A 70,992-nucleotide genomic window follows, 5' to 3' on the forward strand; every position below is an offset into this window, starting at 1 on the left:
CTGATAGTGGCTTGGTGAATTTTGATCTTTTGAAGGGAGCACTCACAAGACTTGCTGAGGGATTGGAGACGGCATTTGAGAGTAAAAGAGGCACATCAAGGACCCCTTTTAGGTTTGGGGGAACTCGATGAACAATGGTACCATGCCCTGAAGGAGGTAATTTTGGGAGTGGAGTGTAAGGCATAGGTTTTTGGGAGCAGGATGTGCTGATTTTTAAATTTATTTTTTTAAGATAAGAGTCTCACTCTGTCACTGGGTAGTCTACCTGCTATCCTGGGTAGAGGGCTGTGGCATCACAGCTCACAGCAACCTCAAACACCTGGGCTCCAGTGATCCTCTTGCCTCAGCCTCCCAAGTAGTTGGAACTGCAGGTGCCCACCACAAGGCCCAGCTGGTAGGATGTGCTGACTTTAAGATCCCAGTAAAATAGGCAGTCAAGTAAGAGTTTGGAGGTTAGGGAAGAGATTCGGGCTGAAGACAGAAATTCTGGAGTTACCATGATACCTGGGGCCTTCAGCAACTGGGGAAGAGAAGCCCAAAAAGGAGACAAAGAAATGCCAGTGAAGTGGGGAAGATCAGGAAAGTAGATTTTGTATGATCATAACCAAGTGTCTACTCTTGAGCTTTAATTTTCTCACCTGTGAAATGGAGGCTGTAAGATGCCTACACTTCATGGCATATAGTAAACTCTCAAAATATGGTAGCTATTTTTGGCTACTGTTGTCATTCCCCACATCAGAGTTGGCTGCCATCCCTCAGCTGCCCTGTCCACATAAGTGACAGCACCTCCGTGAGTCTTTCTCTGAGGTAGGACTCTGCTCACTGGAGCACTCACTCAGGCGGGTCTGAGGCCCCTGGATCACATTTAGGACAAGTGGCTTCAGAGCCTAAGTCTCTCACCCACATAATCTTCTGCCCTTACTTGCAAATCAACTGGGTTAAGTGTGTGGAAAATAAGAACTTCGGAGCCAGAATTCTGCCTCTCACTTACTGTGGGATTTTAGGCAAGTTTCTTAACCACTGCCGGACTCCCATTCTATTTATCTCCATCTATAAAATGGGGCAATTCCTACTTTACGGGATTGTGTCTAGCCCAACGCAGATTGTAAAACCCGCTGTTCTTTCTGCGCGCTGCTGTGGGAGTTGCTGAGGCTTTTTGCCGCCCTCTCCCCACAAAGCATCTACCTTCATCGGGTGGGCTGCACCAGAAGAGGCACCTCCCCCATGCCCAGAACCAAGCTGGCTGGCCTCTGAGATCCCCCTAGCCCAGGCTACACGACGGTGAGGTGAGAAAGAGGCTACCTGTCCACTTTGCCGCAGGGTGCCCATGAGCAGAGACTTCTTGAGGGTCCCCACACTGGCAGCCGGGCCCAGCTGGGCTAAAGGAGGGGGGTTTCGAATGCCCCAGAGAATTCCTCCGCCACCGTCCCACCCCTCGCCAGGCGTGGAAGCCGGTTTCCTGGCAACCTTTTTCTGCTCCCCTTTCTCACCCCTAGGGCTACCGATGCCCACCGGCTAGGACGCCGTCGCGCCTCCCAACCCGTCAGACAACCACTCGATTGCTCTCCGCCCTCTTTGCTGCCGCGCTGCAGGCCCAGGCCCGGCTTCCCAGTCCCTGTGCGCCCTGGCAAGTGGCGCGGCCGCTGGACGGCAGCGTGGAGGAGGAGGAGGAGCGGCTCGCCCGCGATCCGAGCTTCGCTGCGAAGGCTAGAGAGGAAGAGGGCGGTGCACAGCAGGGCGCCGGAGCCGGAGTCAGACCCCGCGACTGCACTGCGGGCCTGCCGGGAGCTCCGGGCCGCGCCCCCTGGAAGCGGCTCCGCCCCGGAGCCCACCCTCCCGGCGCCCCGCCTCTCGCGCAGAGCTGTCCCGCCACGGACAGACCCGCCCCTCGGCCCCGCGCCCCAGCGGTCCCGCCCTTCTCCTCTTGTCCAGAAAACCCTGCTCGCGGCCCCGCCCTCGCCCCGCCGGCCGCCCCGCCCCGCCCCGCCCCCGCCCGCGCCTCGGGCGCCCTTCTGGACGCGCCCGGGTCCGGCTGGCCGGAGTCTCCGCGCTCTGCCCTTCGCCCGCCGGCGCCGCGCTCCCTTGCCTCCCCCCGGCCCCGCGCCCTGCCCCCATCGCCGTGGTTTGGCAGTGCCTGGAAGGCGGCCCGCGGGCGGGTCGCCCTCCCCTCCTGCAGCCCACACCCCTCTTAAAGCGGCGGCGGGAAGATGAGGTTCCGGGAGCCGCTCCTAAGCGGCAGCGCCGCGATGCCGGGCGCGTCCCTGCAGCGGGCCTGCCGCCTGCTCGTGGCCGTCTGCGCTCTGCACCTGGGCGTCACTCTGGTCTATTACCTGGCCGGCCGCGACCTGAGCCGCCTGCCTCAGCTGGTCGGAGTCTCTACATCGCTGCAGAGCGGCTCGCACGGCGCCGCCGCCATCGGGCAGCCCTCCGGGGACATTCGATCCAGAGGGGTCCGGCCGCCGCCTCCTTTAGGCGCCTCCCCGGAGCCGCGCCCGGGTGGTGACTCCAGCCCTCATGCGGATTCTGGCCGTGGCCGCGCGAGCAACTTGACTTCGGTTCCAGCGTCCCGAACCACAAAGCTGCCTCTGCCCGCTTGCCCCGAGGAGTCCCCGCTGCTCGGTAAGGACTCGAGTCAGCACCAGTCCAGTCCGAGGATTGGGACTCCCCGGATTTCCCCTAAAGGGTCTCCGGGACATACCCTGATGTCCTCTTTCACGACAGTCATCCTCTTTTTTCCGGGTTAGAGTCTTTTTTTGAGACAGTCTCACTTTGTCGCCCTTGGTGGAGTGCCGGGGCGTCACAGCTCACAGCAACATCTAACTCTTGGGCTCAAGCGATTCTCTTGCCTCATCCTCTTGAGTAGCTGGGACTACAGGAGCCCACAACACCTGGCTACTTTTAGAGACGGGGTCTCCAGTCTGTGAGCTCAGGCAGTCCACCCGCCTCGGCCTCCCAAGTGCTGGAATTACAGGCATGAGCCACCGCACCCGGTCAAAGGGTCAGAGTCTTTAATACCAGACAGGCTTTGGGCTGAATGGGAGAGAGGGTTTGGGAGGTGGGACCCCCTGGACCCAAATAAGAGAAGACCTCGGAAACTTCCCTACTCTAGCTGAGGCTCAGGAAGTTGTGGAGTTTTGGTCTGCTTTGGGGCTTGGAGAATCTTCTCCTGCTAACTCTGGTAGGGACCTCAAGTAAACCCACTCCTATTTTGGGGACTGACAGTGAGGCTGTCTGTGGGGAAGGAGGTTGACTTCGGGTCACATGCCTTACCCATAGAGCCTCTCTCCTGAGAGTGGATTAACTCTTCTCCTGAGCCTTTGGGAAAGTGATTTTTCTCTAAATCTGGGGTTTCTCTTATGGTAATTGGGGATAATAAATGGTACCTGTTTGGGAAGATTAAATGAAGCAGTGTAAATAGGATTAATTAATGAGGGTAAGCCCTCAGTAAATTGTCACTATTGTTTTCATTTCCTGTTCTTAGTGGATCCCTGGCTTGGGGCCCATATCCCCAGCCTCCTACACCAGCCTCTTTCCCTGTAGATTCCCCCAACCTAGGTAAGAAGGGCCCTCCCAGGGGCAGAGGGCAAATGTACCCTGGGGACTGGAGGGCTAAAATGTAACCAGTCAACACGGGGTTGTCTGCTTCTGGTACTTCTGGTGGCAGCCTAAGTCTCAGTTACCTTGTCCAGATGATCTAAACCCTGGCCTTTACCCAGGGTTTAGTGCTAGGCTGCTTCAGTGTAAGCTGGGAGCTTGGGTAGGTGGGTTTTTCATTCTTTACTGTAGGAGGCTGAGCCTAACCTAGATCACTCCATGATCTATAACCCACAGGCCCAAGGCAGCCACAGGTTGCTTCCAGGATTACCAGACAGGAGGCTGTTCATTTCTAATGCTAGATTTTAGACAATTGTTCTGAGTAAGGGGCCCTGGTAGACTGGCAGGCATCCTGCCAATAGGAATTCTGTCACTTTCCTGCAGAGCCCTGGTGGAGCAGACCTTGCTCAGTTTCTGCAATAATTGGTTCAATATTTTTACATCAAGTCTGAGAGGGACATCTTGGAATTGGTCAGACATAAATTGTGGTAACAAGGGGGACTTTTTTTTTAAAGCAGAAAATTGAATTCCTTTGTATTTATTTGATGGTGAGGCTGGGAAGCAGACTAGTCCTAGATAATGAAGTCCCTGCTGCTAAATGTCTTGACTTAAGGTGGGTTATAGAGTTTCTTAGAGTCTCACGTGTAAAATAAGGGTTGTTGATGTTTCCCTTATAGGTTATTTTTAGCACTAAATCAGATTGTGTACATTAAGTGTTTGGTACATAGTAGGTACTTAGTACATGATAGCTAATTATAATATAGTAATATATTTGCTTAGGACCTTGGAGTTCCATTTTCTCAGACTCTCATGGAGCTGGCTCTAAACAGCAGAGGGAAGGTGGGAAGAGAGAGCATGAGTCCCCAGGCCACGGAGAGGCCAGGTTTTTTGCTTTTGTCTTTGTTGCCTGGACATTGTACAGAAAGCAATACAAATTAATTAGCGAGTTAAAGAAAAGTACCCCAAAGTTTATTAGATTGGTATTTGAGTCATAGGGTCTTGCTAAAGCATCAGAGTCATGGTGGTGACCATAGCTCTGCTTTGTTTTGAAATGGTGTTGCTAGTATCAGCTTGTTACCAGTTACTGGTGTTTCTAAATGGATTCTGAATTAGCTGCTTGAAAGGGCTTCCTGAGATAAGGTTTTAGAGGGCTTTCTGTAGCCAGACTTCACATGACACATTTGAGACCATGACATTTAGGCTGCTGCTGAGACAATCCCAGAAATGAGGGTGGAGGTCTTTTCTTCCTTTTAGTTGATCCCTTAGTTTGAATGATTGGGTGTAGCTCTCCAAGTGGAGGTTCCTGCCTTGAGAAAGCTGAAAGTCTCCCTGTGGGGGTGTGTGGGGGTGAGCCCATCTGTTTACAGGCAGGTGTCACCTAAAGCCTTTGTGGGGTGGTTTTGAGGTTGGTGGGAGAAGGCGTCTGTGAGTTTAGAGTTGTGGCCTTTTCACTACTTGCAGTTTCCTTCCTTGACTTGGCTCTACTTTCTGATGTCCAGGGGTCTGGGCCAGATGCTGTGATCCCTTTCACCTGACAGGTGGTGGGTTATGGGCAAGCCTTTCCCTGGAGGAGGTAAAGCACCAGACTGGACTACTGATGGACCACTATTTGATCTGTCAGAGGCTCGGAATAGACTTCAAATAGACTTGGGTTAGAGTCCTACCTCTGTCTATGCTATTTGTGTGATCTGGAGCAGACTGTAGTATTTGGAGCCACAGTAGGCCCTGTTCAGCACTCCTCGCTCTGCCATGGGCTAGTTCAAGGTCTCTAGGATTGAGTACTGTGGGGAGGAGGTAGGCCTTTCCTGAAGGTTCCTACAACCTTCCCCATGGAGTTCTCTCATGTAGTTTAGGCTTATAGGTACTATCCTCTTTCCCTAACTTTGTCTCAGGTCCTCAGGGGAGATAGGAGGAACAGTGGCCTTACATTTCTTTTCCTAGAATGTTTATCTCTGCTTAAACTTGGTGGCAGCTCAAGGGGATGTGACCAGCTGTGGCACTGCCAGTCAGGAGATGGGAGAGGTGGGGAGGTGGGCAGTACATCAGGCTGAACTAGTTAGGGGAGGCAGGACTGGCTGGCCTGGGGACAGAGAAGTGAGTACTGGATTGCTTAAGCCTTAGAGGCCCCTCTTGCCCAGCAATGTTTTGAGGAGAACCTCCTTATTTTTTCAAAGGGAAGACTCTGATCTATAAATTGGGCACCTGGGCCAGCAAACAGTGGCTACAAGTAGCCAGGGCCCCTGGGGAACACTTGTCCCTGAGCCAATTTCCTTGGTTTTTATGGGGGCTGTCAGCAGAGCCTTGGCCAGGGTTTATACCAGAACACGTGTTGACTCTGCTGGGTTTCTCCACCAGCATGTTGCCCCCTCCCCCATATGCATGTGGACAACAGTAGGCTGCCCTGGACCGAGTGTACAGAGAGGCCTGGGAAAGGGCGCTCTCTCACCTCTTTGGAGATGAGTCTTGGAGCCTCATCACCTTCTGGCTTGGGGTGGAACTTCCTGGGGGTTCGGGGAGGCACGGGCAGCCTCATCTGGGTCCAGATCTTGAAACTTTAGAGTTAAGTAACTAGTTTTATAATTTTAATTTTTTTTTTTTTGAGGCAGAGTTCCACTTTGTTGCCCTCGGTAGAGTGCTGTGGCGTCATAGCTCCTAGCAACCTCAAACTCTTGAGCTCAAGTGATCCTCTTGCCTCAGCCTCCCAAGTAGCTGGTGCTACAGGTGCCCACAACAACACCCAGTTATTTTTTCTTGTTTTTAGAGATGGGGTCTCGCTCTTGATCAGGCCGATCTCGAACTTAGGAGCTCAAGTAATCCACCTGCCTCCGCCTCCCAGAGTGCTAGGTTTACAGGTGTGAGCCACCGCACCTGGCTGGTAACTAGTTTTTTAAACCAGTTTTGTCCTGTTTTTTTTTTTTTTTTCCTGGGGATAATAATTTATTTAAGGACTTTTCCTTTTCTAACAATCTGATATTGAGAAATATCTTCCCTGACTATGGGACTCACTCTTTTCCACACAGCCTGATGACAGTAGAAGTGATCTCTGCCTTTATAGTTCATCCCAGACTTTGAGCAAGTGTAGAATCTACTTCCTCCTGCAGTGGGGCCTCTGATGAACCTGGTGAAGGCTCCCTGGAACATGAGGAGCAAAAGCCAAATGTAGGATTGGACTGAAAACTGTGGCTTTTGCCTGGGCATGGTGGCTCACAACCATAATCCTAGCTGAGGAGGGTGGATTGTTTGAGCTCAGGAGTTTGGGGCCAGCCTGAGCAAGAGCAAGACCCCATCTCTACTAAAAATAGAAAAAAAATTAGCTGCACATTGTGGCAGGCACCTATAGTTCCAACTGCTCAGGGTTTGAAGCAGGAGAATCACTTGAGCCCAGGAATTTAGGGTTGCTGTGAGCTAGGTTGACACTACTGCACTCTAACCTGGACAACTGAGTGAGACTCCATCTCAAAAACAAACAAACCTGCAGCTTCTTAGAACCATAGCATCACAGGACAGGACCATCCTATGCTTTTCCCTGAGGTTATTACCCAGTACAGGGGTGCTTCAGGGGTGATCTGATATGGCCTAGAGTTTTAGAAGATTCCTGCAAGGTACATTTGTGCGTCTATCTGCAAAGTCTTGTATGGTTGTCTTGTATGGATGTCCTTGATGGCCAAGGCATCTGGTAACTTCATTCATTTACTTCCAGCAGTGTATCTGTACTCTGCTGGGTACCAGAGCTACAAAGAAGACAAAATTCCTCCCCTTTAGGAACTCACAATTTAGGTAGGGGAGGCATAACTAAATAATGCTGATGTCAACTAAGGAAACCAAAGTGTGTGTGTATGTGTATGTGCAGTGTGTGTTTTCCTTTCCCTCTCCCTCCCTTTCTTTCTTTCTTTCTTCTTTTAGAAACCCAGAGTTGATATTCAAGTTCTCTGGTCCTGGGCGGCACCTGTGGCTCAGTGGGTAGGGCGCTGGCCCCATATACCCCAAGGGTGGCGGGTTTGAACCCGGCCCCAGCCAAACTGCAACAAAAAAATAGCCAGGCGTTGTGGCGGTTGCCTTAGTCCCACCTACTCGGGAGGCTGAGGCAAGAGAATCGCCTAAGCCCAAGAGCTGGAGGTTGCTGTGAGCTGTGACGCTATGGTACTCTACTGAGGGCGACAAAGTGAGACTCTGTCTCTAAAAAAAATAAATGAAAAATAAAGTTCTTCAGTCCTGGTTTTATCTGTGTGAAAGTTTTCCTATAATTTCTGAAGCTACATATTAGCTATACTGGGTAATCTTTAACTTGCTGCTTTATAATGATTTTAATGAGACATCAGCAGCGGTATGCCTGGGCATTATGGTCTTTGGGTAGCAGCAGGGTAGGGATTTCCAGTCTGGGACTAGGCTAATTTATGGTTTGGGAATGATGGGGCAGTTAATGCCAAGGCAATCTGGGCCCTTCCACAGATTCCACCCTGGGGACCTTCCAGATTTGGGAACAGGGCCAGCAGGGTCATCCCCTTTGGACCCAGCCGAACTATGGGTGTGTGTGAAAGGGCCTAGTTCTACTGTAGTCAGACCTGCTGATTTCTCCTACTGTACCTTGTTCCCCGCTCTCTGTTCCCTGCTTCTTCCCTGCCAAGAAACAGAGATTGGAATTCTGCTTGAATCCACATCCGCTTGGAAATTCCAGTTGTTCTTATCCAGTGGAGTGAGAGTCCATTTGTTTTAGGATAAATGTTCTGCCCTTGCAGCTTAAGTCCTTTGAGGGCCTGGCACTGTGACCATTTTACATTTGACTTTGGCACAGCCTGGTGTGGCCTCTGGGCAGTGAGGTCACTGTGAAGGCCAGATAGCCAGATCCTTACTCCTAGGGGTTAACAAGGCATGGGATTGGACTCCGTGATCTCCATGTCCCTCCAGTCCCTGAATGTGGTGAGCGCTCCTGGGCTGTGATTGTAAAGACATTACTTGTGGAGGTGTCTGTGATTCTCTGGGCCTAAGCAGAGTGAGGTGAGAAGAGGCAGTCCCTAGCTTGAGGCAGGATCTCCGGATCTTGTTCTAAAAGTCAGAGACCTCCATGTTGAGTGGGGGACTTGCGGGTGGGGGGCAGGGTTTTGCTGGGAGCTGGTTTGGGTGAACGTGGCCTAAAGGGATTCATGCTTAGAAGACAGAAGAGTGAGTCACATACTCAGCGTTTCAGGTTCCACTTTCCAGCTTGTTCTCAGCCCGCCCCTCCCCTACCCAAACGAAGGCCAGGGGCTATATAATTGGCTGTTGCTGAATTCTTTGGCAGTGATTTTAATGTCTGATTTGGGTGTGTTATATAGCTGCTCCTCTATCCCCCCTGCTGCCTCTCCAAAGCCTCTCACAAAGCCCAGATGGAAGGAGAATGGTTTACCTCAGGGATGCTGGGCTAGGACTGTGGATAATCTCTTCCTCCTTTTTATCAAAAGTAATGCAGGCTCATTGAAAACAATTTGAAAAGTTGAAAGCAATAGAAAAGCACACCCATATTCCTACCATCTAAAAGAAACATGTTGGCATATTTCCTATTAGTCTTTTTGTTGTATATGTTTAGGTATATAACTGGTATCTTTATAGACAGATGGAAAGATTGATATATATTCTTATAGATAGCCAGGTGTTCAGCATTTTTCACGAGATTCTGTCACACACTTGGTCCTATACCTTTAAAAATCACAAAGACAGTATCGTATCCTGTCAGCTGAATATGACGTAACTTTCTTTATCACTCAACTATTGTTGAACATACAAGTGTAATTTTCATTTTTTCTTAGTGGTATGAAGGTCAAGCTTGTGCATATGGGGAGAGGCTTTTTGTAATTTTCAGATGGTTTCTTAGGAGAACTTTCTAAAAAGGAAAGAAAAGGGGTGAATGCTTTTTGAGAAGGGCTAGGTTTTTAAACCGGTCTTAAAAAGGAGTAGATCCACTGGAAATTACAGATTTGTTTAGTGCTGGCCGATGAATATTGCTTATTGCTGAATGGTATGTCTAGGATTCTGATTAAAAAGGAAACTAGGTTCAGGAAGTGCCTGGGGCCAGGGGCAGAGGGGGCCAGGCTGCAGGACAGGGTCTAAGGATCTGGCTGAGCAGAAACCTGTTATGAACAGAGTCAGTGGGGTGATGCTTTCTTAGTGACTTTTCCACTTGTTTCCTTAGCAGCCAAGTCTTTAGGCTGGGCTCATGTGAACTGCTGTGGCTCTGGGCTGTGGTGCTGGGTGAATACTAGCTAGCTAACTGGTGCTGGTGACATCACTGAGATGTGACACATGGGAAGGGTGGAAACAAGCTAGGAAATCAGATTCTAAAACATATGAGCACAGCTCCCCCACATCCAGGTGGTCCTGAGATTTGGGCAGGGGCCATGGAATGGGCATCTTTAGGTTTGCAGGAATTCTCTTAGGGAGAAGCCTCAGATACCACCAAGCCTGGGTCTCAGTCAGGGCTTGTTCAGGTTGCTTGGTTAGTTTAAAAAACCCTCAGATCGCCTGTAGTCCCAGCTGCTCGGGAGGCTGAGGCAAGAGAATCGCGTAAGCCCAAGAGTTAGAGGTTGCTGTGAGCCGTGTGACGCCACGGCACTCTACCCGAGGGCGGTACAGTGAGACTCTGTCTCTACAAAAAAAAATAAAAATAAAAAACCCTCAGATCAGTGTACCAGGCTACCCAAGGAGCATATTTTGAAGTTACACTCTTCTGAATGTTCTCAGTGGAGCTAAATTCTCTTCTGAAGGGCAGTTTGGTCTTCCGGGGGTCATTTGGCACAGAGCCTGGGGAACTAGGGTGAGGCACTGAGGGAAGGAGCAGGATTATGTCAGCAGTGTGAAAATACGATATGAAGTCAGGGTCCTTCCTGCCCCACCACATGGACCTAAAGGTCATAGGGAGAGGCCTTGGCAAGGGGTTCTAATAATGGCCTGGCCCCAGGACAGGGTGCATTCTAAAAGTGCCTTTAAATTTTTCTTTCAAAGTTTCTTCCTGTTTTGCATAATGTGCTTTTGCCTTTGACATTCTGAAACCACAGAGCTGTTATTGGTGTTACAGGACACCACCGGTTTAAAAAAACAAAACAAAACAGGAAAGGACTCTTAAGTTAGGGGGGATATTCACAAGCCCCTATTGGTGTTATAGGAACGTGGAGACGTGGCATTGAGGTGTCAGGTGGCTCTTGGCCTTCAGAGGAGCACTTCAGGCATCCTGGGCAGAGTCTGAGCCAGGCCAAGAATGGGTAGAATGGAGTCTTCACACTCAAGTCAGGAAAGGCCCCATGGAAGAGAATGAACCGGGATTCATTTGCTCATTCAGTAAATGTTAATTGGTAATTACACTATGTGAAGTGCTGGAATTAGACATGAGCAAGGGCTGACCCCCTGCTCTCAGGGAACTCCAGAGCAGTGGACAGACTCTGGCAATATGGTATGATCCGAGAGAGGTGATTATAGCATGTTTGAATAGGCTTCCTTATTGGGAAGGGCAGGGGTCCACTGCTGAAAGTAACCTATGTGTTCCTTTAGCTGCTGTCACAGAGGGAGAACACTGTAATTGAAGTTGCAGCTGCTGCATAGCGTTACCAGCAGGGCAGGAGAGGAAGAAAATGGAGACAGAGTGAGCAGGAGATGATCAAACAGAGGGAAGGTGGTGCAGTTGGGACTGTTGTGGCCACCGGGAGACTGTGGATGGCTGGACTGAGGGACCACAAGGAGGCAGGGGAAGGGGAAGAGAGCTACAGAGAGGGATTGGATGGTTTGCAGAGAGTCTGTGGAGTAAGCCTTGGAAACAAAGGCCATTAGAGTTCTGAGTATTCTGAGTTCTGATCTTTATTCTTTTCCTAATTCATTATATCATTTTAGGCAAATCCTGCCTCTTTTGGGCCATGTTATCTTTCTGAAAATGTGAGTGGGCTTAGCCTGTTGTTCTTTAGCCCTCTTCCTTCTCTGCATTCTAGGTTCTAGTTTGGTGGATGAGGGAGATCCTGGTTATATCTTTTACACAAAAGGCCTCTGAAACTCCTTTTGAAGCTCGCTTTTGCGGAGCATTTTGCCATGTCTGTCTAGGCATAAGGATTTAAGCAGGTGTATATTCCTTAGAATTGGCACAAGGAAGTTTCTTTCTGTCACACAGCTAGGTGTTTTGTTTGAAGAGTTGTTTTTTTTTTTTTTTGTAGAGACAGAGTCTCACTTTATGGCCCTCGGTAGAGTGCCGTGGCCTCACACACCTCACAGCAATCTCCAACTCCTGGGCTTAAGCGATTCTCTTGCCTCAGCCTCCCAAGTAGCTGGGACTACAGGCGCCCGCCACAACGCCCGGCTGTTTTTTGGTTGCAGTTTGGCTGGGGCCAGGTTTGAACCCGCCACCCTCGGTATATGGGGCCGGCGCCTTACCAACTGAGCCACAGGCGCTGCCCAGCTGTTTGGTTTAAGAATGTTACCCTCTCTGTGCCTCAGTGTTCTCACCTGTAAAATGGGAATAATACTAGTGTCTACCTGTAGATGTTGTGAAGTTTAGGTAGTAGCCACGAAAGGGCTGAAAATGGTGCCTACCTCAGAATAAACTCTAAATATATGTTACTTATTATTATTGGTAGTAGTAATAGCTCTTATTTGCGAAGATTTTGGCTTTTGCACTGTATTACAGCATTTCTTATTTTTTCTAGTTGAAAATACAGAATCGACACACTAAATGTTAAAAAAAAATTCTACCTACTATTGTAACAGACTTGGTATTACTGTCCAAATGTATACATATTTTACTCTGTTTCAATCATCGAGTGGAACCGTTTGCATCCGGCTACTACTTTTGTCCAGGGTTATAAACTGTTACGTTGTTTATAATTATCCTAATTGTCTTTTGTTGCAGCTCTTTAGTATTCTTATGAATAATCCCTTATACCATTCCAGGTTCCACAGTCATAGGTAATCTACAGATGAACATTTTTGTAGTGTGTAGCTCTTTGCTTCTGTTGAATTATTTCCTTGGGATGTATTCCTAGAGAGGAATTTCTAGGCCAGAGGATATGATCATATTAACAACACTGGTTCACATTGCCGCATTGCTTTCTAAGAAGTTTGGAGTCATTCACAGGCCCTAGATGGGAAATTCCTGGCATTTTTTTTTTTTTTTTTTGAGACAGAGTCTCACTCAGTTGCCCTGGGGTTGAGTGCTGTGGTGTCATAGCTCACAGCAACCTCAAACTCTTGGGCTCAAGCAATTCTCTTGCCTCAGCCTTTGGAGTAGCTGGGACTACAAAAGCTCCACAGTAGCTACCCCACCACAATGCCTGGCTATTCCCCCCACGCCCCCAGACAAGGTCTTGCTCTAGCGCAATTCACTTGCCTCGGCCTCCCAGAATGCTGGGATTACAGGCATGAGCCCCACTGGCAATTCTGGCTTTTAAAGAATGTGGATTCTGGGCTCGGCACCTGTGGCTCAAGCAGCTAAGGCGCCAGCCACATATACGTGAGTTGGCGGGTTCGAATCCAGCCTGGGCCTGCCAAACAACAACAGCTGCAACTGAAAAAAAAAAAAATAGCCAGGCATTGTGGCGGGTGCCTGTAGTCCCAGCTACTTGGGAGGCAGGGGGAGGAGAATCACTTGAGCCCAGGAGTTGGAGGTTGCTGTGAGCTGTGATGTACTCTACCCTACCCAGGGCATAAGCTTGAGGCTCTATCTCAAAAAACAAACAAAGAAAAAGAATGTGATTCTAAGGGCCAGTCAAACCTATCTGGAACCTCACATTTATACTCCCAGCCCATGGCGTGTGTGTGTGTGTGTGTGTGTGTGTGTGTGTGTGTGTGTGTGTGTGTGTGTGTGTGTGTGTGTGAAAGAGAGAGAGAGAGAGAGGAGTTCCCTATGCCAGAGGCTGCGTGGCCTCTCTGGGTATAAGACTTCCTGTAAATGATTGCCTCAGGCCAGTTCCTGCTGAAGTCACTCAGTGTCCAGGAAAAGTGCTTTACTGGGGTTCTTTCAACACCCCACCTACTTTTCCAGAGTTGGTTTGCACAAAGTAAGAACTTTCTGTTCCTGCTTCCTTTGTATGTGAAGCCAAACCTATAGAATGGCAAAAATCCTAGTTTTAAAATCCTGAGTTAAAAATTGTGTTAATCTAAAACTGTGGATCAGTTGATGCAAACACTGCATGTAGCCATCATAGAAACCTTCTCCTACTCCTTGTGTGACAAATCTCTACCTATGCTGTGAGCCTCTCATGAACTTCCTTCCCACCCTTAAATCACCCTTTCACTGTCTCTGTAATGCCTCTTTCTGTAGACTTAGAGATTCAGAAGTCTGCTGAATTGCATAAATGATAAGATGACTTTAGAGGCAGTGATTACAGTGACAAAAACAGTACGGATCCAGCAGATGAGGTGCATTCAAATTGTGACCCCACTCCTTTCATCTTATTCCACTTCGTGTGCCCTCTCTCTCACTGCATTCCACAGCAGTCAGGGTAACCTACCAGGGCCTTCTGGGCACAGGGAATCACATTGGAGCTACTGTTGAGCACATTGCTCCTGAGGACCCACAGCAAGATTTTCTTACTGTGTAAAATGAGAAGTTAATTTCTTACCTCAAGGGGTTAATAAGAGGATGGCGTGAGGTAAGGTCAGTACTTTGCACGTCTTTTGATCAAGGCCTAACTCTTCATCCCCTTGGGCATAGAAGGCACTTAATCAGTGCCTGTAGGCTACATGGTAAATTTCTTCCAAATGGAGTTTTTTTTTTTAATCTGTCTTGGGGCAGAAGCAGGAGAAGGAAAAGAGAAAGGTGTGAAGCTGTGACCACAGTTTAGGGACAGACGGGGTCTAGTAGAAATTATGATCTGGCCTATATGGACAGACCTACCCTGGACCACAAGGAAAAGGCCTTTGTCCTACCACACTGGGAAGCTGGAGTTGTGTTGCTGGGTATTGGGTATGCCAGGACTTTGTGACTACCCCACAATCTTCTCTTCTGGTGGACATTTTTTTGTCAGTATTCCGGGGAAAGGCTATCATAGACCACAAACACCTGAGTGATTAGGAAGAGGAGCTGGAAAGAGCATTGAATGTTTGGTGGAATCTCAGGAGGCGACAGGGTATGTGGTTTAAAAAAAAGGGTGGAGGGTGGGCTGAGTGTAGATGGGGTCAGTCTGGTTGTGTGCCTGATGAAAACTCAGGCACAGGTCTGTAGATGACCGGCTTTACTCTATGTAGAGGCTTGGAATCCAGGATGCTAAACCCTAAAGTCCAGCTCTGTTGCCAACCTACTGAGTAATCTGAGAGAAGTTGCATCTTCCTTCTGGGCCTCAGTTTACTCATCTGTGAAATGAGATGAAGGATCAGCTTGGACACTGTCTGGTCTCTTCCTGCCCAGGAGTTCTGATGTGCTCAATACGGCTAAATGGCTTTGTTGTAGGATAGTTAAGTGCTGCCTCCACTGGAGTGAGCCATGTGGAGCTGGAGTGGCTGTCACTGGGCCTTGGGAGCCAAGATTGAGTCATACTGGAGAAATCTACACTCACTGAAACTTTAGACACTCTCAGCAAGTCCAGTCTCTAAAAAGGAAATAAGAAGTCAGGGGATGAGTTAAGTAGATAGGTCAGTCAGTGTGAACCCCATCAGTGGGAGCCACTGAAAATGCAGGGTTCTAGGCTCCAACAGTAACCACATTTAGCACCCCTACAACAAATAATGCTTATTTAGCTAGGGAAAAAATTACTGTGCATTATTTTCATGAAGTTTCACAGTAGAGCTTTGTCTCATCTAATTGCTCTTATTAGAACCACCAGTGCAATGATAGATGCTGTAAGAGAAGACATCCTTGTCTTCCTCCTTAGGGGGAAAACATCACCTCTTGAGAATGATGTTGTGTGCTTGCTTCAGCAGCACATACACTAAAATTGGGATGAGACCGAGAAGATTAGCATGGCCCCTGTGTAAGGGTGACACACATATCTGTGAAGTGTTCCATATTTTTTACTATTTATTTATTTTTATTTTTTTTAGAGACAGAGCCTCACTTTGTTGCCCTTGGTAGAGTGCTATGGCATCACAGCTCACAGCAACCTCCAATTCCTGGGCTTAGGCAATTCTCTTGCCTCAGTCTCCCGAGTAGCTGGGACTACAGGCACCCGCCACAACACTTGGCTATTTTTTTTTTTTTTTTTTTTGTTATTGCAGTTTGGCTGGGGCGGGGTTTGAACCCGCCACCCTGGGTAAATGGGGCCCGCGCCCAGTTCACTGAGCTATAGGTGCCGCCCATTTTTTATTATTTATATTAACATGTATCATTTAGTTCAATTATTGTATTTAAACATCACATTAATCTTACCATTTTTGTTTTGTTTTTCAGTGTAAGATAGGATTTATTAGACAGAAAGGAATACAGAAGGAGTAAAAAGCACCAGAGCTTTTGGCAAAGGGAAAGACCCAAGTCAGAAGTTTTAGGGTCCTTTGTCTAGGGGTGTATATAGTATTAGGTCTTTGCAGTTTTTGCCTCAGGGAAGGAATTAGGGTGCATGCTCCCTACTCAAGGTGGAACCACCCGAAGACTTCCAGGCTGCTTTGTTCATGACCTTGTTAGAGCCCAGAGGGTGTGGCCTGGAAAGGGCAACCTGTTTGTGCCTAGAGATGGAGGTCTGATTTCTGAGCTCAATCTTATTGTTTTTGGTTTTTTTTTTTGTATACAGAGTATCTTTCATCCTCTAGTTCAGTGGTTCTCAACCTTCCTAATGCCACAATGTATTTTCATTGTTACAAAAGGGGCTCCATGCACAGGTTGAGAACCGCTTCTCTAGTTCTTTAATATAATCCAACATTCTTTATTTTATGCTTCTTTATATAATTACATTCTTTTTTTATTTATCTCCTTAGTTTTCTTTTTGTCTAGTGTCTACTGTTTGATACTGCTCGTAAATATTTTAGGATATTAAACAAATTGCCCAATTAAAAAAAAATGATATTGAGAAGGACTTTACCTAACAAATGCAATCAGTGTAACCTGGCTTATTGTACCCTCAATGAATCCCCAACAATAAAAAAAAAAAATGATACTGGCTTATGCCTGTAATCTTAGCACTCTGAGAGGCTGAGGTAGGAGGATTGGTCAAGGTTAGGAGTTTTCTTTTTTGTTTTGTTTTTTTTTTTTTTTTTTTATATTTTTTTGAGACAGAGTCTCATTTTGTCACCCTCAGTAGACTGCTCTGGTGTCAGAGCTCACAGCAAACTCAAACTCTTGGGCTCAAGTGATTCTCTTGCCTCAGCCTCCTGAGTAGTTGGGACTACAGGCCATGACACCCAGCTATTTTTAGAGATGGGGTCTTGCTCTTGCTGGCTCTTGCTCAGGCTGGTCTGGAACTCGTGAGCTCAGGCACTTCACCCTCCTCGGCCTCCCAGAGTGCTAGGATTACAGGCGTCAGCCACCTTTCTTGGCCCTAGCCAAAAGTTTGACATTTTTACTGATCTTTTCAAAGAACCAACTTTTGGTTTATTGATTTTTCTGTATTTTTGTTTGTTTGTTTGTTTTTGATTTCCTTAATTTCTGCTCTAATCTTTATTATTTCCTTCATTCTGTTTGCCTTAGTTTTATCTTGCTCTTTTTCTGGTATCTTAATGTAGAAGATTAAGCTATTGATTACGCTATTTAAAGATTATGCACTTTTAATATTTGGATAGATGCTGATCCAAACTGCCCTCCAATTTATGCTCATTAACAGTTTATGAGAGTACTTATTTCTCACACTTATATAACACTTGTTACTAATCTTTATACATTTGTTATACATTTGTCAAATGTGGTTTCTCTGATTACTACATTAAGCAAATTTACATGTGTTTGTTGGCCATTTATATTTCTTTTTTCTTTCCTTTCCCTCCCTTCCTTCCTTTTTCTTTTCTTTTATCTTTTCTTTTTTCTTCTCTTTTCTTCTTTTTTTGTGTTCTCCCTCCATCTCCCTTCCTTGCTTTCCTTCCTTCCTTCCTTTTCACTTTGTTTCTTCTTTTTCTCTGTCTCACTGTGTTGCCTAAACTGGAATGCAGTGACTGAATACAGGTGCAATCACAGTGCATTGCAGCCTTCAGATCCTGGGCTCAAGTAATCTTTCAGAGTAGTTAGACTACAGGTGCCCACCACTGCTCCTTCCTTCCTTTTTTTCTTTTCTTTTTCTTTCTTTTTTGTGTAGAAATGGGGCTCACTATGTTGCCCAGGCTGGTCTCAAATTCCTGGTCTCAAGTGATCCTATAGCCTTTGCTTCCTTAAGTGCTGTGTTTATAGGTATAAGCCACTATTCCTGGCTGGCTATTTCTATTTCTTATGTGAATTATTTGTTCATATTTTTTACTCATTTTTCTATTTGTTTTTTATATGTTTGTAGAAACGTTTTATACTATGGATACCACTCCTTTATGAAATACCACTTATAATTATGGCTTCTCCATCAGACACCTGTCTTTTAACTTTATCTTAGGCCATACAGAAGTTTCAAATTTTTATACATTTAAATCTGTCTTTCCTTTAATGAATTCAGGTTGTTTTCACACTTAGGCAGATCTTTATATGCTAAGATGATGACATTTTTCTCCTGTATTTTCTAATTTGATTCTTACACACACACACAGAGGCATGCACGCACACACACATACATTTTTTTTTTTTAGAGATAGAGTTTTACTCTGTCACACAGGCTAGGGTGCAGTGGCATGATCATAGCTTCCTGTAACCTTGAATTTCTGGGTTCAAGTGATTCTTCTGCCTTTCCCTCCCAAGTAGCTGTGACTATAGGCATGCACCACCATACCCAGTTAATTTTATTTTTTTGTAGAGGCAGGATCTTGGCCAGGCTTATCTCATACTCCTGGCCTAAGGTGATCCTCCCATCTCAGCCTCCCAAAATGCTGAGATTATGGATATGAGCTACCACAGCTGGCCTGGTTCTTTAAGACATTTAGTACTTATGGCTGGGCACAGTAGCTCATGCCTGTAATCCTAGCACTTTGGGAGGCCAAGGCAGGTGGATTGCTTGAGCTCATGGGTTCAAGACCAGCCTGAGCCAGAGCGAGACCATGTCTCTAAAAATAACTGAGCATTGTGGTGGGCATCTGTAGTCCCAGCTACTTGGGAGACTGAGGCAAGAGAATCTCTTGAGCCCAAGAGTTTGAGGTTGCTGTGAGCTATGATGCCATGGCACTCTACTGAGGGTGACAAAGTGAGACTGTCTCAAAAAAAAAAAGGAAAAAAAAAGGACATTTAGTACTTATCCCTGAGAGTAAAAAATGAACAGAATTGCTGTTCAACCCACATGTGTTTCAGAAAGTCTTAGATCATACCCTAAGGGCCCTTTGAAGTCTCAAATTCTTCCTCTAAATCTATCACTAATGCTAGTAGATGAGAGTAGAAATGTCAAAGTTTAACCACGTGTGCTGACAGAGCTATAATAAGGGGAGAAAGCAAGGAAACATTTATTGAATATCTATTAGCATTAAGCACTGCAATAAGTATGTATATGTATTATCTCACTTACATCTGAGAGGAAGACATAATCATCGCTAGTCCTTAAAGAAGGAAATTGGAACTGGCTGCATTTAGAGTGGTCCTGATACCAGAGGGGCATTGTCAGCTCATGGCTGACTGATTGACAGATGGCCCACGGGGGCAGTTGACTCTTTATAGTCTAAGGCGTGGTTCTGGATGGAGAGAGAAGGATATACTTATAATTAGCATTACATCTGCAGGAAGTCCGGCAGGGCTCCAAAACTGATTATAGAGGCAAGCTGACTCAGTAATAAACTTCCCAGGTAACTGAATCACCTGTTGGAATGCTAAATTGCTGCTTTACTGGGAAGATTAGAACTGTTGTCTAGTACCTTAGACTTCTCTGGTTGCAGGCTGCACTATGAAGGAAGCCACAGGATGATCAGGCAGCTGATAAGTCAGAAGTCAGAGCAGGGAAGTGAGTTAACTCTAATCTCAAATGATATCAGCTGTCATGGCTGATGAATCCATCACCACAATATTCCAGACCTGCTTTAGGGTCTTGGTCTGGTCTAGGGCTCAGGGCTCCCTCCTCCCCCATACAGCCCTGGAAGGACACATCCAGCTCCATCCTCCATCTCTCCCTTATTTATGTTCTTCCCTTCTTCCTTCTCATCAGCCATCAAACTTCATTTCATGGCTCATTATGATTGATCATGGGTGTACTCATGGAGTCTCTTGCCTTATTTTATTTTATCCTCATTCACACTTCCATTTCCCAACCATACTACAGGCAGCCATTCTAAAGTATTAATAGCATGTATCTGTTTTTGCTTTTGCCTACGCGGAAGACACTGCTTTATATACATGTATTCTTAATTTAAAAAAAAAATTATTTTATTTTATTTATTTATTTTATTTTTATTCTTTTTTGAGACAAGAGTCTCACTTTCTTGCCCCTGGTAGAGTGTCGTGGCTTATAGCTCACAGCAACCTCCAACTCTTGATCTCAAGCGATCCTCTTGCCTCAGTCTCCCAAGTAGCTAGGAATATAGGCACCTGACACAATGCCCAGTTATTTGTAGAGACAGGGTCTCACTATCGCTCAGGCTGGTCTTGAACTTGTGAACTCAAGTGGTCCACTTGTCTCGGCCTCCCAGAGTGCTGGGATTACAGGCATGAGCCACTGCACCCAGCCTTAAAAATATTTTTTAGATTAACAGACAATAAAATTGGCTTTCTTTGTATATAGTTCTATGAATTTTAACCAGTGTGTATGTTTGTGTGTGTAACCACCACCACAATCAGGATACAGAACTGTCTGTCATTCCCCAAATCCCCCTTATAGTCACATTATCTTCCCACCCTTAACCCCAGGCAACCACTGATCTGTCTCCATTACTATTGTTTTGTCTTTTGGGGGATCACATAAATGAAGTATATGTACTTGACAGTATATGTACTTTTTGTAAACATACGTATGGGAAAATGGTAATTTATGGCTCATTTTTGATTGTAATTTTTCATCTGGTTCTGTTTTTTTTTTTTCAATTTTAAAAAGTTTGACATAACTTCATCCTTGTAGAAAAGTTAGATTAATAAAAGAATTTCTGGATAACCTCTAGAGTCCCTAAATGTTAACATAGTACTTTGTTTTTGTTTTGTTTTTTTGAGACAGAGTCTTACTTTTTCACCCTCAGTAGAGTGCTGTGGCATCATAGCTCACAGCAATCTCAAACTCTTGGGCTCAAGTAATCTTGCCTCAGCCTCTTGAGTAGCTGGGGCTACAGGTGTGTACCACAACCTCGGCTATTTTTGGAGACAGGGTCTCACTCTTGCTCAGACTGGTGTCCAACTCCTGAGCTCAAGCAATCTATCTGCCTCGGCCTCTAGGATTACGCGCATGTGCCATCACACCTGGCCTAACATTTTACTATATTTGCTTTTTCTTGCACATGTGCTCACTCTCTCTCTTTCTCTTTCCTATCTATATATGCTGAACCATATCCTTTTACCCTGAATATTCAGTGTATATTTCCTTAAAACAAAATTTTTAAAAATATAAGCATAGTATAATTATAAACCAGGAACTCAGCATTGAAACATTCTATTATGTCATCTATAGGCTTTATGAAGATTTTGTCAATTACCTCAACAATGTTCTTTATAGTAAAAGAAAATTGAAAACTGTATGTTATATTCAGTTGTCATGTCTCTCAATTTGGAGTAATTCCCTGAGGTATCCTTTTTTTTTTTTTTTTTTTTGTAGAGACAGAGTCTCACTTTATGGCCTCACACAGCTCACAGCAACCTCCAACTCCTGGGCTTAAGCGATTCTCTTGCCTCAGCCTCCCGAGTAGCTGGGACTACAGGCACCCGCCACAACGCCTGGCTATTTTTTGGTTGCAGTTTGGCCGGGGCAGGGTTTGAACCCGCCACCCTCGGTATATGGGGCCAGTGCCTTACCGACTGAGCCACAGGCGCTGCCTGAGGTATCCTTTTTATTTAATGATAGTGACATTGTTGAAGAGTTTAGGCCAATTATTTTGCAGATCTCTCAAGGTAGGTATGTGATGTTTCCTCATAATTGAGTTCAGTTTATTCATTTTAAAAAATATTTTATTTACATATATATTTTTAAGATAGGGTCTTACTCTATCACCCAGGCTGGAGTGCAGTGACACAATCATAGCTCACTGCAGCCTTGAACTGCAAGCTCAAACTCCTGGGCTCAAGCAATCTTCCCTCCTTAGCCTTCCGAGTAGCTAGGACTATAGACACATGCCACCATGCACAACTGATTAATTTTAATTTTATAGATGGGGTCTTGCTGCATTGCCCTGGGTAGTCTTGAACTCCTGGCCTCAAGTGATCCTCCCACCTGAGCCTCCTGAGTCAAAGGGATTATGGGCCTGAACCATAGTGTCCAGCTATCCTATTATTCTTTGAATATGTTCTTTCTTTTAGGCACAGCAAAATGTTCCAGGGTTCTCTTGTTCTTTCCCCAACTCAGCCCTAGAGTCAGCCCCTTCTCCATTGAGCTGTAGTTCCTTTAGTGAACAATGGCATTTAGGAACCAAGAATTGGGCAGCAGGTAATCAGCTTTGTTTTTAAGGTCCATCTATGTTCCTATGAGTACATCTGGTGTGTTGATTCTAACTACCGAATAATACCTCATAGGGTGTCCTAGTTTCTCTCTCTCTCTCTTCCATAATAAAGAACTCCCAGATTGCCCCAAACACTACCTTCACAAATATCTCTGGGAGGAACATTCTTATATATGTCCTTTATGGAGACATGTGAGTATGTTTAACAGCTTCCTACTTTTTGTGAAACTAACAGGTGTACTGCAATAATTCTTTTTGTTTTAACTTGCTCTTCTCTGATTACTAATGAACTTGAGTATCTCTTCATATGATTGATGGCCTTTGGGATTCTTCTTTGGTAAATGGCCTTTGGGATTCTTCTTTGGTAAATTGCTTCATAATAATCCTTTGCCTGTTTTTTCACTGGAGTTCTTGTATTTTTCTTGATGATGTGCAGGAATTTCTTATATGTGTATATACTAGATATTAATCTCTTGCTGGTTTTGGGCATCGCAGATATTATCTGAATCTGTTGCTTATGTGTTCACTTTGTCCACACTGTATTTTGTTTGAACATAAGACTCTTTTTCTCCTTTGTTTTGTCTAATCTCTCACCGGCACTCTTCTTTTCTTTCTTTTTTTTTTATTTCTTTGACATAGTTTTTATTTTTTTAATTATTTTTTATTAAATCATAACTTTGTATATTGATGCATTTATGGGGTTCAGGGTACAGCTTCCCAGCATTCTTCTTTTCCTGTAACTATGTTCGTATCTTCTGTTCCTCCACGTTTTAGGTATGCTGATAAAGCAAAGTTCAGCTGTTTCTCCTTGGTACAGTCTTATCTTTGTGAACTTTAGCATCTATTGAATTCTCTCTGATAAGAACGATTTGTTAGCCTCTTAGAGTGTGAGCCCTGCATGTTAGTATTATTAACATGTTTATTCAGCAAATATACGGTGTGAGCTTTCTGGGTATTAGCTGTTATTACAGTTACTGGGTAACTGTGCTGTTATTACTGAAAAGTTAAGTACTTGTTCCCACAGCCCAACAAAGAATGAGGCAAGTGGTATGAGAAAAAGGAAAGAGAAGTTTATTAATTTACTGGCAAATGAGGAAGAGGGCAGACTCTCTGCTTAAAGTACCAATGGGCTTACTCTAAGCAGAAATACAGAGCTTTTAAAGGGAGCACTTAGGGGCGGCGCCTGTGGCTCAAAGGAGTAAGGCACCGGCTCCATATGCCAGAGGTGGCAGGTTCAAACCCAGTCCCCCCAAAAAACTGCAAAAAAAAGAAAAATTAAAGGGTGCATTTAGCTTCAGTCTGTGGCTAATGACCCCATCTCCTGCCTCCAATAATCTGCTTGGACAATTCATTATCTCCTGAGATACAAAAGACAAAGAACATTCCCCTCTGATTACTGGCCTTGGGCAGAGCTACAGGTTTTAGTTCCCAAAAAAAGGGTGAAGGGGTTTTTAAGAGACAGTTTGCAAAACGTTTGCAAAACATTTTTGCTCTTTAATGAGCCTTTTTCTCTGTTACACTGTTACCCATAAGGTTAGGAAACTTGCCTATGACTTTTCAGAGGTAGAACAGCCATTTGAACCCTGGTCTTTGACTTCTTACTATGTTGCTCCCCTTGGAATTCACATTGGTTCTTGTAGACTGTGCCAAATGTCTACATCTCTTCTAACAAGTGCCATAAGGAGGTTCAGAGCAAAGCATCCTCCCCAGTATCCTGACTGGCAGTGAGGGCTGGGACCCACGCGGGGATGGAGGTGAAAGTGACTCTGGAGTTCTTGAGTGGCAGGCCCTGGGCTACTTGCTGGTAACTGGCAACAGGCTGAGACAGGAGGACCCAGAAGAGATTTCTGGACCCAGAGGAGATTTCCCCAGCCTCGGGGTAAAGGTCTTAATATAAAGCACCAGATGCCTATTAGCCTATTAACTATTCTAATCCTTTCTGAGAAGCTCAAATTGTCCCTTAGTTCTAAGAGGAGAGAGATGTGTTGGGATCTTTCTGGGGCTGACATAGGGTTTCCAGGCAAGCTGGCTCCTGAGCCTCTTCTTGGTAGTGATAACTGTGGGCAGGCACAATTTCCACTGTTTCCGCAAATTCCAGCAAAGAAAGTGAGAAGGAAGAATCTGCCTTTGGGCCAGGACCAAAGAAAGCAGAAATTCCTCTGGGGACTTTTTCCCCAAGAGGCCAAATACTTGGGAGCCTTTTTACTGGCTTTTAGAACCTTTTTGTGACCCCCTAAGCACTATTGCTTGATCCCAGGACCTTGCACCTCTTGCAGAGGTACAGAAGTGAACTGTCATGCCCAGAGGGTTTTCTGTGCATTCTTCATGATTCTGCTGCTTGGCAGAACTGAGAGCCATTTCTATGTTGGTCATGGTTGTAGAAATGAGAGGGTTTAGATTACTGATGTCAGGGAAGATTCATTTCTGTGCCACTTCAGTCAGTTCGTGGCTGCCTGGAACCCTATTATATGTAGAGGGATTTGGAGACAGTCCCCAGTGGTCTAGTGTAGGAACAGTAGAGGCACGTGTGTCATGACTTGCTCTCCACTAGGTCGATGCATCTGTGAGCATTAGCACCGTGAAAGATTATCAAAGGGAAGATGAGGACACTTTTTGGCCAGTCCAAAAGTATTCTTGAGGAAGTCTGTCACTCTCTCTGGCCTTCAGTTTCCTTCCTGTGTCCTCGGGGCTAAAATGTGGTTCTCAAAACAGGACTGTTTAGGGTCTGCTTTAGGTCCTGACCCTTGTGGTAATGGGCTTTAGCTATGGCGTTAGTACCTTTGGTGACAACATTCTGGACTAGAATGACCACCGAAGGCTTTTCTTCTGGTGATTTTGTAACCCGTGTTAGACTTTGAGCTTTGGGGTAATTCTCTTTAAGAAATGAGTGTGCTCGGTGAAGAGCCAATTTGGTGTGGCAATGTGAGACTTTGGTGTGGATATGTAACATTTTTACTAGGAGGTTGGGTCGCCCATAAAGTCTCACTATAGGGCTAGAGCCGGGAGGAAACTTACTTTATTTTATTTTTTTTTTCTGGTTTTTGGCCAGGGCTAGGTTTGAACCCACCACCTCCGGCATATGGGACAGGCACCCTACTCCTTGAGCCACAGGCATCACCAGGAAACTTATTTTAAAATTGAGGGTACATGGCGGGGTGGTGGTGGAAATTAAGGGTGGGGGATGGGCTGTAGCATGTGAATCAGATACTATGCCCAGAAATGAAGCTCATTAGAACCCCAAAATGAAAGTGTTTATGCCCTACCTTGGTTGGGGATGCACAATTAGGACAAAAATCTTAGATTCTGAAAGTTCAACCGTAAGATGGCCCCTGACTCTGTGAGCTCAGCTTCTTAACTCACAGTTGAACAAGTGCTATGTGGGTCAACACCTGTTTGCTAATCCTGCTTTGCCAGGAACTGTCCCAGGAACAGAAAGGAACAGAACACAACCCCTGCCCTCAGGACACTTGATGGAGGAAGCTGGCAGGTGGACTGGTGCCTCTTCCCTGCAGTGCTCTTGTGCTATAAAGGGTATTGCAGGTATATTGAGTGGAGACTGGCCCCAGGAGGGGTTTGGGGAAGGCTTTGAAGGAGGATGACATTTGGTCTAAATTTTGAAAGACTGTTACCTTACCTCTTTTACAAAAGTTTTTGAAGTAGCTTATAAAAACACACACTATAAAAAGAAGTAATATAAATAAAATTAAAATCAGAAAAAGAGGAAATGTAATTTAGAAAGTTCAGACTGAGGAAGAGTTGAAATGTAGATACTTGGCTGGCCTATTGCCTGGGCATGGGGGCTTACGCCTACAATCCCACCACCATGGGCAACCTAGTGTGACCTTGTCTTCACAAAAAAATTAAAAAGTAGCCTTGCGTGGTGGTGGGCACCTAGTCCCAGCGATTGAAAAGGGTGAAGTGGGAGCATTGCTTGAACCTAGAAATTTGAGGTTATAGTGAGCTGTGATTGCACCATGCACTTCAGCCTGTGTGACAGAACAAGACTCTTGTCTCTTTAAATAAATGAATAAATAAATAAAAATAAAACGTAAATGTTTAGAGCATGGGTCCCAACATAGTTATTATGTCTGACCCTTTGTATAAGCCAGAAGAGAATACGTAGTTTCAGAGTATAAATTATTTTCTTTCTTTCTTTCTTTTTTTTTTTTGAGACAGTGTCTCACTTTGTCACCCTGGGTAGAATGCCATGGTGTCATAGCTGACAGCAACCTCAAACTCTTGGGCTCAAGTGATCCTCTGGCCTCAGTCTCCCTAGTAGCTGGGACCACAGGTACCTGCCACAGTGCCCAGCTATTTTTAGAGATGGGGTCTCACTCTGGCTCAGGCTGGTCTCAAACTCTGAGCTCAGGCTGTCCACCTGCCTTGACCTCCCAGAGTGCTAGAATTATAGGCATGAGCCACCATGTCAGCTATAAATTATTTTCTTGACCTCACTCACACTTAAATACCTTCCTGGGGTGGGAGGGAGGTGGTGGTTAATGAGTAAACCAGTGTTTCTCAAAATACAGTCCAGGGACTTGCATGAAAATTACAGTTACCTAGAGTGCTTGTTAAAATGCAGATTCCTTGACCCCTGCCCCAGGCTTATCAAATAAGAATCCAGTGAGCAGGACCCAGGAATCTGCAAATTCACTTACTTCCCTGGATAATTCTTTGTGTACTCCACAGTTTGAGAGCCATTCCAATTTTGGAAACCTCAGCAGTATTTTGAAGTGAGTGCTTGGCCTTTGAAGGTTGGGGTGGAACTTTAACAAGAGGGAGAGCAAGCCACGAGAAATGGCAGTTCTGCTGAGGATGGTATGGTGGTTCACTGTTGGCTGAGGTCACTTCTAGGTCATATTTTGGAAGACCTATAAAGTGTGGCAGTTCAAGTGCATGGCAGGGGCAGGGGCAAGACTGCTCCTGAGTACAGAGGTGGGTAGAGGAGCAACTGTCCCCTCTGAGCTAGGTTGTTCCAGCTTCCCACTTGGCCACCTGGGCTCTGCTCTGTAGGCTTTTTTTTTCTTTTTTGAGCAAATACTTTGTTTTTCTGTGTCCCCAAGTGGAAGATAGTTATTGGGAATAGGACTGAGGGGATACCCTTTACCATCCTTGGGTTATATTTTAAAATACTTATTGTTCAATGTAAAGATTATATCCAATGGTATAAAGAAAAATACCATGATCATCTGAATTAAAAAAATAGATTATTTTTGACCAGGTGCAGTGGCTCACGCCTGTAGTCCTAGCACTCTGGGAGGCCGAGGTGGGTATTGACCAGCCTGAGCAAGAGCAAGATATCATCTTTACTAAAAATAGAAAAACCAGCTGGGCATTGTGTCAGGGGCCTGCAGTCCCAGCTACACGGGAGGCTGAGGCAAGAGGATCGCTTGGGCCCAGAGTTTGAGGTTGCTGTGAGCTGCAACTTCACAGCACTCAACCCAGGGCCAACCCTATCTCAAAATAACAAACAACCCCCCCCCCAAAAAAAAAAACAGATTATTTTCTGTACTTGAAGCCTTCGCGAGTTAGAGTTTAATAGTCAGTGAGAAATGGTTAACATGGGAATTTAGAGTCCCTCCTGGTGGCTCTTCAGCTCATGCACTTCCATAAGGTTTTCTTGTAGGTTTCTCCAAACCCTGTTTGTGTCATATATCAGTGGCAGAGAAACAGGGAGGATAGCTGTGTGCCACCCACTCGGCTAAGATTTGACAGTATGCTCCCACGTGTCTGGCAGCCAAGGGAGCTGGCTGACAAGTAGACACAACTCTGTGTGATGAATCCTACCAAAGAGGATTGATGGGCCCAGTCAAAACAGCTGCTTCTTTGTAAAACTTCCCTTGACTCTCTTCTCTGGCCCTGGAGTTGATTCTTCTTCCTTTGTGCCCATTTTGCTTATTCTCATTACTGTCACGTACCCTATCGTTTGCTTTGCTGGTCTCCCTTTCTCCCTGAGGGCAAAGACTTTTTCTTAACCCAGCCCTCCCTCTGCATGCCTGGTATGTACTAACTGGGCACATATTTGTATGGATGTGGGGCTGTGACTGCTTAGGGGATGTGTATGAAGAATAAGAACCAACCTTGAGTGGTCTGGAAAGGCTTTGGCTTCCTAGGGAAGGTGATGTCTTGAGCTGAGACCAGGGAGCTGTTGGATTAGATTAGATGACATTGAAGTCTTTGGAAACTTAGAGAGCTTATCTTCCTTCCAAAATTACAAAAGGGGAGATTTGAGAGATGAGGCATGTACAGTAGATGGTGCTTCTCTGATGTAAGGGGCCATGAGGGGCACCATGATTTCAAATGACTGCAAGCAAATCTTTTCTCAAGCTGAGTAATTTGGTGATAGTGTCAAAGTCAAAAATGCAGAGATGAGTATTGAAATTTAATGTTTTATTTGGGAAGAAAATATTACAGTTCAGGACATATTTGGCAGACTCAGTGGTCTTCGGTATCTCTGAAGAACAGAGAAGGTTAGAAGTTTATTATAAGAGAGAAATGTTGTATATTGTTCTTTGAGAAAGTTCATCAATGTTCATTGGCACTAGTAAGGGTTTGGGGAGCTGGCAAGCTGCCATTGGTGAGAATGGAGGTGGGCAAAATTAGACCTAGAGTTTCAGCAAGTTATCTCAGAAGCTATAGATAACCTCAGAAGCTATACATAAAACAACAGTTTCACTAGTCAGGCTTGCAGAAAATTATTCTTGGAGCGATGTTTTGAATCCTGAAAGCTTCTGCTTCTCCCACCCCCTAGATTCTTGACTCTTATATGATCAACTTTCACACAGTGCACACCTGGCCTTTGAAAGATTGGTGCAGAAAAAATGGCCCATCCACTAGAGCCTATGGAGCAACCCTGCAGCAGGGAGATGGCTGGAAGAGGGGCTGGGCAGGGAACTGTCAGGCCTGAGACACAGCTCAGGAAGAAATGCTGACACCCCAACTTTTAGAACCACGAAGTTCTAGGCACTACTTAGTTCTGCATGTTCCCAAGTGTTTCCCAAACATTTGAATTTCTTACCAGGAAATTTTCAAGAGCCTGACCCATAGCTGCCAAGGAAGGATTTTTTAAAAATCAAATATAAAAAATCATTCCAATATCAAAATCTACCATGTTCATTTCACAAGAGAAAGGACATTATAACATTTAAATTGTAAGAAGCACTTAATCTTGGAAGAAAGGGCTTCTTATCCATTGATTACATTTAATTTGGTAGAAGAATTGCCTACGGTCTTTTCTTGTATCGTTTCACTCTGGGCTAGTAAAGCATTGTCACAGTTGAGAATCGGGCCAAGGATTGTTCCTTGACCCTCTGGCCAATCTGTTGAAAAGCAGTGACTAGACGTGTTAGCCTGTTTTGCTGAGACTAGAGGATTGAGCTAGTGGTTCAGCCAGAATGAAATCAAGGCAGGAGTCCATGCCGGGATTGGCTTAGATTAGCAGGGCCTTTGATGAAGGAGCATGTATGTGTTTGGGTTTGCCGTGCCAGGCAGGAGAGCAGTGGAATTTGCCTGAGTTGAGCTCACACATTGAAGTTATTGAGCGACTTACACGCAAGGCCATGACCTGGACTCCCAGCTGAGAGGCCCACGTGGCGGGGCTTGAGCTGGGGGAGCGGAGGACAGCTTACATTTGCTCATCTGCTTACGTAACCCTGCTTCCCAGCTCCCAGAGCCAAGAAAACACACAAGCCAGCCCAGCAGGGCCGAGGGCCTGTGGTAGCACACACCATGCGCCGCACAGCACGGGTGCCTTGGCTCAGCCTGAGGACTGTCATGAAGCCCTCAGCCCTCTGCCTGCTCCCGTAGCCCTTCCCTGTGGCCCCAGGCAGGGACTCTGAGACCTGGTAGCAGGTCTGAACAGAGCTGGTCATTGCCCTGCTGGATTCTGAGCTCTCTGGATTTTCTCAATGGGACAGAGCCAGTTGTGTAGTGGAGCAGGGCCCTGCAGCATGGCAGGAGGTGTGCAAGGCACTCGGGAGGCCTTCTGCCTGGCACCCAACCCAAGAAGGCATTCACCTCGAGGCTGAGCCTGCTATCCAAGACACTATCCAGTCTTAGAGGTGGGAGCTGCAGGATTCTCAGAGCTGTGGAGGCTTCAGAGAGAGAAGGTGGGGAAATAATTGTCAGACTGGGCGAAGAGCGCAAGACTCGGGGTCAGAGTGTTCTTGATGTGTTGGAGGCGTGGTAGGGGCTGTGAGAGGGGCACAGCAGGGAGCAGGAGGGAGAGAAGAGGCTGTTCAGTGATAAAGCTCTGCATAGGCCAGCCTTGAACCAGTGTAATTTTCACTTAGGTTCTGCCACAGCCTCAGCAGGGAGCTCCTGGAAGGCAGGAACTGTCTTGTTCATCCTCTCTCCCTCCCTCCAACCACCCTTCCTTGGGCTGCCATACAACTTGGCACACAGCAGGCGCCCAGAAAGTATTGGTTGATACAAATTGGAAGTGGTCTTGATGTATATCACAGGGAGTATTTGCATTAAATAAACATTTCAGAATAAAGATTCTGGTTTGGTACTTGATAGGCTACCATGGATTGTCAGAGTGCTGTTGGTATCACCTGTGTATGTGTGTATGTGTGTGTGTGTGTGTGAGTGTGCATGTATGAGAGAGAGGATGGGGGAGGGGCTGGGGAAAGAGGAGGGGGAATAGAAGGGACCACCCAGGAATCAACTCTCGTACTGGGGGGGCCGCAGTGTCAGTGCTGAGGGAACCCTGGAGGAGAAGCGAGTTTGGCTGTAGGTGGTGAATCGTGGTGGGGCTGCATGAGAGCTCATCTGGGGCAGGCTGAGTTTAAGGTGCCACATGGCTACTGTGTCCTATTGGCTGTAGGTTCAGGAGAGAGGTGTGGGAGAGAGACAGAGGCTTTTGAGAACTGTCACATGTTTAAACCAAAGACCTGAGTGATAGTGAGAAGGGAGCGTGTGTAGGGAGAGTGGGGAGAGACGGTACAAGGATGGACATGAGGACAGCCTGGGTATTGAGGTCGGAGGGACGAAGGTGAGTGTGATGGTTGGTGATTGTGCAGGACACTCATTTCTTTCTATCTGGTTGGGCATTCATGCTCTCTGGGGGGCAGGGAAGATGAGAATAAGGATTTGTCGGAAGATCTTGCTTTGGGTCCCTGCTCTTTTGGGTGACCGAGTGTCTCTAGACACGTCAGGGTGTCTTAAGACCTTAGAGATTATCCAGTGGTATCTCTGCAATTCAAAGTGGGGAAATCAGTACCCTGAGAGTAGATGGAACTTGTTCAAAGATCATCCACCATGTTGCTGGTGGAGCTGGGCCAGGGCCCAGGCAGCTCTTTACCTCAGGAGCACCTTTCTGAAACCCATGATGGGGCAACACGTAGACACCTTCCTGCCTGCTGGTGCCTCCTCTGAGGAGGGTAGGTAGGCCACATGTGAATTCCTGTCTCCTGGGTTGGTTTCAGAAGGTGTGAACAATTTGGTAGGGTTGACAGCCCAGATTCTTCTTGGGTTCCTGAAAATGGGATTATGTTTAGCAGCATCTTCAGAACCAAAGGTGAGGAGGTGTAGGGTGGGAGTTGCAGCTGTTGCAGGGGCCCTGTGAAGTGAAAAGAGCACAGTGACAGATCTTCCTTTCATGTTTTTCACAAGTTCAGTGTGCAGCAGAGCCTCCCAGGTTGGGAGCTGAGCAGCCCAGGCTTGGCAGACCTTGTGGGGAAGGGGATAAGTGGGAATCCCTGAGGACCCTCCTGTCCTGAAAGCCCCAGGGCTTGTGAAGGTGGGCCATCCAGCTGCCTGTTGCCCAGCGTGCCCAGTAAGACTCATCAGGGCTCCCTGTTTATTATCCATCATTCTAGGCCCTTCTCAAGATCTGCTGAATCAGTTCCCAAACTTTTTGGCACCAGGGACCAGTTGAAAGCTTGTCCTTGGTTTTGGGGTTAGGTGGGGATGGGGCAGGAAGCAGAGCTCAGGCAGTGATGCGAGCAATGGGGAGATAGGGAGCTGGGGAGAGGTTACAAATAGAGATGAAGCTACACTCCCTCACCCACCATTCACCTCCTGCTGAGTGGCTCAGTTCCTAATAGGCCACAGACCAGAACCTTTATGGCAATAGGTTCCATGGTTTCATGGAAGACAATTTTTCCATGAACTGGCGGGGTAGATAGTGGGTGGGACAGAAGGCAGAGCTGTGCTGCCTAGTTCCTAACAGGCCACAGACCAGTTTTGATCTGTGGCCCCTGGAGTTGGGGACCGTAGCTCCAGGGGAGGGAGATTCTATATTTGTACTAATTGCCTCAGGTGATTCTGATGCTAGCCTGGGGAAAACTGGTCTAGTGACTTTGTCCTGGAGCATAGTGCCTGTTCACCTAAGGGCACACTGGGAAGGGAAGCCAGGTCAGTAGGCAGTCTTGTGAGGGACTAATCTGCTTCCCTGCCCCGAGAAGGTCTGCTCCCTCAGCTCTGTAGTAATGAGGGCAAAAGGACAGAGCTCGATCCAGGCCTTGTCCCTCAATGCCAAAGTTTGCCGTTTAGAGGACAGAGGGAGGGATGTTTCTGGCAAGGAGAAACAGGTGGGTATAGGCAGGGTTAAGAATGGGGAAGGACACAGAGCTGAGACTGAAGGGCCTTGTTTACAAGCTAAGGAGTTTGGCTATACCTTGTACAAGGCCACACAGCTTTACAGCCACTGCAAACTTTTAATAGGAAAGTGATATGGTTGGAGCTGTGGCTCAGAAGAAAATGAATTCATGGGAAAGATCCTGTGCTGTTGGAACTGGGCCAGCTACAGAGGACAGGAAGGTGTGAGGGGTACAGTGGGGCAGGCAGCAAGGCTCACAGCTTCCTTTTCTCCAGCTGTTCAGTTCAGAAGAGTGAGTGCTCCCTGGGGTCAGGGGACACTTGAGGACAGGCAGGCTGCTCATGGGGCCTGGGGGGGGTTCTCAGCAGCATGTTTCAGGGGAACTCGGATGTGAGATTGTGGTCAGTGTTCCCACCTCTCTTCTCTAGGCTTCTTCCTTTGCTCTTGTGTCTGGTTTGCTTCACAGGTAAGTAACAGTTCCAGGGTGTGTTCCCTGACAAAATGGTTCTGTGGCCAAATAAGCTTGGGAAATGGTGGGTTAAATAAAGTGAAGGGGGTTTCTTACTTCTCAGAGCCTTTGGTGTGCACATGACTTCCCAGGAGCAGGATTTAACGCACAGGGTTCCTACCCTTCTTTGACCAGGGGACATATTTTTCCATTGAGTATCTTGCTGGGTCTAATGCTTCCTGGAACCTGTTTTGAGGGAGTGTGGTCCACAGAGAATCCTGGGAGCCTGGGTTTGGGTCTTGGCTCTGTCCAGTTCTCTGTGTTGCCAGGACACACCACGTGGGTAGATCCTCACCTTTCCCTTTTTCTCTACTCCTGATCTGCCACTACCTCAAAATCTACCATCTGCATCTCAACAATTTTTCTTCTGTGCCAAGAGCTCTCTTCCTAACTTATTTCCCTCATCTGGACCCATAATCGTCTAGGCCAGAAACTCTGGAATCATCCTTGACTATTCTCTTTTCAGCATCCCTCCTTCACTTTATCCCATACTATTACTGAGCATTCCTCTGTGATGTTCTTTCTGGATGTTTATTTCCCCGCAGTCTCCTCTGGGACCTTATTTTTGCTCCATCCCTCCCTTAGTTTACCTCTGTATCAAGGCCTTTCTGAGACATGCTTACTCCTTTGGTGTGCACATGACTTTCCAGGAGCAGGATTTAACCAGTCGCTGCTACCTTCTCATTTGAAGCTGATTTCCTCCCCCCTGGCCTTCCCAGTATGTGCATGCACGCGCGCACGTGCACAGCACACAATCGCACTTTGTCTTTCTATTTCTCTCTCTCTCCATTCCTTAAGTAGGCTCCATTAGAGAGATGATGTCAGTCATTTATCCTAGCTAGGAGGTGGCAGAGCTAGGTTTCAACCTCAGGGTTTCTGAGAAAGTGCTTTCTCATCCATAACCATCGCTACACAACAGTCTGTCAGGAAGTCTGAGAAGGGGGGTCCTGGGCAGAGGAGTGCCTCATAGGGGGACCAGCCATCTGGATTAGCCCAGCACTGAGGGTGTCCTAGGGTGGTTGGTCATGCTCATGCTGGACACAGTACTGTGAGCACCTTTTCGTTGGCCACATTGCCTCTCAGGAGGCGACGTCTCCTCTGCATTTCACCTCCTCTGCCTCCTGACCATTTAATGCAGCCTGTGGAGCAGTGAGTCCCATGGTCTCTAACTTCTTCCCTCCTCCTCTCTAGTCGGCCCCATGCTGATCGAGTTTAATATGCCTGTGGACCTGGAGCTTGTGGCAAAGATGAACCCGAAGGTGAAAGTGGGCGGCCGCTACACCCCTAAAGAATGTGTCTCTCCTCACAAGGTGGCCATCATTATTCCATTTCGCAACCGGCAGGAGCACCTCAAGTATTGGCTATATTACTTGCACCCAATCCTACAGCGCCAGCAGTTGGACTATGGCATCTATGTCATCAATCAGGTGAGGTCTGGAAAGAAGGAGTGAAGGAGGGTTTGTGTGTGTGTGTGTATGTGTGTGTGTGCATTGTATGCAGGACAAGGGGAGTGTTTTCCCAGACACCTGGCATTTTGCAGCGAGGAGCCAGCCCCAGCACCAGTGCAGGCGAGTTGAATGCCATTGTGCTTGCTTATTGCTATCAATTCTGTTAGCCAAGGGAAATTGCTGAGATGTAGTTGTCTGTTTGTTTTTTTAGAAGTAGCCTTCCAGCAAAATTGAGAAAAAAGCACTGATTATTTACCATCTTTGTGTAGCTATATATTTTCCTTTTACCTTTAAAAAAGAAAGCCACTATTTAGATGTCAGACTTTTATCTAGTCAGATTGCCTTCCTGGGGCACCTTAGTTTAGGCCACAAGCCAGCCCTTAGCAAAATGTCTGGGGAAGTCTGTTCGCTGGCCAGATCTGAGAGTCAGGTGGACTGGGCCAGTTCTGAGCAAAAAGCTTCTTACTAAATATCTGATCCCTATGTGTTGGGCTTTAGCCCTGCTTAGGAGACTAATGCTAACTATGTGTCAGCCTTCATCTCTATGACCCGAGAATCAGATTTATCTAAGAGGCATTTTTATTGAAATAAATTTACTTCCAATCTGAGGAGCCTCATTGTTTTTTTTCCAAGAGTATAACTTTGGTATTTCAAATTTATCCCAAATACTTAAATCATATCTTTACACTGTAACCTAGGGGCAATGGCATGTCCAACTTCTCTATGTACCAAATTTCATTGAAATTCATTTGGAGGGACAGAGTATGCTCATTTCTACAAGGCCCAATGTCCATTTCAAGGTAAACTCGGTCTGTTTGAGGTAGCAGAATTGTTGAAAGTTTATAGCTTCCATCAAAGCTAAGGGACTGTGTGCCTCTTCTCATGGACCGCAAAGGAAGCTGGAAACAGCAATCTGTCCATCAAGCACTTCTGAGGACTGCTGTGGCATGGTGCCATGTCACTTACTGCAGGGAGATACCAAAGAAATGTAAGGTCTTAGTCCTACCTGTCCTGAAGCTTCCAGCCCCCTTCTTTGGTTGTTCCCAAGAAACAGTTTGTTAATCCTCCAAAGGCATATGATTGGGTGGTGACTGCCAAATGTCTTTGGAAGCTCAGAGGAAGGAGAGAGAACAATGGCCTGGAAGAACCAGGATATAAACAAGGTTTTGAGGGGGAGAGAGATGGGTATCTCAGCTGGGACTAGTGAATAGGGACCTCAAGGAAGAAGGGAGCCTTGCAGGTCACTGGAGATCAAGATGACCATTGGGGAAGGAAAGCACTAGAGACCCTGAGGCCAGGTGTTAGAGCTGAGCCTTTCAGCTGGGGAAGAGCAGAGCAAGCCCTGTGACAAGGAAACCGAAGCTCAAGGTGAGAGAACAGGTGTGGGCAAGCTCTCTTGGGGATTTTTGAGTCTCTTGGCCAAGTGAGGTACAGCCTAGGGCCCTCTGAACACCTGCAAGCAAGATAGCCATGTAGTTGTGGGTCATTTTGGAGGAATATTGGAGAATGTAAGAGGGAACAGGTGTCATGCAAAGTGGAGGTCGCTTTAATCCAGCAAGTTTTAGTTTAAGTCAAGCCCTGTGATCAAGAAACACTTGTCTGATGCCAGTGAACACTTAGTGATCATGGCAAGATTCAGGAGCCTGTTGTTGAAGCAATAGCTGTGTGCACCTGGCACAGGAAGCCACAATCACCAGGAGCCAGCAGGGATGACTAAGAACAAGCCATACAACTGCATCTCATTTCTCTCTTAGCAGTTACTATCCCAGCAGATGAGCGACGCACTGTAGACACCAACAGCAAGGCGTCTGCCAGCATCCCCGATTAGAAGACAGACAGCTGTGGTCTGGAAGGCATATAAGCTGATTAAAATACAAATCAGGCAAAGAGGGTAAAAGAGAGTTAGTGACGAGTCTCACTCTGTTTCGCAGGCTAGAGGGCCATAGCATCACAGCTCAAAGCTACCTTCAACTCTTGAGCTCAAGTGATTCTCTTGCCTCAGCCTCCCAAGTAGCTGGGACTATAGGTGCCCGCAACAACAACTGGCTATTTGTAGAGACAGGGTCTCGCTCTTGCTCAGGCTGGTGTCAAACCCATGAGCTCAGAGCAGTGCACCTGCCTCAGCCTCCCAGAGTGCTAGGATTACAGGCCTGAGGCCCTGTGCCAGGCCTCAAGAGATCCTCTTGACTCAGCCTCCTGAATAGCTAGGACTACAGGTGTCTGCTAGAACACCTTGCTAATTTTTCTATTTTTGGTGGAGACAGGGTCTTGCTCTTAATCAGGCTGGTCTCAAACTCCTGAGGTCAAGCAATCTTCCTGCTTTGGCCTTTTACAATGCTAGGATGACAGATGTAAGGCACTACACCTGGCCTGATGCTCATTCTTTGATATAGATGGCTGTGGTCAAGGAAGACTGGAGAGAAAGAGGCTGTGTTTAGATACATTGTATTTTAGGTGAATGTGAGACTTCCCTGTTCAATTATAGAAGTCAAAACAAATATTGGACTGGTGAAATGTAGTCTTCAGCTTAAATCCCTGTGACACAATTTATATATTCCCTAGACTTCAAACAGATTTCCTCCTGCCCCATACCAAGTTAGTGGAAAAGGTCACTAAGCCAGCTCAGACCAGTGGCACCACTCTGCTGGTTGACACTGGACCCTGCCTGAGATGGTTCTCCCAAAGTGTGCTCCCCCAAATGGAGGTACACATGCTTGAGGAACCCCAGGTTAAACCACATGAAGCAGGTCTCATTCCTGCAGAACCCTCAGAGGTATTTCCTGAGCTTGCCTAACTGAAGAACTGTTTTCTAAGGACCATCTTAAGTGATGAGTATTTTCGTGAATCATACTTTGGGAGAAGCAGGCCCAAATTAACACCTCCCCCAACCACCTCTTTACTTTCCCTAGAATGCTAGGAATTTCCCAGTCTCCTTCCCTTTCTCTTTTTCCACTTATAGCTTAGCATCAGAAATATTTTACGTTTAGTTTCTAAACATACATACGTGTTTTTCTCTCTAGTCTTGTCAATATCATTCCCCCCATACTTTTTTTTTATTATTTAAATTTCCATTCTTTCCTTCTCTTTCTTGTTGATTCTTTTTTTTTGTAGAGACAGAGTCACACTTTATTGCCCTCGGTAGAGTGCCGTGGCGTCACACAGTCTTTCCTTCTCTTCCAAAAGTTAACTTTCCACCTCAGGAGAATATTTTCCTCTTCTCCTTTTCCCCCAGTTAGTCTTAGATTCTATGCTCAGATTCTACCCTGATTATCTTTCTGGCACCGTGTGTTCAGACTCCAGATAACTAAATCGAGAAAAACTTGAGGTCTTCCCTACCTTTCTGGTAAAGAATATTATCTAATACATAATAAAGTGATAATAGGAAACCTGAGCATCGAAAAGACACAGAAGGGAAAACACTTGGAACATGCCCATCTACAAATTAGGAACTTCCTGCATTCTTTGTTCTATAGCTATAATCTAGAAGAAGAAAGATTTTGTAGTACCTGGCTTTGACCTTTGTGCACTGTTTGTTGAGCAGATAAACTTTATGAGCTGTTAAGCCTCATTATGGCCTCTCAGTAAGTCCCTGTCCAGACATTTGCTATCATTTTGACTCTTCATTTACACATCCACATCCACTACTTGAAATCAGACATAAAAAGGGTGGAGCACAGTGGCTCATGCCTGTAATCCTAGCATTCTGGGAGGCGGAGGCAGGTGAATTGCCTGAGTTTAGGAGTTCGAGACTAGCCTGAGCAAGAGCAAGACCCCATCTTTAAAAAAATAGCTAGATGTGGCTTGGTGCCCATAGCTCAGTGAGGAGGGCGCTGGCCACATACATCGAGGCTGGCGGGTTCCAGCCTGGCCTGGGCCCTGACAAACAACAATGACAACTGCAACAAAAAAATAGCCAGGCACTGTGGCTGGTGCTTGTAGTCCAAGCTATTTGGGAGGCTGAGGCAAGAGAATTACATAAGCCCAAGAGTTTGAGGTTGCTGTGAGCTGTGGTTCCATGGCACTCTACTGAGGGTGACATAGTAAGACTCTGTCTCCAAAAAAAAAAAAAAAAAGCTAGACATTGTGGTGGACGCCTGTAGTCCAAGCTATTTAGGAGAGTGACTCAAGAAAATAGATTGTGCCCAAGAGTTTGAGGTTGCCATGAGCTATGACATCATGGCACTCTACCCAGGGTGACAAAGTGAGACTCGGTCTCAAAAAATAAAAAAAAAAAATTAGACAGGGCGGCGCCTGTGGCTCAAAGGAGTAGGGTGCTGGCCCCATATGCCAGAGGTGGTGGGTTCAAACTCAGCCCCAGCCAAAAACTGCAAAAAAAAAAAAAAAAATGCTTAAAATAGGGGTGGTCTCTGAGGCAGCTAGTTGAGGGATTTCCAAACAAGCTTCTCAGTATAGCATGGGACTTTGTGTCCCATTGAAACGCTACACACCCACATTTTCACCAGGTCATGGGAAAGGTGTTCTACTTGAAGTGTCTGTCCTGTCCCATCCTAGTCTTTGCCAGGATTTGCCCAGACTCCTGAGGCCAGTATGAAAATTTCTGTTCCATGTCACAGATGAGGAAACTGAGGCTCAGAGAGGGAAAGTGACAGATAGTCACATAAAAAGCAGCAGGCTGCAGTGCAAACCCCAGCCCCTGACTCTAAGTTCAGTGCCCTCTAACTGCCCTGCAATGACTCTCCTTGAGGCTGTGTAGCCCCCAGCCCCACAGTGTTTCTCAAAGGCTGGCATCCAGGGCAGGGAGCAAGCAAGTTCTGTGTTCAGACTGCCTGGCATCAGCCCTGGCTCTGCCACTTCCTGTCAGTGACCTTAGGCAGGCTTCTTACGCTCTTCAGAAAGGGAAGGGTTTAGCATCTGTTTTCTGAGGCTGTAAGCCATCAGCTATTTCTGTTGCCTCTCCATCCTGCACTCTTCCTGGCCCTTTCCTCTCTTGGCACTGTGGTGGTAAATCCTACCAGGCTCTCCTGCCTCCTGCTTCACCCTCACTTGATGCCAGAGTTAGGACCCTTCCTGCTCTTGGTCCAGACTCCTGGGGTTAGAATAATGGGTAATGGACTGGTTAGGTGACCGAATCGCAGAGGACTGAGGGGCCCAGGAGCCGTCTAAGCTGTTTCAGAGTAGGGATGTGTCTCAAGCTCTGCATGCAAGAGGGAACTTTCACAGGGTTTATGGCTCATACTCCTGCCCATAGTCAGCTATTAACCTCTCCCATTTGGTTTAGACCCCTCTAATCTCCAAGACAATCTCTATCTCAGAATGAGTATTTTGGAGGAGTAGTAGGAGAGGCTTTCACAGTTGGGACAGAAGAACAAGCAGTGCTCTTTGTCCCCAGGGTTTCCACCCCTCCTGCCTTAGCTTGGTGGCTTGGGAGGGTCCATTTGGCTCCCAGCACCTGAGATGCAGATATCCAACTCTAAGTCCGCCACCGAAGCCCTCGTGGAGGGGTCAGTGTCGAGATGTCATAGCAAAGGGGAGATGCATACTGCACTTCCTCATACGTCAATCTGAAAAGGAATCTGTGAAACCACCCACAGGGAAGGGAAGGCAGGTTGCCACCTGGCAGTGCTAGCCCTAAATAAAGGAATGCAGGATGTTTGTGGTATTACCCATCATAAAAATTATAAAATGCGGAGGAATGCGGAGCGGCTGGCCAGGTAGGTTTGTCATGACTATGGCAGCTCTTTGCCTCAGACCTGGTACCTAGGACTTGTGTCCCCAGGTCCATCTGTTTATTTTCTGGCGCCGCAATTCTTCTCCATCAGCTGCCTGAGATCTTTCTGGTTCTCACCATGTCACTCCCTCTCTTTAAACCCTTTGTCATGTCCCCACTGCCCACAGGCCAGGGTTGAATAATCTAAAATCCTAAGCTTAGCATCTGAGATCATCTGCAGTCTGGCCCTGCCTATACCTCCAGCCACTTCGTCCTCATCACCCTTTGACATGCTCTATGCCGAAGCCACACTGGATTTTCCTCTTCACCCAGACCCCTCTGTCCTTGCACCTTTGCTTACGCTGTCCCCAAAGCCCTAGTGGCTCTCTTTCTGGCCATCTCTTAAGCCTCCCATCCCTACCCCCACACTGATTAGCTCTGCGGAGACCCTAGGGAGGATCCAGCTCCTCCCTCCCCACTGCTCCCAGGCCATTCACCTGTTGCTTTCTGTTAAAGGATGATTCTCTGCATTCATGCCTCTCCTGAGCCCTGGACTCCCAGTCCCTCATGCCTCATAGAGTCAGTGAGGGTTCGGAGCACAGAGCCTGTGACTCCCACCCCTTTATTTCCATCCAAGTGATCTCAGCACTCCTTGCCCTTGCTCTTCTGGCTAGATCTGTGCCCCTTGGAAGCAAAGCCTCCTTTTCCAGTTGGGCCCTTTTGGAACTTGCATGGCTCCTCCCTGGACCTTTCCCCAAAGTGACACAGTCCTTGGTGTGACCTCCCTTTCCAGGAAAAATGCAGAGAACCTAAATTAGCCCCATGGTTGTTAATAGTCATAAAACTCCATTGGGGTCCTTTAGACTCAGCATGTTTTATGGCCTCACTTTGAATTGACTGTCAGAGTGAGGCAAATTGATCTTCCGATTGTTCCTGCTGAGGGAACGCTCCAAAGGTAGGCAGGTGATGACTGAGTGGCAGAGCTGGGATTCAGACAGAGGTCACCTGAGGCCTAAGGAATGCCTCCCCTCACCAAGGTTATTCCCAGGATCTCTACACACACTGCCAGTGCTGAGTCTCCCTAGGTCCTGAAAGGAGGGCTAGCAGCTCTTCAGTGACAACCTCAAAATCTCCAATTGTCATGCTAGCTTAGACACCCTGGCCTGAAAGGCTGTGGAAAAGTAGCCGGAGGACCCACCTGGCTATCTTGAGGAATCTCTTTGTCTGGCTTGGAAATTTGTTCCTGCCTCCTTCATCTGTGCACAGTGTGGGATGATAGTTCCAGGCTGCTTGTGAACAGATTTGGAGACAGTCCTTTGTGCCTCCAATGAGCAAGAACATCTGTCACCACACCTCAGCAGCTTATCTCTGTCACTGGTTTAGGCAGCTGGTTCCTACAAGAGGTCAAGTTCCCTGGGTGTAGCAGACTCATGGGCCCACCCCGTTAGTGAGGGCAGCTGCCCGTCCGTGCAAGATCATCTCTGTTCACCATCCCCATCCCCACCCCCACCTTCTATTTCACCCCCACCCCCAGCTGTCAGTGCCCAGATGGCAGCAGGCATGTGGGGATGGGGCTCAGGCGGGGTGGGGCTGGTCCTGGCCAGCAGCCTGCCCTTCCTTTGGTGGTGGGGGTAGGTGGTGGGGAAAAGTTGGGGAGTGGCTCTGTGCCATCACTGTTTGACTGCTGCCCCTTTGCTGTGTTCACCCCTCTGTCCACATCTCACTCCGTTCTCCTGGGGGATGTGTGGAAGCACTCATACTGCTGGGGAATTACCTTGTGAATGTTGTTTTGGAAAGGGACAAGGAATGACACTTTCTAGCATCTACTTTTGCATCAGAACGCTGGTGGGCAGACTGGGCCCCTTTTCCTTGGCAGCCTTGTCCTTTGCCTCTTTTTTCCTTACCTGGGTTCCTTGCATCCATACTTCTCTCTCTTCTTTTTTTTCCCCTTCTAGTGGAGCCTTTTGCCTTTACTTATTAGTCCTGTTTGTAGCAAAGGAAGCGAAAGGAGGAGTTCCTCTCTGTGATCTGCTTCTTGTTCTCCACCTACCTTCTCTTCTGTACTCTGCACCTTCTATAAAGAAAGAGAGAGCAATGCTGATCTAACTACTGCTGACCCTGCTGCTGCCACCGCTGCTGCCACCGCCACCCTGGTAATGTCCACATGCCTTCAGATCCACCCAGATCCAGGGCCCTGCTGCTCACGGGGAAGCCATGCAAATAAGCCCGTGAGTGTGTCATCTTTGACAGGCGAGGCCAGGGCCTCTGTGGGCTAGCTGGGAGGTGCTGATGTTGCTGGAAGCCATGTTGTACAGAGATCTCAGGGACTTGCACTCTTTAGATTAAACCACAGTGGAGCTCACATTACATGTATATCGACTTTTGTGTCCTGCGTTTTTTCTTAAATTCTATATCATGTGCATCTTCCATATTATTTCATAGTCTTCATAGTCATTACCTTCCATGCCTTCATAGGAGTTGGTCATAGAGTTCTGTCATAGGTAACTTAGCCTTTTCTGTATTAGAAGGTGTTTAGATAATTTCCACTTTTTCACAAGTGTAAATAATACCCTAAAGAATATCTTTGAGTCTGAAGTTTATTCTGTGTTGGCTTCTTCCACACTTAGGATTGTTTCCCCCGCTAGATTTTCAGATGCAGGATTATGGGTTCAAAAATGGTTTTATGCACATTTTAAGATTTCTTAATACAAATTGCCAAATTGCTTTGTGAAAGAGAAGCTTTTAATTTTGCAAGTATTTTTCTCCAGCTTATATCTTAAACACCCTGTAAGTGCTCAGTGCCAGCCTCTTGATACATTCTTGGGAAAGCCTGGTCAGGCATCTCAGTGCCTCTGGCCCTGGGAAAGGCAGGCATCCTGCTGGGATTTAAAACTGCCCTCTCTGTGCTCATTTCACCCAGCATCCCTGCTGGGCTGTTCTGGGTTCTCATTTCTTTCTGAAAGCAGCTTCATGGCCTCTGTCCACACTGTGTTTCCATGTGGCAGGGGTCAAGGATGTGCTCACTCCTGAGAGTGATTACTTTGGCTGACAGAAAGCCACCCTTCAGCCTGGTCTCTGGCCCTGAAGGGTCCTTTTCCCTCACTCACTGGGTGAAGAGTTTAAGTCTCAGACTCAAGTTTTGTTCAGGGCTCCTCTGTCTGAGCTACCATATTATTGTGGTCAAAAACTAGAGCCCAACTGCTGTGAACTCATGATGAGTGGATATTAGCCCTCCACAAACTCAGCATTTGTATAATCCCAGGCTCTGTCCAGTAATTCTCTGGGGACACCTCCCAGTCTGTCCACTGCCCTGGATCCACGCATAGCCTGCAAGAAGGTCCTGTCAGAGCTTCCTCTGCTGCTCATCTGTTACTGCTTCCCTGTAACCTGCTCAGCCTAGATCCTTCCTCTTGGTATTTGAGCAGGCACAGAAAAGCATGCAGACACTGCCACTGGCTACAGACCTGCCCCTCGGTCTGTGGTGATGAGAGCCTGGGGGTGACTGTGTCCATGGTGGGGTCGGGGGTGGCTTTGTAATGGGCCAGAGTGTGTGTGTGGGAGCCACAGTGTCTCTCCCATCACAGAATTCAGATTCATTGAGAGTCTTGCCTTCAGGTGGATGTTTTCAATCTCATTACTGCTGTGTCCTTTGGTAGAGGATAGGTCAGGTATAACCAGTCCCTGAGCTATCATGGTCTGGGATGTGTGTCTGCTGCTATACACACATGGGCCTGGCATCTAGGGTAGGTGGGGGTGGGGTAGGGACAGATCCAGAGACTGTTAGGATAAAGGAGGACGTGGTTGTCTATCTCCATTACAGTTGGGGGAAGGCCATTCTTGCCTTCCTTAACCACAGTTAGGATTTTCCTACAGATTGGACCAGACCTCCTCCTAAAATCCTCCGCAAAGGCTACTTGCAAGTGTGATGTGCAGGCCTTGGGAGCAGGCGAGGAATGAAAGGAGAAGTGGAGCCTCTGCCTTTAGCTCTTAGGGGGAGGCTTTGTCTTCTTAACTAGGGGCTCTCACTGGAATCAAACAACAGCTTCCTAACTGGTCCCCCATCTTCACTTGGATGGGGCACAAATCCCTCCTTGATGTGCAAAATGTAGTTTAAGACTTCCTGTGGCCTAGATAAAAGATAAGCCTAAGTATCTTAGCAAGCACCTAACACCCTACCCCCTTCTACCTCTTGCCTTACCCTTTCTGAAATGTTCTCTTCCCCCACAGCTTTACAAATGTGCTCACTGTGCATTCCTTTCTCTGCGCCTGCAACTGTCCTCTCTCCTGCCATCACCTCTATAGTCTGGGTCTGGTCTGATTCTGCCTGCTTTTCTTTGGCCCCCTTCTGTAATGACCTTTGCCCAGTCATTTGGGGGTTTATCTATATACTATATATAAACAGAAAAAGGATAGAAAGAAGAGACGCCCCCGCAAAAAATACATACACACACACAGAGCTGGCTGCCCTAGAAGGAAGTGATAACTGTAATTCTTATTTACCAACATAAGATGGAGTACATACACACTTGAAAAACTGGGTCTTTTGGCTCGTTTCCTGTGGCTCAAGCAGCTAAGGCGCCGGCCACATACACCAGAGCTGGCAGGTTCAAATCCAGCCTGGGCCTCCCAAACAACAATGACAACTACTACCAAAAAATGGCTGGGTGTAGTGGCGTCCACCTGTAGTCCCAGCTACTTGGGAAGCTGAGGCAAGAGAATCGCTTAAGCCCAGGAGTTGGAAGTTGCCGTGAGCTGTGATGCCACAGCACTCTACCCAGGGTGGCAGCTTGAGGCTCTGTCTCAAAAAAAAAAAAAAGAAAAACTGGGTCTTTCAAAGGGACACACTTGCCCAGCATGCCGGCTCCTTCCACCAAGTGTTATTTCTCACACCTTTCCCAGGTCTCTGAAGGTCACTTTGCTTTCTTCTGCTGCCCTAGACGCTAAATGCATAAGCCACAGGCTAACTCACTTGAACCTAGTTAGAAAGTACCCCCTCCGTCAGAGAAGCAGGTTTAGGAAGGACACAGGGAACAGCAGACTCTCCAGATTGGATCCATAAGAGATGTTTTAAAAAGTCCAAGTGTTCAGGATGGATGGGAAAGCCTATCCTTCTAATAATTATAGTAGCTGACACTTTTGCCAGATGGTGAGCTTAGGTCTTTTCATGCATTGTCTTTAGCATGTCTCATTTCTCATCTACATGACACAAAAGTGGAAACGGAGGCCTGGAGGTGTGGTTTGCCCAGACTCATATGGTTAATAAGTAAAAATGCTGCATTCCTGGGAAAAAATGCATGTGTCTGTCACAGTGGTGTATTTTGTCCTGATAGATGTTTACTTGAGCAAATGAAGTATCAGATGCCCTGGATGAATGTGCTTAGCCAGGAGGGGCAGGAAGTGGGGCTGGGTGTCTTATCACCTCCTGTTAGCAGTGGGGATTAGTAGGCTTGCCAGGGCCTGTCTTTCTTATCGAGAAAAGTGAGTCCCAGGTGTTACACTAGTTCACTGAAAGAAGCCTAGAAAAGGCTTGACTTTTCTGTTATCCCAGGGGGGGAAGAGGAAGACACACTTTTCTCACCCACCATTCTGCTCAACTGGTGTTCTACCTGCCATTTTATGTCAAAATTCATTTTTCAGTCTGTTCATTCATTCATACATTTATTCAAATGTAGTTGAATACAAATACAAATAGTTGCCAGTCAGCAACTATTTACTGAGCTTTTACTGATGATGGGCAATGTTTAAGGAACCGAGTGAATAAAAAGCAAAATGTCTCTCTCTCTTTTTTTTTGAAGACAGTCTCCCTCAGTTGCCTTTGGTAGAGTTTTATGGCATCAACCTCAAACTCTTTGGGTTCAAGTGATCCACTTCTCACTCCCAGGTAGCTGGGACTATAGACGCCTGCCACAATGGCCAGTTATTTTTAGAGACAGGGTCTCGCTGTTGCTCAGGCTGATCTCGAACTCCTGAGCTCAAGCAATCCACCCACCTCGGCCTCCCAGAGTGCTAGGATTACAGGTATGAGCCACCGCTCCCAGCCAAATATCTCTCTGTCTTCCTTGAGCTTGCATTCTAGGGGAGGGGGGACTGAAAGTACACAAGTAAATAAAATATATACGGCCTTTGTACCAGCAGCCTTGGTGCTTGGGGACCCAGGGGTTGCCATCCCAAAACAGGTGACCCTCTTTGTCATTGCACACACTGTTTCTGTCATAGTGTGTATCACACTGTTTCCTACCCTACATAGTGAGCACCACGAGTGTGGAGATTGAGTTGGGTTCACATTATTTCTCTGGTGCTTAGTTTACTGCCTGACATACATGGAAGGCACATAATAGGGTAATCAAACCATAGCCAACTATATAAAGAGAACAGAAGTGAGAAGTTCCACAGGTACCCGATTAATTTCACCAGTTTCCTGGTTATCTTTCCTGAAATTAGTTTATTTATAGTGTGTGTATATATATGTAAATGACACGTTTAAATGCCTTTTTCACCTTTCCTTTAGAGCTTCCTTAATTTTTGTTAACAGCTCTATTCCCTTGTATGGATGTACTATGACATTTAAAACCAGGTCCTTTGATGTTGCTGGCAATCTTTTGCTATGATAGACACTCCAGTGAATAGTAGTGAGCACAGTCATTCATGTCCTTCTTCAGGATAAAGCCCTAAAATTGGGGTTACTGACTTAGAGGGTTTGGCGCTCAGTCTTGATTTGTAAAGTGGGGGCAGCAAAATGAGGTCCCAGAGCTGACTCATGACCACATGTAGTGGACAAGTTCCAGTCTCTGATGATGGTTCTGCCCAAAGGCCTTGAGGAGTCTGATACTACCTATTTTGTTTTTGCTCCAGGCTGGAGAGTCTAAGTTCAATCGTGCCAAGCTCCTCAACGTTGGCTTCCAAGAAGCCTTAAAGGACTATGACTACAACTGCTTTGTGTTCAGTGATGTGGACCTCATTCCAATGGATGACCATAATGCCTACAGGTGTTTTTCACAGCCACGGCACATATCTGTTGCAATGGATAAGTTTGGATTTAGGTAAGAGGTATTCAGCCAGAGTTGTAGTAACCATGTTTCACTCATTGCCTAGGCAATGCAGTTCCTTCAGCTCAGGAATACCTCTTTAGGCCCCGGAACAGAATGCCTCCTCTGAGAAATGGGTGGTCTTTAAGTCCAAAGTCAGTTATGTTATTTTTTGAGAAGGAAAGATGAGTTCAGAAATGCCAGTAGTCTCTGCACATACAGACGAGAACAGTTGTGAATGTTTTGGATGGCTCCCATCTTTAGGCTCTAAGCACATACTGTACTTTACAGCTTTATTCTTCTTCTTACCCCACATAGTTTGGGAAGCACTGAATTCTTGAGCTTGAATATATATATCATCAGATGTTCCTTGGCACTTTAAGAAGGAACATGATTCTGTTTTCCAGTAAAACATAGACTTCTGCTTAAATACAGAGCCCAAGACTTTCCATCAAAATGCTTATTGTGAAGGGGCCAGCCCAGATACTCCACTAAGCCTGATGTCATAGGTGGGAAGTGGCCTTATAGTTTATTAATTCAGAGTCTTTTTTTTTTTTTTTTTAGACAGAGTCTCACTCTGTTGCCCTCGATAGAGTGCCATGGCATCATAGCTCACAGCAATCTCCAACTCTTGGGCTTAAGCTATTCTCTTGCCTCAGCCTCCCAAGTAGCTGGAACTACAGGTGCCCGCTACAATGCCCGGCTATATTTTGTTACAGTAGCCACTGCTGTTTTAGCTGGCCGGGGCCAGGTTCAAACCCTCCACCCTTGGTATATGGGGCCAGCGCACTACCCACTGAGCCACAGGCGCCGCCCTTGCTGGGCTATTTTTAGAGATGAGTCTCGCTCTGGCTCAGGCTGGTCTCAAACGTATGAGCTCAGGTAATCTACCCGCCTCAGCCTCCCAGAGTGCTGGGATTATAGGCGTAAGCCTCCACTCCTGGCTGATTCTCATCATTTTTCTTCATTTCTTCCTACTCTCCCTTGCTAGGGGCATGGGAACCATACATGAGTATAGGAATATCTGATGTCCTTCCCCCAAATCAAAGATTTTCAGGCCCTAAACTTGCTGTCTTAAACAGGGAAAAATTTGAATGTAACACTTTTTGACTCTTCAGAAATCGCTCTGCCCTTCTATCTTCCCTCCCTTCCTATTTGCGTATGTTTTTCACTTTGAAATACGCAGGCCCATACCCTGACCTCTCTTAATTCCTTCCCTGAAGCATGGTGGTGAACCTGGATGGGGCCCAAGTGATCACCTGATTTCTTTTTTTGTTTTGTTTTGTTTTTGCAGTTTTTGGCCAGGGCTGGGTTTGAACCCACCACCTCCGGCATATGGGGCCAGCACCCTATTCTTTTGAGCCACAGGTGCCACCAGTCACCTGATTTCTCGTCACAGCACCGTGCTTGTTTCACAGACAGCCAGTCAGGTTTGGGGATGGGTAGGTAGGTGAGAAAGCAGGGACAGCAAAACCGAATCTTGTGGCTTTGGCATGTACTTTCCCTTGAAATGGCTAAGAATCCATTTCTGTAAAGACACTGATTATCAAAATACATTATTGTCCCATAATAGCATAAATGTATCCATGATCTATGTACAAATGGCTCAATTAAAAAATAAAATACCTTATTGGCCTGGCCACTTCTGGTGCAGACCCTCATGTTGTAAGTGTGGACAGTAGCATGGGGTGTGCCAGAGAGTGGATGGCTGGCACCAAAGTGAGGACATTTAATTACAGTAGATTCAGTAAAGCACGCCTCCAGGGGTCTTTGCTTATGGATACCTGTGGTCAGAATTTCTGGATGTATTTGAAAATAATTGTATCTCTGTTTTCATATGCTCTGTATGGTTTGGCTGACTTCCCCCTCAAAGTCTGAGTTAGAGCATTCTTTAATTTATGTGATGAGTTTTGGTGTCTTTGGATTCCAAGAAGAGCCTGAGTGTGGTTTGAAGTTGCACTGAGGGTCCACACAAACCTGCAGCTCTCAGAGGTCCCACAGGAAGGCCTTTGGGCATGTCTAATTCCTGACATTTCTCTTCAGTGCTGATCCTGTGTTCCTTGGGTGTTGATAAGTCATAACCATTGAAATATTGAAATATAAAAATTTTTAGAGGATGAGAGCCCAGGCGCCCTACTACTTGTTTGGAAATACATAATAATATAATAGATTAACCATTATGCATTTTGGTAAGTCAGGATAAAATAGAAATTTCAAAGAAATTTTCATTGTTAGGGTTGGGAGTGGGAGTAGAGCCAAGACAGTGGGTTCAGGGATACTAAACCAATCTCAGATTCCGTGACCTCCTGCATAAGGACTTCATTTGCAGGAGCATGGGACATGGGAAACAGATTCCTGAGCCACTCTGGAAGAGCTGGGCTTTTGCCTGCTCCTGTCCCTGACTGATTTTCTAGATAACTGTAGAAATAGCACTGTATCCTTGGAAAGAGGAAGATTGTACTTTTTGATATCTGTCTTTAATGCATTAACTGCCATGTAAGATGTATTTAACTCACATTAGTTTCAAGCCCAGGGCTTTGTGAAGTGTATATAACTCACCTATCTCAGCCTTGAGAGCCATGTAATAAAACACCATGGTCCCAAGGGAAAAAAAGCATTTTTTTTTCTGGTGTGGCAGTCAGTGTGTGAAGATAACCTGAGCCCTGCCAGTTTATCTGGCAGGTGGATTGCTTGAGCTCAAGAGTTTGAGACCACCCTGAGCAAGAGTGATACTCTGTCTCTACTAAAAACAGAAAAACTAGCCAGGCATTGTAGCGGGTGCCTGTGGTCCCAGCTACTTGGGGAGGTTGAGGCAAGGTGATTCTCTGTCTCAAAAGAAAAAAAAAAAAAAAGATAAGCTAAGCCCTAATGCAAAAGCAAGCAAAACCCTCATAAATCTCCCATCAAAAAGTTCAAGTGTATGTTTTCCTCAAGCTTTACTTTGGAGATTTCAATACTTAACTAACCACTGGCCCTTTGTGTATGTTTTTTTCCCCCAGCCTGCCTTATGTTCAGTATTTTGGAGGTGTCTCTGCTCTGAGTAAACAACAGTTTCTCAAAATCAATGGATTTCCTAATAATTATTGGGGCTGGGGAGGAGAAGATGATGACATTTTTAACAGGTAATGGTCACAATTTAGATCTTTCTCCCTCGTCAACTTTCACTTCCAGTTTTTGAATCAGTGCTTGGTTATTCTGCAGGGATTGACCCTCAGAAGGGATCTATTCCTCACTCAGCCCAAGTTCTTAGGTGTGTCTTCCTATAAGTCCTGAACAGGGTCTTTAAGAAAACAAGCTTCTGATATTTTTGGATTAGCTTTGGAAAATATAAAAGGGGAACCAACTGAAGGAATTAGTTTACTCTGACTTGCCATGTGCCATTTTGTACTGAAGGAGTAAACATGTTCTTTGTAAAAATTCAGTATCGCATTGTGGGCACCTTTCAGGGTCAAACAGGTTGCCCTGGAAAGAATCTAACTTTCTGCACAGAATCTTTATGTTATATTTTTATTTTGGAATACTAGTGGCTTTTTGAGATAAGGTTTCAATTCACTATATTGTCCAGGCTGGTCTTCAACCCCTAACCTCAGGTGATCCTCCAACCTCAGCCTCCTGGGTTAAAATGAGCTGGAACTCATTTTAACACACACAGAAGGGGATAGAGTAGTATAAAAAGACCCACCTGGCCCTAACAACCCATGCCATGGCCATTTGCCCCATCCATATCCCAGGGCTCTTTTGAAGCTGATAAACCTTTATCGTGTGTTGTTACTACTGGTGGTAAAAACCATCTATCAGTGGCATTTGAAACCATATTCTTCTGCTTAGTTCTCTCTGGAAAAGGAGGCTTCAACCCTACCAGCTATTAATAAGAAGCACTGGCGCGGCACCTGTGGCTCAAGCGGCTAAGGTGCCAGCCACATACACCTGAGTTGGCGGGTTCGAATTCAGCCCGAGCCTACCAAACAACAAAGATGGCTACAACCAAAAAAAAAGCTGGGCGGGGCAGCACCTGTGGCTCAACTGACTTGGGCACCGGCCCCATATGCCAAAGGTGGCAGTTTCAAACCCAGCCGGCCAAATAACTGCAAAAAAAAAGAAAAAAAAAAAATAGCCAGGCATTGTGGCAGGTGCCTATAATCCCAGCTACTTGGGAGGCGGAGGCAGGAGAACTGCTTGAGCCCAGGAGTTGGAGTTTGCTGTGAGCTGTAATGCCAGGGCACTCTGCCTAGGGTGACAGCTTGAGGCTCTGTCTCAAAAAAGTAAATAAATAAATAAATAAAAATAAGAAGCACCTTCTCCCTCTGTGAGCAGTCTAAACTTGTCACCGAGTTTTATATCAGAATACGCCCTGGTCCAGCCTTTCTGAATTGGAGTCCACTTATATGGTCAATTAACAGGAATCTGTCAGAGCAACACTGTTGTCATTTAGGATTACTGTTGTGTGAAAACATGACATAGACCCAGTTTTTAATATAGGCCTGGAAGGAAAGTTGAGTATGCAGATTGGTTATCAAGCATGCGTGCACTTATAAAGCATCTTCTGCATATAGAGCACTATGCTAGGCAGGCCCAGTGAGGAAGACACTGAAAACCTGGACATGGGATCCAGACAGAAGCAAATCTGCTTCCACAGAACCACCCCTGGGGCAGACATTCTGGACCTGTGTGGTAGTGGAGGCTGATAGGATACCATAGCCCTGAATGGTCAGAATGACGGGGGAGGGAGGGAGCATCAAGAATGGACACGCTAAGGTGGTAGGACTAGAAGGATGGGTGCTGTGTGGAACAACCGTCTAGAAAGAGAAAAGACCTAACTTTTGTCTTGACGTACTTACCATATGCCAGGCACCAGGATCAGTGCTCAGAGGAGGCCAGGCCAGGAACCTCGAAGTCATCCAAGATCAGCCAGCCCTGGCCTCTTAACCAGCTGTGATATTCCTGCTGCTGAGCCTTTAATTTTGATCCTCATTCCTTTTCCATGAACCAACACAGAATCCTCCTTGCTGTTCTGGCTAACCAGAACACTGAGATAAGGTTTCACTATATTGTCCAGGCTGGTCAGACCAGAATGGGTCTGTTTTGTTATTTCACTTAGGGGAACACGCATGTTATATCCATTTCAAACACTGGCACTGTTGGGATGATCCAAGAAGGCCTCGCTCTCCTTTTCAGCCTTACTACCTGCCACTTCTCACCCTAGACCCTTGTCACCAGTCCCCAGAAGTTCACGTTGCTCTGTGAGGGCACCATGCTTGCTGTCATCTCCATGCCCCTGCATGATGTCCCAGCTGCCCAGAGTGCTCTGGCAGACGTCTCATCATTGTCACAAGCTGGCTCTGTCTGGTCGGCCCTGGCAGAGCTGGTTGCTGCTTCCTGTGTGCCCCCAGCCCCATCTTCTTCTCCTCCCCTTTGTGCGGGCACTGAAGGCCTTATGTTCTGGGCAACTATGTAAGTTCTATGACAGCAGACACTCCCTGTCATATGGTAGTCAGTGTCACAAACTCCAGAACTAGTCATAAAAGGACATGGAATAGGAGCGTAACTTTGAACCAGTGTTGTGCTGGGCTGGGATGTGGGCTGAGTGAGGGCCCAAAGCAGGGTGATGCATGGGGCAACAGTCTTGCAGCTGGGGGTCTCACTGTGATAGTGACTTTCCCCCTTTTTCTTTGCAGATTAGTTTTTAGAGGCATGTCAATATCTCGGCCGAATGCTGTGGTTGGGAGGTGTCGCATGATCCGCCACTCAAGAGACAAGAAAAACGAACCCAATCCTCAGAGGTGCATTCTGTGTTTATTCTTATTCCTTCTTTCCCCTTTAGGATGGGGCAGGCAGGCTGTAGAAAGGAGGCTCTGCAGAAGGCTCTGTGCCTCGAGGGAAGTTGGGGGACAGGGGGTACATTTAATGATTTCTTCTTAAGATTTTTGTTTTAACACAATCCCTTTGCCCTTTATTTCTTTATAGGTTTGATCGAATTGCACACACAAAAGAGACAATGCTCTCTGATGGTTTGAACTCACTCACCTATGAGTTACTGGATGTACAAAGATACCCAATGTATACCCAAATCACAGTGGACGTCGGGACACCAAGCTAGCATTTTGGCTTGTGAAATAGCCAGGGACCTTTGCTGTGTGTCTCTGCCAATCTGCTGGGCTAGTCCCGTGTTTTTTACCAATCTGAGTGACAAATCCCCTTCACTCATCATTCAGATGCCTTTCCAGATGACCAGGACGAGCGGGGTGTTTTGCCTCCAACTTGGCTCAGCATGTGACTTAGCTCTACAAGATTTTTGTCATTGTGGAAACTGTCAGCCATTGTGGGGAGTTATGACAGTGTCACCCCAAAGAGTCAGAACTGTACACAGCCCAAATATTTGGTGACTGTGGGATTTATTTCTGGCGATAAAACTGCTAGAAATGAAAACTGTTGTGAAATAGGTCAGAATTTCTCTAAATTGTGGTGTTCTCATTACTTAATGAAAACTTGGGAGAGTGCTATTGTAATTGAATTGGTGTGATATTTTTTGTTTGTCATATTTGAACAGAAAACACAAAATTTCAGTTATTCTCATTTTACACACACACACACACCCACGGCTTCTTTCACTGGTGTGCAACTATTACAATCACTATGTACGTGTGGGTATGTGTCTGTCTTAGCAAGAGTTTTAGAACTTTGAATGTCCTGCTAATGTGTGAATTCCAAGGCAACTTTAGCCAACAGAGCAAAAGCCTGGGGTGTTCTCACATTCAGTGGTCTCTCTCCAGACCATCTGATTTCTGAATGTAAAGTTGTTTTTTTTAATAGCAGTTTGTAGTATTTTAAAGAAAGAACAAATCGAGTTCTAATTATGATTTAGCTTGATTTTTTGTGTTGATCCAAATATGCATAGCTATTTAGCATTATATCATGACAATTTATTTTTCTTGAGCATGCTGTGTAAACTTGAATTTCCTATGTATTTTTATTGTGGTGTTTTAAATATAGGGAGGGGGTTGAGTATTTTTTAGGGAAAAATAATAATGTACTACATATGTTGTAGTGACCCACAAATGGGCCTATGGTTAGCTGGCAGGCCAGGTTTTAAGAAGAGCCAATCACCTCTGGACCCTTGAGAGGCAAGGCCTTCCCATCAGCAGCATCCTGCCAGACTCTGGGACAGAGACCTGGGAGACAGGCCTCTGCCTATGAGCAGAATACCCCATCTCCCCAGGTGGGTGGGGCAGAGGGAACCTCTGGTTCCTCGAATGGTCCCCTCAGGGCCGTAGGCTGTGTGGTTGTAAATAACAGCAATCAGGTTGTTTACAAGCCCTTCATCCCTCCCCAGGTGGAGGGAACCACCTTTGGGCAGCTGGGGGCCACCTCCCTGACCCACCCGCATTACCACTTCTCCTTCCTCCTTCCTCTCTTGCCCCGCCTTACTCCTTCCTTCCTCTTCCTTTTTGTTCCTTTGCCTCTTGCCTGTTTCCTAAAACTTGACTGTGGCACTCAGGGTCAAATAGACAAGTCATTCTCCAGCATGAATGTGCCTTTTAATTAGTGATCTAGAAAGAAGTTTAGCCAAACCCACATCCCAACTTCCTCCCCCAGACTCTGGTGCCTAAAGCCTCCCTTTCCACCTCAGGTTTTTATAGCAGGTGCTCCCTGCCCCTGTGAGGCCATCCCACAGGGGTGTCTTTCACAAACCCTTCTGCTTGGAGATGTTTTAGCCACCTGGGGTGGGATGGCATGGAGCAGGTCCTACCACTGAGTGCCTTTACCAGGGTCAGCCTGGGCTGAGTTCCTGAGATCCAGCTACCTAATCCCAGGGTTGAACCCTCTGCTGTGGCAGACCCCAACCACTGCCCACCAGGCACTAGCTCTCAGTGTGGAGGCTGAGCTGGTGCCTGGCCCCAGTCTTACCTGTGCCTTTAATGCTTCCAGCATCTCAGATGGTGGCTTGGTTCTTTTCTAGCCTTTGTATTGGTTAGAAATTATTTTCTACTGCAGAAGCAGCTGAGCTATGCAAAGAGTATTCCTCTGTCAGTTCCCCACCAACTCCGTAATAAGGATGTTATTAAAACTAGGAAGGAATGACTGCCCTGGGAGAGAGTTTGTGGAAGTGCAAAGAATAAAGGCCTCTCTGTCCCCGGATTCTGACGTTTCCAAAGTGCCTTAAGAGAAAGGAGACAAATGCCCTGAGTGGTAAATTTCTTTGTTAATTAACTTTACTCTGAAAATGAAATTCTACCTTTTCTTTTTTCTTTCTTTTTTTCATTACATTTTTGATCATGTCAAGTATTTGGCTCATCCTCAGAACCGAGGGAAGTACTGCTTCACCCATTCCTCCTTTTGCTGATCTTTTAGTGCTTTCATGGGGCTACCTGGACTCCAGGAACAACCATGGCACAGTTAGGCCTGGATATTTGCCTGGTTCATGAGATGCTGTGGGTGCTCTCTCCTCACTGGGGTTCTAGGGCCCAGGGTTCGGGGAGCCGTTCTTTCACTTGGGAGTTATGACCATGAAGTTGTCATGTGCTGCTGTGCCTTTCTTGGTTTCTGTCCAAGCCGTTGCTGGTGACCCTGTGTGAAGTGGCCTTTGAGAAAGATCATGGGACAGAGATGGCACCGAGGGGTGGGGTAAAGATAATGCCACACTGGCTCTCAGACTGGGCAGGGTCTTTGCTGACCACTGTGCTGGGCCTGGGGGGCTCCACGCAACCAGGATGACAGCTTTTACTTCCTAGAGAACTGTTGTGCTATGTATTTTTGATTTTTTGTGTATGCAAATGTGTGTATTTACCATTGTGTGTGTGTGTGTGTATGTGGAGGGGGGATCTGACCTCGGTGTTTAAAACAGACAAAACTGTATTTTGCCTTTAAAATCCAGTAATATAACGTGAATAAATGACCCTATCTTTGTAACCACAAGTTGTTTCTCTTTTCCTGTTCAAGAGGTTGTTGGCTGTGGTTGGATAGGGTAGGGTCATCTCCTGGGCTATGCTCTACACAGTACATAATCCTCCCTAGAATCAGACATATCCCAATCTAAACCTCATTTTTGTATCTGTGAAATGAGAATAACACATACAAAATTTTTTGATGCTTAAAATTGATGGTGTATCTAAAGCAATGGCCAGTGCCTTACAATAGTAGCTAGTGCCATTTCAAAGTAGGATTTTTATCCCTAGCAGTTCTCTGGCCACTTTCTGCTTTTCTTTAACAATCGTAGAGGACATTTTAAAAAAAATTACCAGCATTGGCTGGTTGCCCATAGTTCAGTGGTTAGGGCAACGGCCACGTGCACCTGAGTCTGCTAAACAAACAAAAAACAGCCAGCTAGGTGTTGTGGCAGGTGCCTGTAGTCCCAACTACTTGGGAGGCTGAGGCAAGAGAATCGTTTGAGCCCAAGAGTTTGAGGTTGCTGTGATGGCACAGCACTCTACCCAGGGTGACAACTTGAGCCTCTGTCTCAAAAATAAAAAAAATTACCAGGATTAGGCCGTGTGAAATGGCTCGTGCTATAATCCTAGCACTCTGGTTAAATAGCCAAGGTGGGAGGATTGCCTTAGCTCATGAGTTCAAGACCAGACTGAGCAAAAGTGAGACCACATCTCTACTAAAAATAGAAAAACTGAGGCAAGAGGATCGCTTGAGACCAAGTTTGAGGTTGCTATGAGCTATAATGCCATGGCACTCTACCCAGCGTGACAGCTTGAGACTCTGTCTCGAAAAAATAAATAAATAAATAAAATTACCAAGATGTTCATATATAGATCTCAGAGCTATTTGTAGAAGGTGCTCACAGTGCAACTTAAGTGGAATTATCCAAAATAAAGTTTGTCATTTTTAGGAAATTTAACCATAAGCTCTAAGGAGTCCTAGTTGTTACTTAGGCATCTACTCAGTAAGCACTGGATCAGATGCCAGCAGCCTCTTATGTGCTGATTGGATTGAATTGGCATTCCTGAAGAAATGGACCAGAGGAAACCAAGGTCCAGGAGAGGTGCCATCCAGGTGAGGGGCCCTGCTGGCATGAAGCCATGAAGGCAGAAATCACCTGGAAAATAGGAACAGGAAGGGCAGCCCCTATAACCACTTCAGGGCCCCCCGGCTGTCTCTATCCATCCATGTGATGGCAGAGGGAGCCCAGAGTTCAGAACTGACCTTTAAACAGGATGACTGGTCCTTTGGTCAAACTCCTACTTTACAGGTGCTAATGAAAAACCAAAATGTTTTTATTTCTCTTGCACCACCACTTTCAGCACTTCACTTTGACCCAGATATGTGGGGATTTCTCTCCACCAAAAAGCAACTCTCCCGTGGACACCAGCTTGGTGTCCTACAAGTTAACTCAATTATAACACTGTCTACCTGGAAATAGCACAGGATCCCACAGGTGGAGGGCTCGGTCTCACAAGATTGCCCCCACCTCACATGCTAGTCACAAGTGACCTGTACTTCTTTTTAAATTTTTCTTTATTTTTTAGAGACATGGTCTTACAATGTTGCCTAGACTGGCCTCAAACTCCAGGGCTGAAGGGATTCTCCAACCTCAGTACTTCCAACAGACCAGCTATAAATCAAGGTTCCCATTATCCCCACCTCAGGATACAGATGAACGGCCAGATGGAGAGATACACCAAGCCAGACGTGCGGGAAGGGGAGAGGAGCTTCCATGCCCTTTCCAGGCGCACCACCCTCCAAGCACCTCCACCTGTTAGGTCGGGTTTTTATGGAGGCTTCATCACATAAGCATCACTAGTTACATAATTGCCCATTGCTGACCTTCAGCCCTGCTCCCCTTCCTGGAGGATAGGGGGTGGGTCTGAGAGTTTCAAAGCTTCTAATCACGGCTTGGTCTTTCTGGTGACCAGGCCCCACCCAGAAACCTACCCAGGGTCACTTCATTAGAACAAAAGTCGCTCCTATCGCCCAGGAAATTCTAAGGCATTTGGCACTCTCTTAGATACCAGGGTCAAAGACCAAAGGTTAACACAAAAGATTCTCCTAGTGCCCTTATTGCTTAGGAAATTATGAGAGTTAGGAGCTCTAGTAAAGTATCTCAAGAATAGAAGAAAAAGTATCCAATGTACTCAGCCCTACTATGAAACTAATTTATGGCTTTCATATGAAAGCTATAATCCAGTTATAACCTAAGAATATGGGGAAGGAGGGGAAGGGAGAGGATGGGCAGAGGGAGGGTGATTGGTGGGACCACACCTATGGTGCATTTTACAAAGGTACATGTGAAACTTAGTAAATGTAGAATATAAATGTCTGAACACAATAACTAAGAAAATGCCAGGAAGGCTATGTTAACCAGTGTGATGAAAATGTGTCAAACGGTCTATAAAACCAGTGTATGGTGCCCCATGATCGCATTAATGTACACAGCTATGTTTAATTAAAAAAAAAAAAAAAAAGAGTTAGGAGCTCTGTGCCAGGAACCAAATATATAGTATATGTTTATTATGTCACCCGCACACAGGACTTTGCAACTGTAAGGCCTGGGTTAAGTAGAGCACACAAAGTGAAAAGTAAGTTCACCCTTCCCTCCCCAAAGGCACATATCCACAGAGATGCACACGCTCACATGTATAACACACGCCTGACACGTGCCTATGAAAAGCCAGCACACCTGGGTTTGGATCCTCAAGATTGAATTACTGCACTAAGAACACTCCTGGCTTATAATAAGCATTGTAAGTGTTATAAATGACTGTTTGATTTTATAAAATGCACGTGGGCACATGTGTTGACATACACCTAAGGACTGCTGTGTACATATTACATAGAGGTACATGAGCATCCCCCCCTCCCAAGTACATGTCTCTTCCTATTTCCTCTTCTGGGGCACATATCTTGAACTTCACTATGTGGCAGATGGGTGGGTGAACCTCACAGTAAGGAACTGTTCCTCCTGTAATTACCCAGGACCTCACCAGTAGTGTTTCCCCCATACCACCAGAGAGAAGGTGTTTAGAATGGCAGCCTTGAGAAGGGAAGGGGTTAATCCCCCTCCATGGGCTCTAAGAGACCAGGAAGGGAGGTAAGATGGAAGGAGACTAAGGATAGTCACTTGGGCTTGGCTGTCCTCAAAAAGTGCTCAGTCTTAGGCTCTGCACCCACAGCTCAGTGAGTAGGGCGCCAGACACATACACTGAGGCTGGCGGGTTCATGCCCAGCCTGGGCCTGCTTAACGACAGTGACAACTGTAATCAAAAAAATAGCCGGGCATTGTGGTGGGCACCTGTAGTCTCAGCTACTCTGGCTGAGACAAGAGAATCACTTAAGCCCAAGAGTTGGAGGTTGCCACGGAGCTGTGATGTCACAGCACTCTACCCAGGGTGACATAGTAAGACTCCGTCTCAAAAAAAAAAAAGTGCTAGTGCGGCGCCTATGGCTCAGTGAGTAGGGCGCTGGCCCCATATGCCGAGGATGGTGGGTTCAAACCCAGCCCCGGCCAAACTGCAACAACAAAAAAATAGCCGGGCGTTGTGGCGGGCGCCTGTAGTCCCAGCTGCTCGGGAGGCTGAGGCAAGAGAATCACATAAGCCCAAGAGCTGGAGGTTGCTGTGAGCCGTGTGATGCCACAGCACTCTACCGAGGGCGGTACAGTGAGACTCTGTCTCTACAAAAAAAAAAAAAAAAGTGCTCTCTCTCTACCCTCTCAGTTTACACAGGACCTGGAGGAACTGAGTCTGGGCCAGGCAGACCCCAGGGATCATGAGAGTGGGTTTGGTGGGTACCAGACCTCCCATATATTACCTCTTTTCACTGGGAGAGTGGTGGGACAGAGTGACCTGTGTGCCAAATCTCTGACCTCATACTGTCCTCATGAGGCAGGGCTGTGGTGCCCAGGAGGTGGCTGTGGAGAGTATGAGTGGAGCCTCCCGGGCGAGGAGTGTTTGCCGCTCCTGACAGAGGCTGGCTGTTGGGTGTAGGAGGGGTGTGGGGGGGAGGGTGAGGAAATAAGAAGTGACCACGTTTTAGGTGGTAACAGGTTTCTACCACACAGCCAGGCTCCTCTCCTCTGGTTTCTTCCAGGAGGTGTGAGTTTGGACATTCCTAGGGGCTGGTTTCTTAGAACTGGAACTTCTTAGCCTGTCAGAAAGGAAATGAGGTTTGTCTGGCTGAGCCAGTCATGCCAGACAAGCCTCATTTCCTTCTTTGGCAGAGTCCCCAGGCAGAGAATGTGGCTGCAGCTTTTGTCTGGACTTCGGGACCTTGTTCTCAGGCTATGTGGTGGAGGAATCTGCTGGGCGTGGTTGTCATGGGCAAGAGGGTCAAAAGACAGAAACCCAGAGCAACGTGGCACTACAAGGAAAAGATGTGTGCCATGGTCACTAAGAGGAGAGACAGGGTACAATGGTGTTATGCTGTATTTGGAGACAGTGTGTGCCACGTCACCAGGCAGGGGAGCCTGACGAGATGGCCAGGGAGAAGCCATATGAGCAATGATCATTACCTCCGGCTCTCTCTGCCTTCCCACTTGCTGCGTGTGTCTGGGCAAGTCAGTTCCCTTCCCTGGCCTTCTGTGCTTTTATTTTATGACGTGCTCTCAGAATCCACCCTTGGCCTCCCCATAGTTCTGCCTTTCCATAGCAGGAAGTGCCTTGGTCTTGAGTTTTCCTCTTATGCCTGAGACTGACTTTTCCTGTGATCTTGAAGGCAGTCACTTTATTTTTGGGACTTCATTTGTAAAACAGCAGGATCAACTCTGCCTGTTCTGTCCCTGCCAGGGCTTCTTTGAGTGTCAACAGAGTAAATTGTTCAAGTTCTACCCAGTGAGATAGGAGGGCGGGATGTCCTTGCTGACTCCATGTCCCTCTTCTGCCTGGTGCCCATCCAGGCTCACGGCAGACTATTCCTTGCCCATGCTGATTGCTGCCCCTCAGATATACTTGTCTTCATTCTTCCTCTCACCTGCTCCCCCTTGAGTTTTTCAAACTCAGACCTCCTGATCATCCCCTACCAAGCTCAGCAGGCTGCAGAGTACCCAGGGACCTGAGGGAGAAGCTCAGGGATGGGGGCAGGTGGCTGAGCCTCTGCTCAGCTCCTGGGGAAAAGGGGTAGGATTAAAGGTAGTGTAGAAGCCACTTTCATACCCAGTTTCCTTTCACTAGACCATCTGCCCTGTGACAAAGAGATCCGGGATTTCTGGACCTTAAGAAGGCTCCCTCCCAGGGGAAATACCAATAAAAGCCACAGTAAGATATATCCATTGGCGGGGCACAGTGGCTCACACCTGTAATCCCAGCACTTGGGAGGCCAAAGCAGGTGGATTGCCTGAGCTTACAAGATCAGCCTGAGCAAGAGCGAGACCCCCGTCTCTAAAAAATAGCAGGGTGTTGTAGTGGGCACCCGGGCTAGTTGGGAGTTTGAGGCAAGAGAATCGCTTAAGCCCAAGAGTTTGAGGTTGCTGTGAGCTGTGACACCACTGCACTCTACTGAGGGCAGAAAAAGTGAGACTCTGTCTCAAAAAAAAAAAAAAGATATATATCAAGATGACTATTAAAAAGAGAAAGAGAGTTGGCAAGGACATACAGAAATTGGAATACCTGTGCATTGCTGGCAAGGATGTAAAATGGTGTAGACACTGTGAAAATGGTATGGCAATTCCTCAAAAAATTAAGCAGAGAATTACTATATGATCCAACAATTCCACTTCTAGGTATGTACCCAAATGAAATAAAAGCAGGGGCTTGAATAGAGATTTGTTCACAGCACTATTATTCACAGTAGCCAAAAGGAAACAACCCGTGTGTCCATCGATGGATGAATAGACAAACAAAATGTGGTATTAACACATAATAGAATATTGTCGAGCCTTAAAAAGGAAGGAAACTCTGATGTATAGTACAACATGGATGAACCTTGAGACATTATGCTAACTGAAATAAGAGAGTCGCGAAAGGAAAAATACCATATAATTCCACTTATATAAGTTATTAAAATAGTCAAATTCATAGAGACAAAGTAGAATTGTGGCTTCTAGGAGCTAGGGAGGGGGAATAGGGAATTATTATTTAACACGTTCACAGTTTAAGTTGGGGAAGATGAAGAAGTTCTGGAAATGGATGACGGTGACGGTAGCACCACAGTATGAATGTACTTAATGCCACAGAACTTTATGCCTAAAAATGGTTAAAATGGGCTTAGTGCTGTGATTCATGCTTGTAATGCCAGCACTTTGTGAGGCTAAGATGGGAGAACTTGAGCTCAGGAGTTATGAGACCAGCCAGAGCAACATAGTAAGACCTTGTCTCTACAAAAAATAAGACAAACTAGGCAGGTATTATGACCGATGCCCATGGTCCCAGCTACTCAGAAGGTTGAGGCAGGAGGATCACTTGACCCCAGAAGTTTCAGGCTGCAATGAGCTATAATAATAGTACTTGACTCTAGCTCAGGCAACATGGCAAAACTCTGTCACCAAAAATAAAATGGTTAAAATGATCAAATTTTGTTATGTATATTTTACTACAATTTGAAAAAATAAAACGAGAAAGCTCACAGTGGTCAAGACTTCACCTTATCTGTTCTACTTTAGAGAGGTCAGAGGATGGTAGTTAGTTGCACCCTCCATCAGGAGACTTGAGAGTGAGATGGGCTACTCATGTGGGACGTGCCACCTGAAGACTGGCAAATCATGGGGACTCAGCTTGGTGGCTGAATCCAGCCTTGCATTCTGCCCCAAATGAATAGCTTTTCAATTGCTACCCTTTTCTAAGACAAATGTTGGACTTCCCTAGGGAGGCTAGGCAGAGTCAGGGCTACAACATAGTTACAACTGTTCCTTTGCCAGGGTTGGCAGAGGAGGCTTAGGTGGAAAAGGTGAAGCCTGGACCCAGTCAGGATCTCAGGACTGGGGCTCTTACTCCCAGAATACCCACTTGGTCCCCACTTACTGTTGGCAGAAGATAGGGGTTGAGCTGGAGGCTTTTAGTGTATGTGCTACCAAAGTGAGCATAAGCTGGAGGCTTTTAAAAGGAAGAAATGACAATCTGGGGTCAGATTATCCCTGGGGATGAAAACAGGGAGAGTCACCTAGACTGGGTCCCCTTGTGTCAGGAAAGAGAGCCTGAGTTTGATATTAGATACTGGAGTTGGGACAGTGGGCCAGACACTCTGAAGTGATGGCACTATGACAGGTGCTGCCACACTGGTACAAGATTTCTAGGAGTGGACTGTAGAAATAACTCTTAGAAAGGGACCTATCCTTGACCCACAATTCAGCATTAGAAATTTATCCTAAGAAAACCATCAAATCTACACCAGGCAGCGTTTGCCCTAATGTTGCTTGTAGCCCTGCAGAATGAGAAGTCCCTTCAGCAAGGGACTATGTTAAATGAGTAAAGTGAGATACATCCAAGCAATTAAGTACAAGGCAACCATTGAGAATGATGAAGTGGATCTATATTTATCGATTGGAAAGAGGTCTTTTAAGAAAAGAAACTACAGAATGGTATTTCCACACATGGCAGGGAAATGTATGAATAATTTAGTGCAGAAATTACTCTGTAATTGTTTGTGGGAGTAGATGAGCAAAAAATTGGAGACGATATTCCCTTCTCTGCACAAATTGGGGCCAGGTTCATGTTCTCAGTGCCCTAAGGGCCTAGGCCTTTGTTAGGAGTGTTGGTCCTGTTGAGAGAACAAGCTGGGGTATACACTGGGGGGAACTGCATTCTGCCTGAAAGCCCTCCAACCCTAGCTGGGAGATGGGGGCTTCCTCCCCTAGGGGAATGTGGAGACCTGAATCCCGTTTACATGTAGTGGGACATGGCTGGCTGTGGGAAGGGACCTGACACAGGCGAGGGGGGCTTCTGGCAATTCTCTGAGATTAAGAAAAATAGTTACGACTTTTTCTGCTGCTCTTTAGTGAGTGCAATTAAAGATTCATGCTTCTTACACTTGTATAATGCAAACACTAAAGAACTGAAGCGGGCGGCGCCTGTGGCTCAGTCGGTAAGGCGCCGGCCCCATATACCGAGGGTGGCGGGTTCAAACCCGGCCCCTGCCAAACTGCAACCAAAAAATAGCCGGGCGTTGTGGCGGGCGCCTGTAGTCCCAGCTACTCGGGAGGCTGAGGCAAGAGAATCGCTTAGACCCAGGAGTTGGAGGTTGCTGTGAGCTGTGTGAGGCCATGGCACTCTACCGAGGGCTATAAAGTGAGACTCTGTCTCTACAAAAAAAAAAAAAAAAGAAAAAGAACTGAAGCAGCAGGGTGGGGAGGGAGCAGTGTGCCCTGCTTAGGGAAGTACGGTATTGGCCTGAGGCACCTGATGGATGAGTGGGGGAGCTGTGAGGAAGGGGAGCCCAGGAGAACATGAGGGGACCCAATTGCCAGTGGATCTTTGGCCCTGAATCCCAGAGTCCTGTTGTTGTGGGAGGACCTGACATCTGGATTTTGATGCAGACCTGAGCCTGGAGCTGTTGGAGACTCATTTCCGGGCCAGATGTGGAATGCTGAACAATGGAGCATTGTTGGAGCCTTCAAAGTACTCCCCGTCTGTGAAGGTGTCCTGTTGCAGTGGTCATCACAGTGACTTCGGTCTCCCTGATGATAGCAGCACAGGAGACAGCCAGCCCCAAGGCCCCTGGTCTCTCATTCCCAGCTTCACCCACAGCAGCCTGTGGTGAGGAATGGAGGGTGCAGATGGACTGGGTGTAATCCCTCACCTATGCTCACCCCTTATGAGCACACTCAGCCTACTCCCACCTGCTCTGTGTTGTTCATTACATAATCCCCATTATGGGGCACTCAGGCTCAGAGAGGTCACATGACTTGTACAAGGTCACAGACAGCTTGTGTCTGACCCAGACCTCCTGAGTCCCAGGCCAGGGCTCCGGCCACTGGACCATGATTCGGCTCCTCATCCAGTCTCACAAGCCCTTCCTTCAGCACCCAGTGTCTGACCTCCGCAGCATTGCTGAGAGAAGTGCAGCCTACAGCCAGGGCTGGACCTAAGAGCACCCCTTGGGTGCAATTGCCCGTGTTTTGTTTTGTTTTATTTTCCTTTTACAGTTTTAGGGGACTTGGGAACCTGGTAAACCTAGCAGCAGCAGCTCCGTATATTCAAGGCATCAGTGTTGTCTTTATCTGGGAGATGTATAGGGATGGTCAACACTAAAATTTAAATTATTCACAAGGATCCATGGATGTCTGATGCGTGGGGAAGAATGGGGAAGGGAGTCCCCTGGGAGTTGAGAATTCATGCAGACCTGAATAAATGTTTTCTGCCTCTGGAAATATCACTCTGAAGAGCATCAATTAGTCCTTGGTTTACAAACAACATAGGTTCTTCAGCCTCCTGTACCTGTCCCTGCCCTGGGCCAACATTTGCTGACTGGGAGGGCTCAGTACTATCTTCCCTAAGGATGTGGGAACCTAGTTGGGCAGGGGGAGAGATAGGATCTTCCAATAAGGCCTGGATCCCTCAGCTTTCCTTTTCCTCCCCCTCTATGGATCCCTTTCACAAAGGAATGTCATGGCCACTCTATTCCAAAAGTTCCTGTGAGTTCCCGGCCAAAGGCATTTTCCTAAGTGAAGCCAGGGGCTGTGGTTTGTTTTGTTGACTCATGATTTTTAAGCAGACTGAACCAAAAATTCTAAAAAGCAGGGTGTTGGGTTTAACTTCATCAATTCCAGACCTCAATGATTTATGTTACATGTGGTTTGCTCTGGATAGACGCTGACCTAGCCACATGAGACCATGGAATGGGGAGAGAAAAATTGCATGCTGAGGACTGGAGAATTCCCCCACCTCCACCAACGTGTCTGTGGGGCAAGCTGAGACGCAAGCTGGGCTGCTTCTACCAGCCCTGAATCCTCTGCTGCTGACTCAGACGCTGCGCATTTCTCACAGGCCCTGGGCTTGGAGGGTGAGTCTGGCTGACAGAGCTTAGCCCTGCTGACTCCCAGGGTCTGTGGGTACTCTTCCTGTCTTGGACTTATCTTGTCTTGCAGTTGCACTGCCCACAAACTCTAGGAGACTGTCCCAGAGCTTTTCATGGGAATCAAGGCCTTCCAGGCCCTTCCCTGGCCCCTCTCCCACCTTGAGGTGAGAAAATATCCTAGCACGCTACTGGGGATGCCTCACTTCTGGGAAATGGAGGCAGTAGAGGGAGCTGAGGAAGCCCTGGACGGGGAGACTAGGGGTAAAATCCCTGGTGACCAAGGCAGATCATCTCTCATTGGATTCCATCTAGAACCTGGGTGGGGAGACTGTGAGGGCCCTTCAGAGCTGCCAGCTTATGGTTCTAAGAAAACACTTCAAGATGTACCTAATACAGAACTCCCATCCTCCCTTGAGGCCTCAAGACCAGAAACAAAGATCCGCTTTGTTGATCAAGGAAATTGACAAGGAGGAAGGGAGGGAGGAAGCAAGTTCAGTGCTGGCAGTTCCAAGGAACCCTACTCCCCAGAGGCCTGGCCTAGAGGCTGAGGGAACTAGGCCTTTGCTGCCTATTTTCTTGGAAGGCCCTATTGCTTTTCCTTCTTCAGTATGCCTCACCCCCTGGACCAAAGCCACTGAAACACAAAGTTCTGCTTACAAAGTGAAACTCAAAACTTGTCCCGAGGGTCTTTACTGGCCTAGCTCCTGCTTTCTCCCAAACTGCCTGATCCCCAGGGAACTTCAGAGCATTTGGCCTCTCAAAGTGCTCTGAGAGGATTCTAGCCCTGGGCACCTGGGCTGCAAGGTCCTGTTTGAGTCCCCCTGCCCATAGCAAACCAAGGAGCCGTTCTTTTAAGGGGACTTGGAGCGCAGATGCCAGTTGCACTGTATTAGAGAGGGGGGCGACCCACCATGGCCTTTTAGGCTGTCAGCCAAGGCCACACTGCTTGGAAGGCAGTTGTTATCTCAATAACCACAGCCTCACCAACAGGTACTCACTGCACTTCCTGAGTTACAGGGCACTTCCATAACGCGGGGGACCTATTGCTTGCAACAGTTTGGAAGGTGACAGGGTGGTTGACAGAGTATAAGGGTATAGATTTTAGAGCCAGATACATTTGGCTTGGCTTTACCACATAGCCATTGTGGGACTTAAGGCTAATTGCTTTTTCCCATACAGATAACCAAGGATCCCAGTACATTTGTTGAAAAGACTGTGGTCTAATAGCCGGGCGTTGTGGCGGGCGCCTGTAGTCCCAGCTACTCGGGAGGCTGAGGCAAGAGAATCGCGTAAGCCCAAGAGTTAGAAGTTGCTGTGAGCCGTGTAACGCCACGGCACTCTACTGAGGGCCGTACAGTGAGACTCTGTCTCTACAAAAAAAAAAAAAGAAAAGACCGTGGTCCTGGGCTGGGTGTGGTGGCTCACGCCTGTAATCCTAGCACTCTGGGAGGCTGTGGGTTTGGGGTGGGGGTGCTGGAGGTGGGGGGTTGGGGGGTGCTTGAGCTCAGGAATTCAAGACCAGCTTGAGCAAGAGCAAGACCCCACCTATACTAAAAATAGAAAAACTAGCAAGGCTGTGGTGGTGAGTGCCTGTAGTCCTAGCTACTCAGGAAGCTAAGGCAAGAAGATTACTCAAGCCCAGGAGTTTGAGGTTGCTGTGAGCTATGATGCCATGGCACTTTACCCAGGGCAACAGAGTGAGACTCTATCTCAAAAAAAAAAAAAAAAGACTGTGGTCCTTTCCCCACTGTTCTGCAGTGTTACCTTGGTGATAAGCAAGTGTTCATACATGTGAGGGCTGTTTCATGTGGGCTCTATTCCTCTATTCTAGTTCATTGCTGTATCTGTCTTTGTACCACTACTACACTGTATTAATTAGAATACCTTCAAGTCTCACACCAACAGCCAGTTCCCACCCAGCTACAGATGCCATGTCTAATTGTCTCAGTGCGACAAGGAAACGTACGTTGCTAAGAGATGACCTGTCTGGGCAAGGAATGGCACAGGCCCTGCCTGAAGTGTGAGAAATGTGGAAAGATGCTGACCTCTGGGGGGCACTCTGAGCATGAGGCAAGCCCTATTGCAACCACCCTTTCTACTCTTTCATGTTCTGGACCAAAGGCTTTGGGCCTGGTGGAGCTGAGAATCACACTTTCAAGTAAACCCAGGTTTCAGACCCTGTCCCCTGCCACCTGCTCAGGCAGGCCACTCACTGTTCAGGCAGATGCAAGGGTTCACCCAGACACCAGGACTTCCTTATACGCCTCATGTCTTCAATAAACTTCTAACACTTGGAAAAAAAAATTAGTATACCTTCCTTTTTTCTTTTTCTTCTTTTTTGAGACAGAGCCTCAAACTATCACCCTGGGTAGGGTGCCGTGGCGTCACAGCTCACAGCAACCTCAAACTCCTGGGGTGTAAGCGATTCTCTTGCCTCAGCCTCCTGAGTAGCTGGAACTGTGGGCGCCTGCCACAATGCCCGGCTATTTTTTTTTTTTTCTTTGTAAAGACAGCGTTTCACTTTATCGCCCTCAAGTAGAGTGCCATGGCGTCACACAGCTCACAGCAACCTCTAACTCCTGGGCCTAGGCGATTCTCCTGCCTCAGCCTCCTGAGTAGCTGGGACTACAGGCGCCTGCCACAATGCCCAGCTATTTTTTTGTTGCAGTTTGGTAGGGGCCGGGTTTGAACCCGCCACCCTCAGTATATGGGGCCGGCGCCCTGCTCACTGAGCCACAGGCGCCACCCAGCCTGGCTATTTTTTGGTTGTAGTTGTCATTGTTTGGCAGGCCCGAGCCAGATTCAAATCCGCCAGCTCTAGTGTATGTGGCTGGCGTCTTAGCCACTTGAGCTACAGGCGCCACCAGTATACCTTCTTAATTATTTTTTTCCTTTCATTTAAATCTTTTCTGTTTATGGGTATCTTGCATTTCCATATGAATTTTATAATGAGTTTGTCAAGATCCATAAAAAATAGTCACGTGCGGTGGCTCATGCCTTTAATCCTAGCACTCGGGGAGGCCAGGGTGGGTGGATTGCCCCAAACTTACAGGTTTGAGACCAGCCTGAGCCAGAGGAGACACCTGCCTCTAAAAAAGTGAAACTGTCTTAGAAAAAAGAAAAGATGGAGACTTTATATCTTTTGTATCAGCTGGATGGAGTTGGAACACATTCTTTTTAGTGAAGTATCACAAGAATGAAGAAGCAAGTATCCAATGTACTCAATTCTAATATGGGGCCAGTAGACAATCTAATACATGCCCACACAAGAGAAAAACTCAAATCAATTCGTGGTGGCAGGTGGGGGAATAAGTGATCTGGGAGAAGGGAGGGGAAAGAGGGATGGGTGTGCTCTCACTTAATGGGCACAATGTTAGGGTGTATAGGGCACATACACCCTAACACATCTCTTGGGGGCAGGACACAATTATAAGAGGCACTTTACCTAACAAATGCAAACATTGTAATCTAAATTCTTTGTACCCTCAATTAACCTGAAACAATAAAAAAAAAGATTTTCTTTTTGTCACCAGCTTTGAGAAACTTTTCTATGATGTGGCCAGGTGTTTGGATTTCTGGGACTTCTTGAATCTGTGACTTGATGTTGTCTGTTTTGGAAAGTCTTCAGCCATTAACCCTTTAAAGTTTTTTTCTATCCTGTTACCTCTCTCTTCTGTCTTACCTGAATGTGGATTACAAACATGTTGGAACTTCTCATCACACTCTTTATAAATCATTTCCTATCTTCTGTATTTTCAATACTTTTGTCTCTTCACACTTATTTCTTGTTATTTATATATATGGGTTTTTTTAGAGATAGAGTCTCACTTTATTTTATTTTTTATTAAATCATAGCTGTGTACATTAATGCAATTATTTATTTATTTATTTATTTTTTGAGACAGAGCTTTAAGCTGTCGTCCTGGGTAGAGTGCCGTGGCATCACAGCTCACAGCAACCTCTAACTCCTGGGATCAAGCGATTCTTCTGCCTCTGCCTCCCAAGTAGCTAGGACTACAGGCGCCCACCACAATGACCGACTATTTTTTGGTTGCAGCCATCATTGTTGTTTGGCAGGCCCGGGCTGGATTCGAACCCACCAGCTCAGGTGTATGTGGCTGGCGCCTTAGCCACTTGAGCTACAGGCTCTGAGCCCAGAGTTTCACTTTTATCGCCCTTGGTAGAGTGCTGTGACGTCACAGCTCACAGCAACCCCCAACTCCTGGGCTTAGGTGATTCTCTTGCCTCAGCCTCCCAAGCAGCTGGGACTACAAGTATCTGCCACAATGCCCAGCTATTTTTTTTATTGCAGTTTGGCTGGGGCTGGATTCGAACACGCCACCTTCTATATATGGGGCCAGCGCCCTACCCACTGAGCTACAGGCATCACTCTATTTCTTGTTATTTTTTCTGACTTCTTTTGGAGTTCATGAATTCTCTCTTTAGTTTGTTAAATCAACCGGTAAACTTATACATGATATCTTCTATTGATTATTATACCGGTATACATTGGAGGTATTGTGGATTCAGTTCCAGACCAGTACAATAAAGAGACTATTGCAATGAAGTGAGTCACACAAGTTTGTTTCTCAGTGCATATGAAAGTTATGTTTATACTACAGTCTATTCAGTGTGCAGTGGTATCAAGTCTAAAAAACAATGTACATGGCTCGGCACCTGTAGCTCAGTGAGTAGGGTGCCAGCCATATACACCGAGGCTGGCGGGTTGGAGCCTGGCCCAGGCCTGCTAAACAACAATG

The 70,992-nt window shown here is 46.6% G+C and overlaps 1 protein-coding gene and 1 non-coding gene across 3 annotated transcripts; both read left to right on the forward strand.

The window, feature by feature from the left end:
* The first annotated feature begins 2,013 nt into the window (after positions 1-2,013).
* On the forward strand, positions 2,014-53,850 carry B4GALT1 (beta-1,4-galactosyltransferase 1). Of its 2 annotated transcripts, XM_053570739.1 has the most exons (6): positions 2,017-2,619; positions 34,395-34,630; positions 47,172-47,359; positions 50,344-50,466; positions 53,020-53,124; positions 53,309-53,850. In XM_053570739.1, the coding sequence occupies exons 1-6, from the start codon at positions 2,208-2,210 to the stop codon at positions 53,439-53,441; spliced, it is 1,197 nt and encodes a 398-aa protein (XP_053426714.1). In that variant the 5' UTR covers positions 2,017-2,207; the 3' UTR covers positions 53,442-53,850. The 2 variants fall into 2 exon arrangements, with proteins under 2 accessions (XP_053426717.1, XP_053426714.1); XM_053570742.1 differs by lacking the exon at positions 50,344-50,466 and having other exon boundaries at positions 2,014-2,619.
* LOC128580040 (U6 spliceosomal RNA) lies at positions 15,447-15,553 on the forward strand. The gene has a single exon (XR_008378401.1). It is a non-coding gene; the product is annotated as a U6 spliceosomal RNA (small nuclear RNA).
* Positions 53,851-70,992: the final 17,142 nt, after the last annotated feature.

Source organism: Nycticebus coucang, chromosome 2 (genome assembly GCF_027406575.1).
Source record: "Nycticebus coucang isolate mNycCou1 chromosome 2, mNycCou1.pri, whole genome shotgun sequence".
In the NCBI taxonomy this organism is placed as follows: Eukaryota; Metazoa; Chordata; class Mammalia; order Primates; family Lorisidae; genus Nycticebus; species Nycticebus coucang.

Excerpts from the sequence above, each read along its gene's own strand:
- B4GALT1 (XM_053570739.1), top strand. The coding sequence starts at position 2,208 with ATGAGGTTCCGGGAGCCGCTCCTAAGCGGCAGCGCCGCGATGCCGGGC. Across the intron at positions 50,467-53,019 it reads GATGATGACATTTTTAACAG|ATTAGTTTTTAGAGGCATGT; the intron begins GTAATGGTCACA and ends TTTTCTTTGCAG. Across the intron at positions 53,125-53,308 it reads AACGAACCCAATCCTCAGAG|GTTTGATCGAATTGCACACA; the intron begins GTGCATTCTGTG and ends ATTTCTTTATAG.